Here is a 72,089-nt window from a genome sequence, read left to right as displayed (position 1 = left end):
TATATACCACATTTTCTTTATGCATTCCTCTGTTGGTGAACACTTAGGTTGATTCTATCTTGGCTATTGTGATAGTGCTTCAATAAACAGGGGACTGCAGACATCTCTTTGATATACTGTGTCCTTTGGATATATGCCCAGAAATGGGATTGCTGGATTACATGGTAGTGTTATTTTTAATTTTTTGGAGAACCTTCATACAGTTTTCCCTAATGATTGCACTAATTTACGTTCCCACCAGCAGTGTTCAAAGGTTCTGTGTTTCTCCATACCCTCACCATTGGTTTCTCGTCAAACAGAAACTGCCCATGGATGTTCACCAGCCAGGTGCTTCACTGTCTTGTGTGGGGTCACCAATCATCCTAGTTTTCCCAGGACTGAGGAGTTTTCTGGGACATGGGAATTTTAGTACTAAAACCAGGAGAGTTCCAGTGAACTAGGGTGAATTGGTTACCCTTTTTGTGGGTGAACATGAGCTGGTTTGGGTCCTGTAGATTGAAATGGGACTGTCATGACTCTGTCTTCTGAACTTCAACTGTTGGCTTATGTCCACTTGAAATTCTCAGCTCATCTGGGGCCCTTCTATTTGATGTTATGGACACACAGACTGTCAGCTCACTCTGGTTCCTCTGCTCAACTATCTGATTTTCATGAAAAGGGATTTTCTCATGGTCTTTTATAAAGATTTTAAGTATGGCTTCGAGCCTTTAAAATCAGGAGGTGTCTCCTATTTATTTGCACTTGAGTTTGGGTGCCTTTCTTTGGGCCTGACCTTACTAAATCCCCAGTATATGGGGGGAAGAAGTATGGTATCAATATTTATTGAGTGCTAGGTGCTTCATATATGTGATAATCCTCTTTATCAACTTCATGAAGTTGATATATTTTATTTTTTTTTCAGATAAGTAAACTGAATCTCAGAGAGGTTAAGTAAATTTTAAAGTTCAAACTCAGGTTATACGATTATAATTCCATGTTCTTATGTTCTTTGCACAATGTTTCTACTTTCAGTGCTTAATACAGACAAGTTGAAGAGGCAAACTGAATATTCAGAGATTTTGATGAGGTAGTGGAAAGATAAATTAGTAATCACCCCCTGATTTTAAAGTAACTTTTCTGACTGCTCCTAGCTAGGAGAAAAGCACCGAGAGGTACTGTGGTGAATGGTGGATTTTCCTTGTTGGGTATAAAAAGAGGTGGTCATGCCGATGCTCTTTATTTAAACGTTGGCCTCAGTTCAGGTAAATCACATTAGAAAAGTAAGATTTTGCTGGTTAATATGTCAAGGAAAACAACTGGGATATAAAGAAATGTGATGCTGTGTGTTGCAGCTGAAAAAATAAAAACTAAAAAACAGATGGATTGAATCCTGAAGAAGCCATTTTTTTATTCACCCCTGATGCCTCTGGCCCAGTGGTTGCAGCAAGATGGCCCAGGTCTCCTAAAAACTTGGACAGACTCCTGGGCTCTGTGAGTGAGGACAACGAGCAGTAGCAAGAGTCGTGGATGGAGTCAGGTTGGAAATGTTCATTTATGAAGTAGTGGGAGGTGAAATACACCTCCAAGTGCTCAGTGATGTTCTTTTAAAAGACAAATTTTGCTATAAATGGCATCTCATCTATTGTAGTTTTTACATATAATTTATTTTAGTAAATGCTCATAGTGATTTTTTAAAAAATGAAACCATATTAATTATACGTTTCTCTTAACCTTGACAAAACTGTCTAGTTGGGATACTGTGATGGTTAATACTGAGTGTCAACTTGACTGGATTGAAGGATGCAGAGTATTGATCCTGGGTGTGTCTGTGAGGGTGTTGCCAAAGGGATTAACATTTGGTCAGTGGGCTGGGGAAGGCAGACCCACCCTTAATCTGGTGGGCAAAATCTAATCAGCTGCCAGCCGATATAAAGCAGGCAGAAAAACGTGAAAAGGGGAGACTGGCCCAGCCTCCCAGCCTACGTCTTTCTCCCCTGCTGGATGCTTCCTGCCCTTGAATATTGGACTCCAGTTTCTTCAGTTTTGGGACTCGGACTGGCTCTCCTTGCTCCTCAAGCTTGCAGACAGCCTATTGCGGGACCCTGTGATCATGTAAATGAAAATTTAGTAAACTATCTATCTATTCTCTCTCTCTCTCTCCCCCCATCCATCCATCCATCCATCCTATTTTGTTCCTCTAGGGAACCCTGACTAATACAGATACCATGGTTGTAATATTATTTTCTGATACAGTAGTGAGTGTCATAAAAACAGGTCTCATCCACTCATTCAAAAATAATTTGTGAGTGTCTACTCTGATCCAGCATTGTGCTAAGTGATGGAAAATAGTAACAAAAAGCCCCAGTCCCCATGCTCACAAACTGGTTAAGGGGACACACAGATAACCACTACTTGTAACTTACTATGGTAGAGTAAGTCCTGATAAAGGATGGCCTAGGTTGCTACAGGGGCTCATAAAAGAGGATCTAGGAATGGCTCTCCAGGGGAGGTGAGTTATACACTGAAATCTGAAGTATGAGTTGGGTAGAAGGTGGTTAGGGTTTCTGGTGGGGCTGGATAGAGAACATTCCAGGCAGAGAGAACAGCAAGTGTACAGGTCAAAAGAGCATTTGGAGAAATTAAACATGTTCAGTATAGGACATGGTGTGTGTGTGTGTGTGTGTGTGCGCGCCCCCGCACGTGCGTGTGTGTTTGAGGAGAATGGAATGGGAGTGGAAGGAGGTAATGCTGCAGAGAAATGCTGAAGCAAGATCATGCAAGGTCACAAGCCATATTAAAAACTCCAAAGTTGATTATAACAGGAACAATGAAACATTGGTGGGTGTCTGCAAAGACATAAAAAGATCAGATTTAAGATTTTAAAGATTTTCCTGATTGCAGCATCAGACTAGACAGGAAAGAGGAAAGTATGGTGGTGAGGAGACCAATTAGAAGGTGGCTGCAGAAATCCAGTTGAGATGTGATGGTTGTTTAGCCAGTGGTGCCTGTGGAGTTGGAGAGAAGTGGACTGATTCAAGGACATTCATCACATAGACATCACTTAGCATGAGGGAAAAGGTGGAGAGAAAGATGACTTGGGTATTGGGTCATTTTCAAAGGTGATGAAGGCAGAGGTTAAGATGACAATGAAGTTTAATTGGGTTACATTGTGTTTAAGGGGCTTAAGGTGAGTGGTCCAATGGAACTATTTGGAAGTTGGGCATATGGGTCTGTTGGCTAACAATGAATTTGTGGTTTGAAAGTCAACAGCATATGAATGTTAACTGGAGCACTCAAGGAATGTATGTAAAGAAAAAGGGAAGAGAACCTAGCCCAGAACACTAAAGATATGTAAGGTATGGGTAGAAGACAGGCTCAGGAAGAAGACTAGGAAGAAGTACACAGAGTGGTTAGAGGAAAAATAAAAAGTTATATTGTAATGAAATCCAAGAAAAGAGGGTATTTCAAGAAGGAAGAAGCAATCAGAAGTGTCTAGACTTCCAAGAGATCAAGCCAGATAAGGACTGAGGAGTTCCCATCGGTTTCAGCACAGGGAGGTTCTTGTTAATCTTGTGAAGCAGATTTGGAGAGGGAGCAGTAGCCAGATCACAGTAGGCTGAGATTTCCAGGGAGGAGAGGAAGTGAATATAGCAAGGGTGCATCTCCTTTATTAAGAAGTTGGCTGTAAAGGGAAGGAAAGAGGGCAAAAGCTGGAGGGACATGTGGAGTGCAGGGAGGATTTGGTGGTGGTGGTGGTGAACATGAGGCATGCTTTGGGTTGTTTTTCAAACAAAGGAAGCCAACACAGAGAGGAAGAGGCTAAAGAGATAGAGAGGGAGTAGATTGTGGATACAGGGATGCAGTCAGTAGAGGGGTACAGAGTACAGGCAAGTGTGGGAGGGACAGGTGGGAAGGAGAATGGATCGAGTGTAGCTGCAGGCCCTCGTTGGTAGCAGGGAGCTGAGGAAAGCCAAGTTTTATTTTCTCCAGTGTTGGAGGTGAGGTGAGGTTCATTGTTAATGGTAGCAGTGGAATAGAAAGACTGAAAAAGGATAAGACCTAAAATAAACAACTGTGGAGGAGGAATGTAGGACAAAAAGAGAGACATAATTTGCCTTTCAACAATTTCTCTCTATTTTTTCCGAGTGTTTTTGAGCCCATAAAAATAAACAAAAGAGACTGGATTCTCTTCATGCTTTCAAGAAATAAAAAAATTACCATTACAGCTACTTCTGAAAATCTTTCCCTGGAAGCCAGGGACCAACTGGTAACATTGTACAATGTCCCATGAAAGTAAATATTCTCAAATAATAATAGTCATTGTACCATCTATGGAGGTTTGGGTATAAGAATAAGGCAGTCTTTTGGGGCCACTTTAGTTCTTTAGCAGCAAATGGAAAATTAGACCTTTTATAATGATGCACCTACTGAGCACCAGGTGCTGCAATCATCACAGCAGCTTTCTAAGGTGGGTATTACTACCATCACCTTTACAGGTGAGGAAAGAGAGACAGAAGTTAGAGAATTTATTTAAGACCAGCTATTACTGAGGGGCAGAGTCAGGATCTGAACTGAGTCCAAAATGTTTCCATCATGAATTATTTATTCAATGCATTTGTCATGGGGAAAGAAATCCCTGGTTTCTCTCCTTGTTTTCCCCATCCTATAAACTAGATTTTTCCTGTATGTTTAATGAGCCATTTTGTATTTATATTTCTTTACAGTTGATTAAGTATGGGTAGATTTTAATGTGCCAACATAAGCTGTTTTAAAATCTTAAAAGATTTTCTAGGGAAATATTTTCTCAACCAAAAAAAAAAAAAAAAGATAGACATCAAAAATGATGTTGGGACAATTGGCTATCCATATGTAAGACAATCAAATTAGACATCGAACTAATGCCATATATCAAAATAAATTCCAGAGGGACTCGAGTGTGAAGTGAATAAAGTCAAATCATAAAAGTTACAGAAACAAAATGAAGAAGGATTATTTATAACCTAGGACTCGAGAGGCCTTCCCACACAAGACACAAACTCAGAAGCTGTGAACGAAAAGATTGATAGGCTTGATTCCATGTATGAGGATGCTAATTACAGCATTGTTCATAATGGTGAAAAATGAGAAGCAATCTAAAGTTTCTTTAATAGGGAACTATTTAGATACGTTATTGAACATTTACATCACAAAGGAGTATTGAAGCCTAGTAGTTAAAAGCATGCATTCTGATGTCAGACTATCTGGGATTGGATCTCATCTCCACCAGTAATTTGCTGTGTTTTTGAGAAAATTAGCAATATTATGAAATTTCCTTAATTTCGTCCTCAATAAAATAAACATAATAGTTTTATTAACCTTCTAGGGTTATTGGAGAGTTTATTTAATAATGTAAATCACTTAGAATAGATCCTTAACATAGTTACCTCCACAAAAGTATTAGCTATTGTAACAATGTAGCACTTGAAAAAGAGGTAGCCTAATGTGAAATTGTTCAGTGCAATTTCAGACATACTATTAAGAAAACAGATTTCAGGACAATGTTTAGAGTCTGATTCCATTTTATAAAAATTTAATTTTATTTACATACGCATGCATGAAAATGAATTGAAAAGAAGACTATAGAGCAGGAAACCCACCAAACTGCGAATGGTTGCTATTTTTGGAGGACAGTAAGAGTGTTTGGAAGGGAATATCACATTTTACACTAGAAACAGTAATTTTGTATTGCTTCAGTCTTTTGTAAAGAGAATGAAGTTACACACTGTGTTAAGAATAAAAGGAAGGATGAAGAAAGGAAGGAAGGAAGGAAAGAAGGAAGGAAGGACCAAAGCAAGGGAAAAAGGAAGAAGGGAAGAAGGGAGAAAGGAGGGAGGGAAGGAAAGTGTTTTTAACATCCTCTGTTGTCCATATAGGATAAGATTCATAGCACGAAAACACAAACACCCACTGTGGCAGGGATACTGCCTGCTCCCTTTCTGACATACCATACCTAGTCTTAGAAATATATCATGGGGCACAGCATCTGGAGGGAAGAATGAAAGAAACAGAAATGGGTAGTCCAAAACATATGGTCCAAATAATCTTTATGATGAATGGAAAAATCAAGTCTAGGCAGCTGACACAAAATCCGAGCATTAACTTAAATGGAATATTGAGTTTTGTTTTGAATCAAGAATCAATTCTTTTTTCTCAATGAGACCATCAGTGCTTTTCTTAAATCTTCTTTCCATATTTGTGCATGCTTTAAACAAGAAGAGGAGTTTTCTCGTATATTTCTAGGCTAGTTAAAGGAGAACACTGAGACGTCTTTGTGTGTGTGCGCGCGTGTGTGTGTGTACATGTGTGTGTGTTTTCAGCATTTCTCTTTATATCTCCATGGAAGAGACAAAATTTAGAGGGGAAAACTCATTAAATGGAAGCAACCCAGGATTGTGAGGTAGGAAACCTGACTAAACTATTCTTTCCAATTGCAATAGTTGTGTGTCTTTTAGCAAATTGCTTAATTCTTTAGCTATAAACAGCAGAGATTATCTGATAACTTTTGGTCCCTTCTAGTTTCCAAAATTACAAGATTTGCTGCGTAATTTTTATTAAAAAATGATTACTTTTCAGAATAATTGCAATGAGAAACCACCTGCTTTTTATTAGGTTGTATATTACGCTTAACTAATGGGAGTATAGTATCAGTATGGGAGGTGATTATTTAGTCTTTTTCTTCATTGGCTAACTCTGTTGGAAATAGTCTGTTCAGTTTCAGGCACTGTACTATGACAGGGACGTATGAAAGGTGAAATATTATGCTCAAGGCTGGGCAGGGGGTAGAGGACAATTCACTCATAAGAAGGTGAAATCCAAGCCAATAGCTTGTGTGGGTATTGAATCTAAATATATGTATAACACATATGGTGCAGAAAACATAAGGGGAGAAATTATACAAACTGATGTGGAGATATTGAAACTCCTGGGGCCCTGGCAGAAGCAAATATGAAAATAAGAAAACTTTTCACAGTAGTCCCATAGGAGTTAAGCTCACAATTAAAATATCACAGGCCTGCATAAGAAAGTGAATTATCTCACAAGAGAGTATCAGCAGATAAGACTAATAGTAGAATAAACATCTAATAAATGGAAATGTAATAAGCTATCTGAAAGAAATTATAAAATGAATATGTTTAAAGCACTTAATAAATAAATAAATAAAAAATACTGAAGAACATGACAGTATGTGATGGTTAATTAATACTGAGTGTCAACTTGATTGGATTGAAGGATGCAAAGTATTGATCCTGGGTGTGTCTGTGTGGGTGTTGCCAAAAGAGATTAACATTTGAGTCAGTGGGCTGGGGAAGGCAGAACCAACCTTAATCTGGTGGGCACAATCTAGTCAGCTGCAAGCGAATATAAATCAAGCGGAAAAATGTGAAAAGGAGAGACAGGCTTAGCCTCCCAGTCTACATCTTTCTCCCATGCTGGATGCTTCCGGCCCTTGAACGTTGGACTCTAAGTTCTTCAGTTTTTGGGACTCAGACTGGCTCTCCTTGCTCCTCAGCTAGCAGACAGCCTATTTTGGGAATTTGTGATCGTGTAAGTTAATACTTAATAAGCATACATATCTTATTAGTTCTGTCCCTCTAAGAGAACCCTAATATAGATTTTGGTACCAGGAGTGGTTCCAGAGGAACAGAATATTAAGGATGGAGTTCTTTCATTGGTTTTGGGGTTTTGGGAGTTGGCTGCTTAATATGATTAGACCCCAAAATGCTAAGGACTCTACTTTTTTTTTTTTAATACTTTATGTTCTAGGGTACATGTGTATAACGTGCAGGTTTGTTACATATGTATACATGTGCCATGTTGGTGTGCTGAACCCATTAACTCGTCATTTACACTAGGTATATCTCCTAAGGCTGTCCCTCCCCCCTCCCCCACCCCACAACAGGCCCCGGTGTGTGATGTTCCCCTTCCTGTGTCCAAGTGTTCTCATTGTTCAATTCCCAACTATGAGTGAGAACATGCGGTGTTTGGTATTCTGTTCTTGCGATAGTTTGCTGAGAATGATGGTTTCCAGCTGCATCCATGTCCCTACAAAGGATATGAACTCATCCTTTTTTATGGCTGCATAGTATTCCATGGTGTGTATGTACCACGTTTTCTTAATCCAGTCTGTCATTCGTGGACATTTGGGTTGGTTCCACGTCTTTGCTATTGTGAATAGTGCCACAATAAACATACATGTGCATGTGTCTTTATAGCAGCATGATTTATAATCCTTTGGGTATATACTCAGTAATGGGATGGCTGGGTCAAATGGTATTTCTAGTTCTAGATCCCTGAGGAAGACAGTGTGGCGATTCCTCAAGGACTGTACTTCTAATACTATGGAGAACACTGATAGTCCTTTGAGTGAACTGTTTAGAGAGTTATGCAAAATAAATGTATTTCACACTTCTGATTCACTGCTTGTGAGAGGCAAGGAGTTTAGTGACTCTGTACATAATACCTTTGACCATATGTGGAGAACCAAGGAACATAATGAAACTGGTTGTTTGCTCCAAAATTCAGTAGACAAAGTGATGAAAGGAAATGATGAACGCACGGATTCTGTCTTCCAGCTTCAGAAGCAGATACTGAGCCCCAAATCTGCTGAGATTTCCCTGAGAGAGAGTCTTATCTCTTGTGGATAAAGAGATGAAATTGTGGAGAAACAGACACAAGCTCTTATCACGTGAGAGGCTGACCTGCAATGAAAGACGCATGCACAGCTTCGCCAGGTGTCTACTGTTAAAGTGAGGGCAATGACTGGAAAAGAATGAGACCCTGCAACTTGGAATGGGGATGTGTGGGAGGACCCTGGTGAGACTGGGGACACTGAGTTTGTAAACTCTGATGAACCTTCTTTTGCCAGAAGGAATGGCTTTCCCATTCCCAGTAGTGGCAACGTCCTCTCCCTGACCCATGCTGCCATCAGCCTTTCCATCTCTGTCTCAGGAGATAAACCCTGCGCTACCTGAGGCAACAGTGATGGCCTCCCCTGAGGCAGTTGCCAGGCGAAATAATGTTTATTCTCCTCAGAAGCCACTCCCAACACCCCTGTTTGCTTCTAGACCTATAACTAGACCAAAGTCCTGGTAGGCCCCTAGAGGTGAGGTTGAGAATCTGACCCATGAGGAGGTGCGCTATACTCAAAAATAACTGCTTGAATTCTCTAATTTCTATAAACAGAAATCTGGAGAACAGGCATGGGAATGGATATTAAGGGGATGAGATAATGGTGGAAGGAACATAGAGTTGGATCAGGCTGAATTTATTGATTTGGGCCCACTAAGTAGGGACTCTGCATTTAATATTGCAGCTCAGGGAGTTAAAAAAAGTTATAATAGTTTATTTGCTTGGTTAGCTGAAATATGGATTAAAAGATGGCCTGCTGTGAGTGAGCTGGAAATGCCTGGTGTCCCTTGGTTTAATGTAGAGGAAGGGATCCAAGGACTTAGTGAGATTGGGATGGTGGAATGGATTTGTCACTTTAGACCTACTCATCCCATCTGAGAGGGTCCAGAAAATATACCCTTTACCAGTGCCTTGCAAAAAAGATTTGTGAGGGAAGCACCTGCATCTTTGAAGAGCCCTGTAATTTCTTTTCTCTGTATGTCAGATCTAACAGTGGGAACCACAGTCACTCAACTACAACATTTAAATACAATGGAAATAATTGGATACTGAGGTGGCAAGGGCCAAGTGGTGGCACTCAACCATCAAAGCCAAGGTGGGCATAGCTACCATAATGGACAGTAGAGACAAAGTGACTATCAGGATAATCTGATTCGTGTAGAGCTCTGGCATTGGCTAATTAATTATGGTGTTCCTAGAAGTGAAACTGATAGGAAGCCTATTGCATTCCTACTTAATGTATATAAGGAGAACACGTCTAGGTCGAATGGACAAGATGAATTTGACTTATAAAAATAGAGAATCGGCTGGGTGCAGTGGCTCACACCTGTAATCCCAGCACTTTGGGAGGCCGAGGTGGGTGGATCACGAGGTCAGGAGATCAAGACCATTCTGGGTAACATGGTGAAACCCGGTCTCTACTAAAAATACCAAAAATTTAGCTGGGCGTGGTCATGGACAGCCATAGTCCCAGCTACTCAGGAGGCTGAGGCAGGAGAATGGTGTCAATCCAGGAGGCGGAGCTTACAGTGAGCCGAGATCATGCCACTGCACTCCAGCCTGGGTGACAGAGCGAGACTCCATCTCAAAACAGACAGACAAACAAACAAACAAACAAAAAAACAAACAAAAAAACAAAGACAAAAACAGAGAATCACAGACCCTCAATCAATTTCCAGACTTGAGCCAGTTTACAGACCCAGAACCGCTTGAATGAAGGGGAGGCCGGCTCCCCTTGAGGAAGGACCCCACTACATTACCAACAATTTATGCAGTTAATCTTCCTCCCATCCTTCCCCAAGGAGACCTCCAGCCTTTTACCACGGTAACTGTGCATGGGGGAAAGGGAAGTGATCAGACATTTCGGGGACTACTGGACACTGGCTCTGAGCTGACGCTGATTTCAGGGGACCCAAAATGTCATTGTGGCCCTCCAGTTAAAGTAGGGGCTTTTGGAAGCTAAATAATGAATGGAGTTTTAGCTCAGGTCCGACTTACCATGGCAAGAAAGAAAGACCATTTTTTCCCCAATGAACACTCCTAGAACCCTTGTCAAATATGCGTTGACTATAGATTAAGATATTTATTTAAGATATTTATTTCTGGACTCTAAATTCTACTTTATTGAGCCATATGTCTATCTGTGTGCCACATTCTCTTGATTATTATTGCTTTGTAGTAAGTTTTAAAATTGGAAATTGTCAGTCCTCCTACAGTGTTCTTCTTTCTCAAAATCGTTCTGTATATTCCAGGTTATTCACAATTCCATAAGACATTTAGAATGAGCTTGCCAATTTCTATTATAAAGTCAGCTGGGATTCTGATAGGAATTGCCTTGAATCTGGAGATCGATTTGATAGTGTTATATTGAATGCCTCTTCATTTCTTTATGTTTTCTTTAATGTTTTTCAATAATGTATTATGGTTTTAGGATGTAAGTTTTTCACAAACTTAATTTTTGCATTTTTCATTGCAAAATCACTTCATTTGCATTGTTCATTGCAAGTATATGAAAAAACAATTAATTTTTGTATATTGATCTTGTATCTTACAACTTCACTGAACTCATTTGTTAGTTGTTTTTGCATGAATTATCTAGGATTTTTAATATATAATTTGTCATATGCAAATAACAATAGTTTTACTTATTCTTTTGCAGTCTGGATGCCTTTTATTTCTTTTTCTTGCTTATTTGTTCTGGGTGGAACCCCTAGTACAATGTTGAATAGAAGTGATATAGGGTGGATATCCTTACCTTTTTCCTGATCTTAGGAGGGAAAACATCCAGTCTATTACCATTAAGTATGTATGATGTTAACTGTGGGTTGTTTTGCGGATGACTTTTATACCTAAGATTTTGTGTATGCATGCCTTTTTTGATGTTAATATAAATAGTATTGTGTTTTTAATTTCAAATCCCAATTGTTTTTTACTGATAAAAATTGTTTTTACTGAAAGTGATGGATGCTTTTTTGCTTACCTTGTAGCCTGTAACCTTGTTATTATTGCTTATTAGTTTTAGGAGGGTTTTTTTTTTTTTTTTGTCAATTCTTTGGCATTTTCTACATGATCATGTCATAAGTGATATACAGTTCTGTTTTTTCTTTTCCAATGTTAATATACTTTCTTGTCTTTTCTTGCCTTATTTTATTAGCTAGGACTTCCAGTATGATCTTGAATAGGAGTAAGGGAGGACTGCTTGTTCTATTCCTGCACTTAGGGGAAAAACATCTATTTTCTCATCATTGAATATAATGTTTTCTGTAGATATTTTAATGAAGTTGAGAAAGTTCCCCTTCATTCCAAGTTTGCTGAGAGTTTTAAATCATAAAAGGGTGTTGGATTTTGTCAATTATTTTTTCCTGCATGTATTGATTTGATCGTGTAATTTTTTTCTTCCTTAGATTTTTCTTCTCCTCATCCATTGATGTGATGGGTTACAGTAATAAATTTTTGAATGTTGAACTACCCTTGCATACTTCAAATAAATCTCCTTGGTCATGGCATATAACTACTTTTATACATTGTTGTTTCAATTTGCTCATATTTCACTGAGGGTTTTTGTATCTGTGTTCATGAGAGATAACCAGTTGCATTATTTCTTCAGGTAATGTTTTTGTCTGGTTTTGCTATTAGGGTAACACTGGCCTCGTAAAAAGAGTTAGAAAGTGTTCCCTCTGCTTCCGAAGTGATTGTAGAGAAATAGTACTATTTCTTCCCTGAATATTTAGTAAGACTCAGCAGTGAAACCATATTGGCCTGGTGCTTTCTAGCTTGGAAGATTAATTATTGATTGTATTTTAAAAATAGATATAAGCCCATTAAGATCATATATTTCTTTTTGTGTGTTTGTCTGTTTGTGTGTTTCAAGGAATTGTTGCATTTCCTCTTTGCTATTAAATATGTGGGTATAGGGTTGCTCATAATATTCCTTTATTATCCTTTTAATATCCCTGGGATAAGAAGCAACGAGTTCTCTTTCATTTTTGATAGTAATAATTTATGTGTCCTCTCATTTTATGTTGGTTAGCCTAGCTAGAGGTTTGTCAATTTAACTGATCTTTTGAAGAACCAGACTTGGTTTTATTAATTTTTCTATTGGCATTTTCTGCATGATCATTGATCATGGTTTCTAATTTCATTGATTCCTGCTCTAATTTCTATCATTTACTTTCTTCTGCTTGCTTCAGGCTCATATTGCTCTTCTTTCTCTAGTTTTAAAGTGGAAGCTCAGATTACTGATTTTAGACTTTTCTTCCTTTCCAGTATATGCATTCAATGCTATGAATGTTATCCCAAGCACTGCTTTCACTGCATCACACACATTTCGGTAAGTTCTATTTTCATCCTCATTTAGTGAAACACATTTTAAAATTTATTTTGAGACTTATTTGACTCATGCTTTGTTTAAAAGTGTGCTGTTTAATCCACAAGGCTGTGGTTTCAGGCTGATGATTTCCAAGGGAACTATGGAACTGGGATAGTGGGGTGGTGGTTTAATAGAAGGAAAGTTAAATACCATAAAGTTCACTGTTTTTACTGAGCTCCGTCTCTCTTTTAAAAAAAAAAAAATACTCTTCAGATTGTTGCAAGCCTCTAGTTAATAAGCCGAGTCCTAAAATTTTGATGTAGACAAATTTTGCCTGTGGTCTTGTGGCTTTTAGGGAGGAAATAATTTTCAGAGGTCTTTACTCCATTTTCACTGATATCCTGAACATTGTTTGATGTGCTTGTCATCCATAGCTCTTCTTTGGTGAAGTGTCCATTCAAGTGTTTTGTCTATTTTAAAAATTTGGTTGTTTATTTTATTTTTGTTGCGTGTTTAAATAAATTTTATTTTGGAACAATTTTACATTTATAGAGAAGTTGCAGAAATAGTCCAGAGAGTTGCCATGTAACTCTCACCCAGTTTCTACTATTGGTAATGTATTTCATTGCCTTGGCATATCTGTTAAAACTTAAGAAATCAACATTAGTTCATTATGATTAACTGAACTCCAGACTTACTCTATATTTCTTAGTGTTGCTTTTTGAGGATTGTTTATGTATTCTAGATAGAAGTCTTTTGTCAGATGTGTGATTTGCAAGTCTTTTCTCCCCGTCTGTACTTTGTCTTTTCCTTCTCTTATTTTTATTACTTTTATTTTTAAAATGTCAGTGAAAGTTATTTGGGTGCTGTCACTTTTTTGTTTCAGTCTTTGAATTTATCTTTGATGAATATAAATGTTTTAAATAAAATAGCAGCAACATATTATTCTAAAATATCTTGCTTGGTTTGACTTATTAAATAGTTTATGAAAAAGTTTTATTTTATATTTATGTTGTTTTTGACTTAAAAATACCAAGTGTATTAATCTCCTTTACAATTTAAGACTTAAGTCTTAAAATTCAGGGTATAATTGTAGCACACTATTAGTGCCCAAGGGCGACATACTTTTTATGGTGACCAATCAACTTAGTTTTATACCTGAGATTCTAAAATGTAGTTTAATAATGACTGAAACATCATGACTTGGCTATCAATGCATGTAATTTATACTCCTTTGCAAGTTTAAAGGCATTGATCTCTAGTTATTCAGGCTTGGACATTTTCTCCTGCCCTACCGTCTTTGTGGTCCCAAGTGTCATGCCCCAGTAAATGCTTCCATGCCTGTTCCTGAACCCAAAGAACTGATACCGAGTGTGACAGAGACTGAATGACTAAGGAAATTCTAGCTGCCATGAGGCTGGGCATGGAGCAGGTGTAGTCAACGTCCTCCTCTCTGTCTCGTCTAGATTGTATCCTCATTTGGTGCTGCTCTCATGGACGCCTATCTTCCTCCCTCTGTCTGTTCCTATTGTCTTTCCAGGCTCCTGGCTGTCCTTTCTGTCATAGCAGCCTCAGTGATTTTGATAATGTCAGCAAGAGGCGAAAGCTATTGCCCCTCTGTGATGGTTGGATAGGGAGCTGCATGAAATGCTGAGGGAATGGAAAAGAGAGTGGGAGCAGTCAAGTGTGGCAAGGGTGGCATTTGCCATAGGTACTGATCACTTGTGAGAGTATTTGTCGCTCTTCAGCATAGTGTAGGAATGAGCACTGGAGGGGAGGTCAAAGCCTGGAATTTTCAGCCGACACTGGATATGACCAGCTACGTGCCTTGGAGTTGAGGGAGCAAGAGATCACTCTGTTTCTCCCTGGGCTTAGTTTTCTCATCTGTAAAATGGTGCTGGGGGTAATGTGCTGGGGCTGGATTACTTGATTCTTAAGGTCTTTCATGTTCCAATGTTCTAAGTAGGACAGTGTTCTTCAAACATTTTTTGCTCATGTACCTCTTAACAACTTTTTGAAAAACTATGATTCAAGGCACATTTTAAAGTTGATATCTAAAATTTTACATCTTCTATTCAAATAGTTGCAAAGGATATGATTTCCAATATGTCATAAAAAATGGTAGTTTTAAAGAGGGAATTTAAAATTATAAAAAGTATCCAATGGAATTTAAATGCCATACTCATATGAGACCCCCTTCATCCACTTAAGAAATCTACAAACAAACTCTTTTTATTCAACATTTTAAATTTTCCCTTTATCCATGATTTTATATTCCACTTTTCCCACAGGATTTTATATTAATGCACGTATGTTTTATGCTCGAAAACTTTTTATTGATCACTCTATCATACTTATCATAATAAGATTATGCCTTATAAATTCAAATTTTAAAATTTGTCTTTTCTGTGACCATAAGGCTTTAAGGGTTAAAAAAAAGTCTTCTATAATAGGTTGTAATTATAATTATTATTGGTACATAGTTGATCAAAAATAAAAATGTATATTGAATTTTTAGAATCATGCATTGTATAATGACATTTTAGGCATTGACGGACTGCTTATACAACTGTGGTCTCATAGAATTATAATGGAGTCAAAAAGTTCCTATCACCTAGTGAAACAGCCATCTCGATGTTGTAGCACAATGCATTACTCACATGTTTGTGATGATGCTGGTTTTGACAAATCCACTGCACTGCCAGATGTATAAAACTAAAGCACAGGCCAGGCACGCTGGCTCACACCTGTAATCCTAGCACTTTGGGAGGCCAAGGTGGGCAGATTGCCTGAGCTCAGGAGTTTGAGACCAGCCCGGGCAACATGGTGAAATCCCGTCTCTACTAAATATACAAAAAATTAGTTGGGTGTGGCAGCATGCACCTGTAGTCCCAGTTACTAGGGAGAGTGAAGCAGGAGAATTGCTTGAGCCCGGGAGGCAGAGGTTGCAGTGAGCCGAGATTGTGCCACTGCACTCCAGCCTGGGCAACAGAGCAAGACTCTGTCTCCAAAAAAAAAAAAAAAAGTAAAGCACATACAGTTATGTACAGTACATAATACTTGATAATGATAATAAACAACTGTGTTACTGGCTTATGTATGTGTTATACTATACTTTTTATTGCTATTTTGGAGTGCACTCTTAAGTAGAAAGAGTAATAAGTAGAATTTTTTAAAAAGTTAAATGTAAAACAGCCTTAGGCAGGTCCTTCAGGAGGGATTCCAGAATCCATGCATGTTATTGCCCCTGAAGACCTTCCAGTGGGATAAAATACAGAGGTGGGAGACAGTGATATTGATGATCCTGGCCTGGTGTAGACTAGGTAAACTAATATGTGTTTGTGTGTTAGTTTCTAACAAAAAACGTTTAAAAGTAAAAAAACTTAAAAATATTTTTAAAACTTAAAAAAAGCTTATAGAATAAGAATGTGAAGAAAGAAAATGTTTTGGCCGGGTTGGTGACTCCCGCCTGTAATCTCAGCACTTTGGGAGGCCAAGGTGGGTGGATCACCTGAGGTCAGCAGTTCGAGACCAGCCTGGACAACTTGGCAAAACCCCATCTCTACTAAAAATGCAAAAATCAGCTGGGCGTGGTGGCATACACCTGTAATCCCAGCTACCTGGGAGGCTGAGGCAAGAGAATCGCTTGAAACCAGGAGGTGGAGGTTGCAGTGAGGTGAGATCACGACACTGTACTCTCCAGCCTGGGTGACAGAGGGAGACTCTGTCTAAAAAAAAAAAAAAAAAAGAAGAAAATGTTTTGTACAGCTGTACAATGTGTGTTTTACACTAAGTGTTATTACAAAAGAGTCAAAAAGTTGAAAAAATGAAAACGTTCATAAAGTAAAAATGTTACAGTGTGCTTAGGTTAATTTATTATTGAAGAAAACACATATTTTAAAATAAAGCCTAAATGCACAATGTTTATAAATTCTGCAGCAGTGTACAGAAATGTCCTAGACCTTCACATTCACTAACGACTCATTGATTGACCCAGAGCAACTCCTAGTCCTGCAAACTCCATTCATGGGAAGTGCTCTAGAGAAATGTACTGTTTAAAAACCTTTTATACTGTAATTTTACTGTACCTTTTCAATGTTTAGATATGCAAAAATTTACCAGTATGTTACAATCGCATGCAGTATTCAGTACACTAACATGCAGTAGAGGTTGGTAGCCTAGAAGAAATAGGCTCTACCATATAGCCTAGGTGTGAAGTAGGCTATACATCTAGGTTTGTGTAACTACACTCTGTGATGTTCGTACAACAAAATCAACCAACAATGCCTTTCTCAGAACATATCCTTGGCGTTGACATCTGACTGTATTAAACATAAGTAATTTTCATTGGAAATACATTTGTTAATGAGATGATGAGGCATTTTCTTAATTATTTCATATATTTCTGTATGAATATGACATTTATGCAATGAAGCAGAGTCCAACATCTGTATTATCACTACTCTTTTTTTTATAGATGTAAGCACTGAGAAAATATGTTCACATAAAAAGTACACAGAAATGGAAATTTGCTATATCACCATCGCTCGATTGTTTGACTACCTTTTGAGTTGTCAAAAATTATACACTAATTTATAATCAAGATTATTTTTAATTTTGTTAAGAGCAAAGAGTTGGGAACTGCCTGACGTGGAAAAGGATCTGTTGTTCATTCATTAGAGCCTGATTCCCTATTTCAGTTCCTGGGAGGTATACAAAAAAGGCTTTTACAATACTGTCAATTAACTGTTAATAATCCCAGCTATTCTTTTTCTTAGAGGTACCTTGTTTAACCAGACGTATTTTTTTAATTGTTGGAAAAGATCAATATGTTATTAATTTCCTTCTACTTTTATATAGGGCTTTTCTGTTATCACGTGCTTTGAATGTATTCTCATCAAAATCCTGGAACTATAGATTTGGTTTATTAAATATGTGAAAAATAACTTCCATATAATCTACTTGGCAAAGTCAATCCTCCCTGTAAAACCAATCAGACAAATAATTCTTATTTTCTCTTAAGATAAAAATCTGACATTGTTTTTTCAATTCAACCAAACACGTTAATAAGCATTTCAAGGACTATTGTAAATACTACTGGCAAAAAATTATGGACCACATCTTGTAGGATAGATAATAAAATCAGTCAAGTCAAGATTAAAATGATGCAGCACTAATGTGATTTATCCATTTCACAATGTTAATAAGAACAAGATCATAAATCCATATGCAGTGCCTCTGCTCTGAATTTGTATAGGCCACTGTTATATGTATGTCAAAGGACTTTTGTAAACTAGGTCTGCTGTATATGGATACGTGCATGTATCAAACATTGTTTTTCTGCTTTGGAGAATAATTAAACAAAAGTCAAATATAAAGATGAGAAATAACTCCATCAATTTTATGAAACAGCATGATCAAAGTTTCCTTATATGGTAAGTGAAAGAGAACAATATCCAATTGCTAAAAATGAATCAGTCTGGAAGTTATGCTATAGTTTTCTCTTTGGCTAATAGGAGGTGAAAAATGCTGAACGTTTGAATATCTGGGTTTCCTCTGATTTTTGGTGTAATGCTTCCCTTGGATGAAGGCGATGGGGAAGCCCCAGTGCCCCATGTCTGAGTGGACTCAGAGCAGGGGAGAGGGACTCTCGGTACCTGATGGAGGTGGCGCCAGATGCTGTCAACAATATCTGTGAGCAGCTCTGAGCAAGGGGGTTGTGGAGGACGGACCCTGACCTCTAGGGAGAGGTGGGTCTTCCCCTCCAGAAACTCCTCACCCAATTCACTACATGATTTCCTCCTGCTCCTTGAATATTTTCTGAATATTTTCTTTCCTCAACAATTGCTTTAATTTTCCTATCCCATCTAACTCTGTTCACTTCAATCTGAATTTTCTGAGTCCCATTTGGGACTCAGTGACTGGTCAACACCCCACGAACTTGGCCCAAAGCCTAGAACTAATTCTTCCTCCCACCCCTCCATTCTAGAAAGGGTTTCATCCTACTTGGCAGGCTGTCTCCCAGAGGACTCGGCATCTTGGAGAACTCTTTGCTCCCAGACACCTATCTCCAGAAGGCACGAGTGTCCCCACTCCTCCTGGGATCAGTCCAGCCACATGCTCTACAGCAGCCCCGGGTCACCCCTCCCTATTGCCTGCCTGCTTGCAGATTTACTTGACTCTTTGGATGCAAACTCGTATCTGCATCCAGCCATTCCTCCTGCGGTGATGGTTTAACTGAGGGACAGGGAACCCTAATTTTTTAAAGTGTTGTTACATCCCTATCTATACCAGGCCTCCCCAAACTCCTTGGTGATTTCTAAGGTGTCAGGCTGCTGCAACCCTGCTAGCAATCTTGGAGGGGATTCCTAGAGACCTATGACACATAGTGGGGTGGGAGGATATTGGTGCCTTCGGACAGACCATGCAGCCCCCAGCCACCATCCCCTAGTGCTGGATGACTTTTCCTCCAGGGCTGTGTTGACTTTTAGACACAAAAGCCACTTGATCATTTATTATTCCGATGTCATGCTCCATTCGAAGTGGTCCAGCCAAGCCTGAATGCTATCCCAGTGACATCTTTTACTCCACGGGGCACATGTCCCACCCTGGAGTAACCTACTTCATCTTTTCTGCTCTTTCTGAAAGGCCATAACCTCAGCATGCAGGGTTTCTCTCTGCAGTGTTCATCTGCAAGGGACTGTTGAGTCCCTTAGGGGTCACCACTTCAAATGTACAGGGCTCTAGACAAATTCCACAGTGTCCCATGGTATGGGTTTAGGAGCTTTATTGGGAAGGAGAAATTGGAAATGAGCAAAGAAAAGGAGGGGATTCCCTGTCCCTGCTATTTAGTCCCTGGGGAGGTATAGGGATTGGTGGCTTCCTTCCCGGATAGGCAGGGCGGGACTTTACAAGGCCCCAGATGCTGGCCAGCTTGCAGGCCAGACAACCCCGGTAAACAACTGGCACATCAGAGCCAAATGCCAAGCCCCAAACAACCTGTCCCCCATGGGCAAGGCTGCTTTCTTACGGCTGCTCTATAAAATGATCCAGTTCCAGACACAACTCCTTCCCTGGAGGGTAGACATGGTCTGCCTGACCAGTGAATCCCCAGGCCACCACCCACAGGAGCCTGGGAGCCTGGCTCCTCTTCCCTTACTGGCTCAGGCCTTGTGAATATTCTCCTCTCTACAAAAGCTTATTCCTTAATCTGTACCAAGTAACACGGTGGAGTTCATGGAAAGCATGGTGGCTGGCAGGTGGAGGTATAGCTGCAAAGCATCCACCTTGTCAGGTGATTGCCTTTGTTTAAATATGTGGAAGAGGCGGGTTGTAAAATTCCCTCTGTCTGCCTGCATTGTCTACTTTGCTCTAACAAGATTCTCCCTTAAGAGCAATGACAATAGCCTGGGGACAAGAGAGGCAAAGTCTTTAAACAAAAATTGTTATTACTCCCTACTGCTCTCTACTCTTACCTAATTCAAAACATCCCATGGAGGCTGCATACCTAACACTCCTGCACCCCAACAGGAAAATAAGTAAGCAGGAAAGCCGAGAGCCCCAAGGATCTGATGCTGCAGTGACTCACTGAGGGACTTTCCCCTGCTGGGCTCTCTGGAGCCTTTTATACTCTCGACAATGCCTCGTAGTGAGAATAGGATGGGCGTGCTTTTACCTTTCTTTTGTCAAGTGGACAAAGGGTTGGTGAGGAAGGGTGTCATTCTTTGGCAGATCAGCTTTAGTACAGATTACACAGAGGCTGAATGCTTGGATGATGATTCCTTTAAGCTCATCCATGTCCAGGTATCCCTTAAAAAGTCTCCACCAACCCCTAGAGATGTACCCTCCCTAGTCTGAGGACCACTGACTGGTCTAGGAATCTAGGATTCTGAGGTGTCGGGCTCAGGCTAGAGTGCCCTGGGGCCTGCCTGGAAGCTGATAGCCTCCTTGGAACAGTTGCTGGAGACAGCATCTTTATAGAGAGGCTTTTGTGGGTGATGGAGGTTTTCTTCTTCCCACGGATATGCAAACAGCTGCAGGAGTTAGCCAATACTATCTTTTCTATCTTCCACTGTTACTGCTGCTATTATGGCTTTCTCCCGTTTATCCTCTAGCTACAGGGTCTCCTAGTAGGTCCTCTAACACACCAGGCACACTCTGCCCTCAGGGCCTTCTAGCTGTTCCCTCTGCTGTAATTCTGATTCAGGTATCTGCATGGCCTACTCCCTCATCTGCAATTCTGTTCTCCAGGTCTGCCCTGACTCGTCTACTCAAAGTTGTAACTACATGTTTCTCTCCACCTCCTCTCTATCTCTCATGCCCTCCCTTATTTCCCCTATGGAACCTATGATCTCCTAAAACATTGATTTGTGTATTTACTTTTGATGTTTTTGTTTTCCTCTTCCACCTCTCACTCCCTGGAACAGTAATTCTTTGAGGGCAAGGATCGTTGTCTGCTTTGTTCACTGATGTACACTAAATGCCTAGAAGGGAGCTGGTGCATGGTTGGTGTGCAGTAAATATTTGCTAATGAAGGAATAAATAAACAGACTCATTTCGTGAAAAAAACAAGTTCAACTTTCACAGCTTAGCTGATCCACATGACCTCTCCCTTAAAAAACACACAATGCGACCGGGCGCGGTGGCTCACGCCTGTCATCCCAGCACTTTGGGAGGCCAAGGCAGGCAGATCACGAGGTCAGGAGATTGAGACCATCCTGGCTAACATGGCGAAACCCGTCTCTACTACAAAATACAAAAAAAAAAAAAAAAAAAAAATTAGCTAGGCATGTTGGTTGGCGCCTATAGTCCCAGCTACTGGGGAGGCTGAGGCAGGAGAATGGCATGAACCCGGGAGGCGGAGCTTGCAGTGAGTCGAGATTGCGCCACTGCACTCCAGCCTGGGGGACAGAGCGAGACTCCGTCTCAAAAAAAAAAAAAAAAAAAAAAAAAAAAAAAAAAAAAAATGCACCATAGCATCAAGTTATACCTGAGCTCTGAGATGTGGCCAGTTTTCCCTTTTTCTTTTCTCCTCCTCCTCTGGTCTTCCTCCTCCTTCTTCCTCTTCCGCCGCCTCTGCCTCTTTTTCTTCTTTCTTCTTCCTTCTTCTTCTTCCCCCTCCCCTCCCCTCCCCTCTCCTGCCGGTATACATGATACTGACTGACTCTTTAGTCTCATCTCTGGCCCTTTTCGATGAAGCCCAGAGCCTGCAAACCAAAGGCCAGGGGGCCAAAGTTGGCATGCAGATATGTTTTTTAAGACCTACAAAATATTTACCTTCACAGTGGTTAAAATGAATACAAATGCATCACCAATCTTTGGAAAAAAGTATATATTTTATATATGTATATATAAATTTTTTGAAGCAGGGTCTCATTCTGTCACCCAGACTGGAGTGCAGTGGCATGATTACAGCTCACTGCAGCCTCAGACTCCTGGGCTCAAGTGATCCTCCCACTTAATTCTCCCAACTATTTGGGACTATGGGCAAGTGCCAATATGGAATATTTCAAAGATACTTAAACTTCAAAACTATCAAAGATATCAACATCTTCTTCTGTCTTCTGAAAAATCAGATTTGCTAACATTGGGCCACATCCCCAGTCGGCAGAAGCTAAGCACCAGCTGCCCCATAGGGCACCGTCTCCATCACCTCCTACTGTGTCCCCGTCACTGGCACCAAGATTAGCAGTGTTCTTGCTGAGCTGTGGCTCCTTCCATAGCCTGCTTTATGTACTCTGTGATTTGTACCCATCTGGCTTTTATAGAAATTTGAGTGTCTAGCCCTTGGTTTTAAAGACAGTGAAGAGATCTGCAGTTCCCAGAATTTGTCCTGTGATCTTTCTTGTTTCCAGGCTTTTGCCAATGCTGGCTTTCAACCTGGAATATTCACTTTCCCCTCTTGACCTGGTCATCTCCTACTCATTACCTTAGATGGCACTTCCTGTAGGAAGCATGTTTTGGTTTTCCAATATAGGGTTAAGTGCCCTTCCTTGTAACAATGCAGGAAGTTCCCTTCCTCTCATTCTGCTGTGAAGTCATCTCTATCACTTTGTATTATAATTTCTTATCTTCTTGCCTACTAGATTTAGAGCATTTTAAAGGTAGGGACATGTCTTGTTCATCTTAAGTCCAGGAGTTGGCAAATTATAGCCCACAGGTGAAACCTAACCTGCAGCCTGTTTGTGTACAGCCCTAATGCTAAGAGTGGTTTCTACATTTTTAGAGCATGGTAAGAACAAAACAGTATGTGAGAGACAGCCTATGTGGCCTACAATGCCTAAAATATTCACTCTCATAGTCTTTACAGAAAAAGTTCGTTGATCCCTATTCTAGCCTTCCATGTGGCACAAAGTAAGTACTGAATAAATATGAAATGAATAAACAGCTGTTGCCTTATACCTGGCATTCCAAGTAATGCACATGTACTGGAGATTCTGAATTGAGTGGAGAGATAAAGACATTGTATAAAAGCTTGTCAATGTATGGTTACTTAACCTTATCATTTTACTCACTCCAGGGGGAACACTCCCCCGCCTTCCCCACTGCATGATGCTGCTCACACATTACATATATGTAATACATGTTTATATTACAATAACACATTATAACAGTATATTATATAATAGATATCATTTAAATAATATAACTATTATGCTTACGTAATATATTTAGATAATAATAATTTATTATTAGTTTCTATTTCACAAACACTCAGATCTTCCCAATTTGTTCTAGCCACAGAACCTTTGCGTTTTCCATTCCCTCTGCATGGAGTGCTTTTCCCCTAGATTCCTGCACAGCTGGCTTCTCTTCAACACTCAGGTCACTGCTCAAATATCACATCTTCAGAGCCACTTCCTTCTCTTTATCTCATTACTCTGTTTTATCGTCTTCATAGCACAGTTCACCATCTGAAGTTATCTTATTTCTTTGTATACTTATTTATGGTCTGTCTTTCTCCACAAATGATGTAAGCTTTATGAAGGCAGGCACATGGTCTGTTTTCCTTACTTTCTGTATCCTCACCATTTAGAACTGTGCCTGGTGTATGACAGGTTCTCAAACACGTTCTTTAAATAAATGCAGTGAGGTAGAAACTAAGTGCATGATGTTCACATCAGCTTCTTTCTTGCACAGCTATTCGATTCAAGTACTAAATCTGAGAGCCGAACCTCTGATTCAAGAAAAGTGAAAACTTTACATGCTTAAAGTCTATTGTGCTACAGTTGGGCTGATCGAGGTGTGACACCTCACTGGGAAAAACAAGCTTCTTTGAGAAGCCTGCAGGTGCGGGTACAAGGCCATGTCCCACTTGGCAGGAAATCTTGGGAGCCCATACTACAAAAAAGCAGGAATGAGGTTCTGCCGGAAAGCTCTGAATTAATGAGCATCACTGGCTGGCAGGCTTTCGGTTCACTCTCAGCCCAAATATCAAACCCGCCAGTGGATAAATGGCTTTAAATTAAAGCAAAAGGGCTGGTCATGTTTGCTTGCCAGCTAGTGCATGAAACATTTTCAGGACCCTTAAAGACATCAAGGACTATTTGTTTATTGACGTAGCTCCCTCTAGGGCTGACTCCAATTTAAACTCTGGATCTCTTTGTTAAAATATGAAAATGATTCTGCATAATTTTAAGCTCTATCATTCTCATTGTTCTCCAGAAACACATCTCTGAGAAAAACATTTTTTTAACAGAAAATCTGTAAAGATGGGTAAGAATATACAAAATCTGACTTCAAGAAATAAATAGTTACAGTGAATTGATGCCAACTTAACTGCCTTTTGAATATTTAGTGCAAAAGAGAGTATGTCTTGGTCAGGAAAACCTCCATCACTTGATTTCCCTTTCAACTGATTTTGTGTCATTAATGCTTCTATTTGTCTTAATAAATCAGCAACTGTTCTCTTGAACACTTAGCTAGAGGTTGCCTCCTTAGGGTGGAACCCAGCCACATAAATAAACATTAACCTTTCTGGATATAATCATGGGATTTGATATAATGATGCGGCACCCTCAGACACAGAGATGTCCAGAAGCATTTTGTGAGTGAAAATTAAACAAGAATTCATAGGTAGCTGTAGACAGATCTTTTATGCAGGGCAGACACTTAACTGGTATCTAGCCCTTTCAGAACTGGACGAAGTGTGGAAGGGAATGTCTATGAACAGCTAAGATCAGTGTTACCAAGACCAAGCCTGAGCGACATGGCCTGAAACCAACCATAGGAGAAGCCTCCATCAGAACTGGTCTGTTTCCTCTTGGCTTACAAGAAACTTTCATTCCACCAATTTTTATGGCGGTTATTATATTCCCAGCACTAGACCAGGCTCTGGGATAGAGATGCAGTCTCTGTACTCTGGGGGCTTACTAAAGGGACAAGTGTGGGAAGTACCGTGCTGAGTTGTAGGTGATGGGCACAAGAACTGAGGTCCAGTTCCTGACTTCTTTGGTTTCTTTCTTCCTTCAAGAAGGACATTGATCTCCTGGCCTTTCTGACTTGCATTTCAGACCTCCTGAAAGCCACTCCTTCGTTCCTATACTCAATAGGGGAGGAGGCTAAACCCACGGACACAGAGATAAGTGGGCGGTTACTGCCCTATGGGAACGGCAGCCTAGTGGTGAAAAGAGGCAACTCGGCAAATAATTATGAGTGTTTCTCCCTCATAAATGAGGTTACTAGATGCCCTTGAGGAAGGGAGTCAACCCTAACACCAGTTTCTACTGTGCTGTGTCTGCAACTCTTGAGGTGCCTCAAAAATTCATATTTGTAGGCCTCATCCACAGGCCATGATACAGTAGGTTGAGAAGAAGTTGAGAAATGTGTATTGTTAACAGTGTATCCTAGTGATTCCAGCATATGATCAGGTCTAGAAAGGGGACAGTAGACAAGTGGCACTAGCAGAGGTGTTTCATAGGTGAAGGCTATTGGTCCTCTAAGACTTCAGAGGCATTGGGTTTATACCAGGTATAGTTTGGATGAAGGAAGGCTATTCCAGGGATATAGGATCACATGGTACAACTCATGGGGTGATGAATGTCAGGGGCATTGAGGGAACTGGGAAAGGCAGGTGTGAAAAAAGGAATGACAAAAACTGAAGTTGGGGAGGAGAGAAGGGGGCTGACTAAGAAGATATTTAGTAAAGGGTTAAGAAGTTTGGCATGAATTCTATAGGAAAGAGTGGCATGGTCCCAGCAGAGTTCAGGAACACAGTGCTGGTGGCAAGATGGCAAGGGTCTAGAGTAGCAGGACTAGAGGCAGAGGAACTGTCTTAGTTATCAATTGCTGTATAATAAATTACCCCAAAACGTAGTGGCTTTATACAATAACATTTTATTTGCTCCTCACTTGCTGTGGGTCAGGGATCCAGGCAGGGTAGGACTGGGAAGTTCTGCTCTGCATGGTTTGGCTGTGGCTTAGCTGGTGGTTGGGCTGGACTGGAAGGTCTGAGAAAGCCCCATCCTTCAGCCTGGCACCCCGGTGCTCCTCCACATGGCCTCTCTCTCTCTCTAGTGGGAAGGGAGTTACTTAGGATTCTTCATGGAATGATGGTTTGGGGGCAGTTGAATTTATTATACAGGGCCTGGCTTCCAGGAGGGAGCATTCCAAGTGCAAAGGCAGGCGTCTTACGGCCAGCCTTGGAAGTTACTTCCACATTACAACCATGCTGCCTTCATGGGTTGAAATAGGTCACAGGGCCAGCTCAGACTCAAGAAGAAGGGAAATAGACTCCAACTCTTGATGTGGGGGAGGCAAGGTCATATTGCATAAGACCTGGGGGATGAAGACATTGGCACAGCTACCTTGGTAAACACCATCTACCAGAGGACTAACTGGAATATTCTGATCTCTTAGACAAGAGATAAAGAGGCCTAAAGCATGGCAGTAGCAACAGTGATAGAAAGGGATGCCCCTGGGAGATGTTTTAGAAGTAGAATTACATGGCCAGGCTCAGTGGCTCACGCCTGTAATCCCAGCACTTTGAGAGGCCGAGGCAGGCAGATCACCTGAGATCAGGAGTTCGAGACTAGCCTGACCAATATGGAGAAACCCTGTCTCTACTAAAAATACCAAAAAAAAAAAAAAAAAAAAAAAAAAAAAAAAAAAAAANCCTGTAATCCCAGCTACTCGGGAGGCTGAGGCTGGAGAATTGCTTGAACCCAGCAGATGGAGGTTGTGGTGAGCTGAGATGGTGCCATTGCACTCCAGCCTGGGCAACAAGAGTGAAACTCCATCTCAAAAAAAAAAAAAAAAAGTATAATTACGTTACATAACCTGCTTCCTGACTGGACTGGAGGAAGAGGATGGAAGGGTCAAGATTGATTCCTAAGTTTCTGGTTGGCCTAAGTGACACCATCCACTGAGAAAAGGAGAGGTCCAGGGCAGTTTGATGAGTGTGAGTGTGGCCAAAGCTGAGGTTGGTTTGTGACATGCTGAGTTTGAGACCCCTCTGCATGGAGAAGTTGAATAGGCATTGGAGCTCAGGAGAGAGATGTAGCTTAAAGATGCAACAAGTCCCTGGCATTGAAGCCTTAGGAATGGATAAGTCGACATACCTAATTTGACTACGTTCCCTCTCACATTCAGGTGTTACTAATGTGGCAGAATTAAACGATGAGGCCTTTAGGGGGTGATTAGCCCATGAGTGTTTCTCCCTCATAAATGAGATTACTAGATGCCCTCGAGGAAGGGAGTTAGCGCTCTCTTGCCCTTCTGCTTTCTGCCATGTGAGGATGCAGTAAGAAAGCCCATACCAGATGCCAGCACCTTCATTTTGAACTTCCTAGCTTCCAGAATTCAGAGAGAACAAATTTCTGTTCTTTATGAGTTACTCAGTCTCAGGTATCCTGCTATGGAAGCGCAAATGAACTAACACAGGTGCATCCTCTTATTTTCATTTACAGGTGAGCAATGCAACCTTTAGAGGCTCAGGACATTGCCCAGGGTGAGAGCTGGCAAATAGTGAGTCAGCATTTGAACCAGCCTTACTCCGCAGCCCATTCTCTTAAGGATTACCTTACCTTGCTCTCAGCAGGCAGTCCCTGAGCCCTTGTGATCTTGCTGTAAGGGGAAGCCAAGGCCCTTAAAACATTAGCTTATGACAGCAGCTCCAGATGGAACTCTGGTCGTAATCACAAGCTGAGCCCCAACCCTTGTCACACATTGAGCCCTGACCCTGGTCCATACTGAACCCCAATCCTGGTCACACACTGAGCCCTGACCTTGGTCCATACTGAACCCCAGTCCTGGTCACACACTGAGCCCTAACCCTGGTAATACAGTGAGTCCTGTGCTGTTATTGCAGCATGAAACAGACAAAGACACTACGTTTTCCTTTTTTATCTTCATCCACTTTATTAGTGTCAAGAGCAGCTTAAACCTTTTGATTGGATATATCTTTTCTAAACACAAAATGAATGTGAAAACACATCCCGGTTGGGGGCCAAATGACAGACACAAGCCAAAGACACAAACCAAAGAAGGAAGACGAGCAAATCTCCTCCTCAAAGTGAATCAGAAGGCATCTGATTTTGCCCTCCCCCTGCTGTGGCTTCACGGAAGTGGTTTGTTTGCAATTAATCATCGTTTCTATTCGCCCTTCTCCCATCCCAAAGAGCAAAATCAGAAGTATGAATCAGGTCTCAACTTAGCAATTGGGAAAAACACTGTAGAGGCTATATTTTAAAACATTTTAAAAATATCTCCTCAGAGATGGCTTCCAAGGGGAGAATCACTTAAAACATATGTAATGGGAACATTTTTCTTTTGAGAATTTTTGTGTATTCATTTTACACAAAAATGTAAAAGTTTAAGTTCCTGTATGTAATTTTATTTTTGTAAATTTTTATTTATTTTTCTAAGTCTGATTTTAAAGGATCAACTTCTTTTCTTAGATTGTAGGAAGACTATGTCCAGAAACTATCTATGATTAAAGTATCTTTACCAATGTAACCATACAAAAAGGAGGAAAATTCTGGAAGTCCCCTAGTCTGAAAACTGTTAACAGCTTTTGAAGACTGTGTTTTTTCAAGTGATACTTAGTTCATAGAATAGACATATAAAAAATGAAACAAAACATAAGACTTGCCTTGTAGTTGAATCTCAGTACTTTGATACCATACATGTACAAGGCTTTTATGATAAAATGGAAATATTCTATTCTGCGGAAAAGCAAACATTGGTTACAAGATATATTTATTTAATGTCATAAAGTACCAGTCAAGCTTTCGGTGAAGATAGAAGGATGAATCCAGGTCATAGAAACTTCCTGTTACCTGAACATGTAAATAAAAAATAATAAAATAATAAAAAAGGAAACCAGGAAGGGATACCATTTCATGTCCTAAGTTTAAAAATGGGGTCCTAAGAAGGAAATCAACCTTACTGGAAAGATTCCATGTGGGTCTTAACATAGCCTCTACCCCACCTCGAAGCTACATTGGGGAAAGAGGATGGACTTGTTAACACATCTTGAGAATTTCCCCTTAAATCCCAAATTTCAGAAGAAATACACTAGGGAGATAAGTGAGCTACTTGGAGGAAACATAAAGGAAAATCCTCAAGAGAAAAAGCTTCAGTTTCAGTCATTGCAGCATCCTAGGATGGCGTCTAATGCAGAGAAAAAATATAGGAATATTGATTTTTTCAAGGCTCTTTGTTGAACTTAGAGATCTAATAAAGCATTTTTAGTTAAGGGTAACAAACCCAGGATATTTTATATAACATTTGAATGGGGAGTTCTGTCTTTCTCCCCCTCTTTCCAAATTCTGTGGTTATAGAAATAATAGGTCATATTACTCCAAGTCCCCAGACTATAGTTGGAAAGGGAAGATAAACAGGTATAATATTAAGGTGAACATGGTGCCAAAGAGAACTCATCTGTACTAAACTATAGCAAGGAAAAGGTGTGGATGAAAGTGCCCACATAAGCCTGAGCAAAATGAAAAGAAACATCATAGTAATTATTCAAACACACAGTTTCATCGTCTTTAAAATGGAGCAAATACTTGTATCTGCCTAATAGGGTTATGTTATAAGAATTAGAGGATTAACATACGGAAATTGCAGAGAACAGAGTCTGGCACACAGAGAACAATTCTGTAACTGTTAACAAGAAAAATAATGGTTTTATTAAAATAGTACAGGAAAAGGTAAGATCAATCTAGCACACTAAAGACAGATAAACAGTCTGCAAAAGAGGACAACTTACAGGAAAGATCACCTGACAGTATTTTACTCTAAAGAGCTTAATAAAACTATGAATTTTATTAAACAAGTGCTTGACAACAGATTTAAAAAGAAAAACAGAATAAGAAGAAAAAGAGGAATGCAGAGAAACAAAAACACCCAATGCATTACATAATTTATAACTAAATTAGAATTTTCAAGGATTAGAATGGCCATAGCTGAAAATTGAATTGCTAACACAGAAGAAAGGCTCAATTGAGTGCTGAGAATAATCAAGAGAGAAAAGCAGTTCAAGAAGGACTAATGGATATAAGTGATTAATAAAGATGATCCAACATCATCCAACAAAATAAATTATGTGCAAGAAACTATAGAATAAATGACATAGAAACAAGTGACACCAAAAAAATAGCCAAAGTTGTGATAGAATAAATTTTTCCTTGAAATAAGTAAAAATCTAATATGCATGTTGAAAGAACCCACCATGTTTCAGGAAATATTGACAAAATGATATAGCGTGCTGATGCAGAACATTAGAATTTACTGAACACATGTTGTTAAATAATTAATTTATTTTTTTACTTTGAAGTTCAGGAGTACATGTGCAGGTTTGTTACATAGGTAAACTTGTGTCACAGAGGTTTGTTGTACAGATTATTTCATCATCCAGATATTAACCCTAGTACCCATTAGTTATTTTTCCTGATCCTCTCCCTCCTCCCACCCTCCACCCTTCAATAGGCCCCAGTGTGTGTTGTTCCCCTGTGTGTGTCCATGTGTTCTCATCATTTAGCTCCCACTTGTCAGTGAGAACATTCAGCATTTGGTTTTCTGCTCCTGTGTTAGTTTGCTAAGGATAATAGCCTCCAGCTCCATCCATGTCTCTGTAAAGGGCATGATCTCATTCTTTTTATGGCTGCATAGTATTCCATGGTGTATAAGTACCACATTTTGTTTATCCAGTCTATCATTGATAGGCATTTAGGTTGATTCTGTGTCTTTGCGATTGTGAATAGTGTTGCAATGAACATTGACATCTGTGTGTCTTTATAATAGAACAATTTATATTCCTTTGTGTATATACTCAGCAATGGGATTGCTGGGTAGAATGGTATTTCTGTCTTTAGGTCTTTGAAGAATCACTACACTGTCCTTCACAATGGCTGAACTAATTTACACTCCCACCAGCAGTGTGTGAGCGTTCCTTTTTCCTCCTACCCTCGCCAGCATCTGTTATTTTTTGACTTTTTAGTAATAGCCATTCTGACTGGTGTAAGGTAGAATCTCATTGTGGTTTCGATTTGCATTTCTCTAATGATCAGTGATGTTGAACTTTTTTTCATATGATTTTCAGTGCATATATGTCTTATAAACCTTTTTAAAAAGAAGAAAGATCTCTTCAAGTACCTAGGCAGAAAAATCAAGATACCTACAAATAAACAAAATCTCATTGACCTAATACTTTTTCATAGCAATATTCAATGCCAGAACACAATGTCTAAAGTTCAAGGGAAAAGAGGGTTTGACCTGATAATTTTCTACCAATTTAATCATCTCTTGCATATGAAGACCATATGAGGGAAATACTCCAATGAGAATTATAGCACGTATGAGCTTTACTTGGGAGAAAACAAGAACATGAATACCTACTGTTCAGCTGTAAAATCAAGGCTGTCATTGATTTCTCTAATTCACAAAAGAAGAGTCCACTATATAAGGACTAGAGGATCATTTAGAGTTGAAGCCAATGGAGCAATATCTATAAGGTGTTGAGCAGAAGAAAATGTGACATGTGAGTAGTGTATGTAGTTAAGATATCTTTTGAGTATCTGAGTGAAGGTCTTTTTTAGACATAATGTGAGTAAAGCATATGTGAGTAAAACAACCTAACTGACAATGAAATCCAGCCAACCAAGAAATTAAACACCCCTCCCTCCTGAGGAATGAAAAAGTTTAAAAAAAAAAAAAAACCAACACACTGGTAGTCCTTTTATTGTGGGAGTTATACTTATAGAACCAAATCCAAGATTTATAAACATGGGGAAGTAAAAATTATTAACAAAATCTAAATTTTGTTAGGAGTGAAAAAGGATGAGAATATTAATTACTAATGTAGCAGCATGTTAATACCGAACTCTTCCTGTCTGGGTATCTGGAGAGGTTCCTAAGGCTAAGGATAAAACACTAGGTGCCACCTTTCCCCATGTTTCAAAGTTTGGTGCTGGACTCCATTTGCAGAACTCTTGGAGGGAATGGCTAAAAATATTCTTAAGAATATAAGAGGCTGGACGTGGCGGCTCACGCCTATAGTCCCAGCACTTTGGGAGGCTAAGGCAGGTGGAACACCTGAGGTCAGGAATTCAAGACCAGCCTGACCAATATGGTGAACCCCCATCTCTACTAAAAATACAAAAATTAGCTGGGCAAGGTGGCACGTACCTGTAGTCCCAGCTACTCGGGAAGCTGAGACAGGAGAATCTCTTGAACCCAGGAGGCGGAAGTTGCAATGAGCTGAGATTGCACCACTGCACTCCAGCCTGGGTGACAGTGAGACCCTGACTCCAAAAGCAGTAGCTGCAACACTAGAGAGATGGCGGAGCAAGAACAAAGAAAAATCTCTTTGGTTCCAGAAAATCTCCTGAAAAAGGGGAAGGCTTATCAAACCCTCAAAGCCACCCAGACAAAGCAGCCACTTTTGGCAAAGAAGGAGCAGAGGAAAGGAAAAGGGTTCAGGTTTAAGACACTGGAATCATTCCTACATGATTTCTGGCAGCAGAAACATGACAAGGTGCATCTCAGATGACTAGAAGTGAAACCTCATGCCTTGGAATTGCCAGATAAACATTCCTTGGCTTTGTTGTACGCATTGAAAGGATTGATGGTGTGAGCTTACCGGTGCAGAGAACCATCACAAGACTGCCTGAAGAAAATTTTTACTGGTGTCTTTGTAAAAGTCACTCCCCAGAACCTAAAAATGCTGCGTATAGTGGAACCTTATGTGACCTGGGGATTTCCAAATCTGATGTCTGTCCTGGAACTCATTTTGAAACGCGGACAAGCCAAGGTCAAGAATAAGACCCTCCCTCTGACAGACAAAACAGTGATTGAGGAGCACCTGGGGAAGTTTGGTGTCATTTGCTTGGAAGATCTCATTCATGAAATTGTCTTCCCAGGGAAGCATTTCCAGGAGATCTCATGGTTCTTGCGCCTTTTCCATCTCTCAGTGACCCATCATGGTACAAACAATAGAGTGGGCTTCCTCAAGGAGTGGGCATACCTGGCTATCGGGGTGAACGCATCAATCAGTTCATCTGCCTGCTTAACTAGACCCAGGTGCCAAACTGCAGTAAATTTCTATCAGTGAAGTGGAAGCATGTGTTTCTCTTTTTTTGTTTGGAATTTTTACTGAGTATCTTTAGAGAAAATTATTTCCTACTTTATCTTCAAAAACTGGAAAGGAAGCGTCAAAGAAAAGATAGTAGTTTATGTTCATGGCAAGCACCTCTCATCACAATCCAGTTCCAAGGAAAAATTCCAGCATTTTCTACATTGGCTGCCATCTCGTCTGAAATCAGCACATTCCATGGAGGAAGGAGTCCTGCTTTTGTGTATCTTCTATCCTAGGGTTTAATGTTGGTAAATGAGTAACTCTAGCATTTGTACAAGGCTCCCTAAGACTCCTGCAGTGGTCGAACAAGCCCAGGGACATAATTGAATCTGGAGATTCCTGGGGCCTTCTTTTGAAAAGGACTTGAAATACACATAGGAAGAAAGGACCAAAAAATAAATGTTCACTTGTCTCTGCAAAAAAATAAAAAATAAAAAATAAAAAAAGAGAAGTATAAGAATATTAAGGGATTATATTTTGATCCCTTAGTCTCTCACTTTCCTGGAGTATTTGAAAGAGCGAACATTGAAAGAGAAAGAAAAAAAATATCTCTGGAGAGTGAGGCAGCAGTGCTGTGGCAGTTTTTCCTTCCCTGGGCTGTGGAGAGTTGCTGAGAGGGATGATGCTTTCAGATCACTTCAGGCTTGGTGTGAAGGTCTTCACCTTTAGAACTTGATATGTGTTCTGAGGGTTGAAGGGACACAGTGGACTGGTAGTAGACTCAGGACTATGAAATCTAAAGGCAGGAGGTTGCAGCAGGCTTTCGACCCCAGGAAGCAGAACAAAGAGGAAGCTAATTGCTTTGGGGATAGGTGCCACTTCCACCACTGGCAGGGGCAGGCTTTCAGGAATGTTTCCCATGCAGCAGATGTGGGCATTGGGAAAACCAGCATGGAATGTAGACTTTGCCCAAGGGACTTTGTCCAGGAGGGCCATTGGGAAGGCAGTGGGGGCTCTAACAGGAATGTATACAAGGCCTGTCTCTGGATGCCAGGTTTCAGGAGTTGGAATCATATATAGCCAGGCCAGAGGAAAGGCATTGTCCACATCGTAAAAATTTCCATTGGAGTTTCCCAAACTGCAAGAAACCCCTAAAAGAGCCTCCAGATGTCACAAAAGTATCAGCAAAGTAAGATTTTTCCCTAAATTCCCTTTCCTCCTGTGCTCAGCTGTGAACAGGTCATCTGGGAAGATGAGTGAGCAGGGGAGAAAGTTAGAAGAACAGTGCTGGGAAGGAGAGAAGAAATCCCCCATTAACCTGATACCCCAATCTTATAGGACCTAGCAAAGGGGTAGGTGTCCTTGAGTTTTCATTGCTGCTGCCTGACTGTCGCTTTTTCTTTTTCCCTAAAGCCTTCCAACTCCCTTAGCAAATGTTATCAGTTACACTACCTATTTACCCTTTTTGTAGCACTTATGCCCAATCTTTGTGGCCATTCTCTTTTGATCATTTATTCATTGGATGTTAGCAATTGGTTTACTGCCTATCTCTATAATCATCATGCTTGGTGACTTCAACATCCATGTAGACTGCCTATCCAAAAGCCTGACCTCTCAGTTTCTTGATTTCCTTTATTCTCTGTTCTTTTCCTCCGTCACAGTTCAGCCATCAATTATTAGTAATGGCACCAACTCCAAAATCTTGACTCAAGTTTCCCATTCTATGATCTTTCTTCCACGCTTCTAGTTTAAATTCTACCAATTATTTGACCTATAAGGACCTCCCAGTCATCAATTAAGTCTACTACAGTTTCTTTACTTTCATTTTTATCTATGAATTCCATGGTTTATCATTATAACCACTCATTTGCTTAACTACTTCACTCTCTCACCCCTCTCTCCCTCTGTCATACTTGCCTAATTTGGCTAAAGGCAGTACTCTGTTTACTTTTTCATCTGTAACTATGCAGTTAAATGTGACTAGAAAAAACCATAACCATACTCAATGGTCTTGCTCTAATTTAGGACCATGCAACTCAGCAAGTCTTACCCATTTTTCTGGTCAGTTCCTTTGTCCATTCTCCTGAATAACCACTTCAACCTTCTTCCCAACCTCCCACCTCACCCTCATCCCCTTTTCAGTCTAAGCTAACGATCTAGCTTTTTTTTTTTTTTTAAAATAAGAAAACAGAAGTAATCAGAATATAACCTCCTTATTTTCCATAACTAGGGCTGCATACCTACCTATATCTACAGTACTTACATCCTTTGTCTTCCCTTCTCTCATAAAGGATAAACTCTCCCTGCTTCTGCCCAAGGCCAAGTTTTGTTCTTGTGCCTTGGATTCCAATCCCTTTGTCCTACTCATACTTTGCTTTGTTAATGATCATTTCTCTCCTTCAAGAACAATTTTCCTTTTAGCTGAATCATTCCTGTCACCAATTAAACATACCCCAATATCTCCTATATAAAAAATAACTATCCCTGGAATCCACATATCCCTCCAATTATAGCCTTATTTATCTTCTCTAAAGCCAAAACCATCTTTAAAGTGTTTTCTATACTTACCTTCTTCATGTCCCACATTCTTGAAGCAGATCTAATTACCACCACTCAACTGAAACTTTTGTCAAGGTCACCAATGACTTCCCTGTTAAGTCTAGTGGTCAATTCCAAATGCTCATCTTGGTAGATCCTTCAGCTTATTTAAAGTGTTAACTTACTCTGTCTTTCTTGAAATACTTTATTTTTTGGTTTCTGAGACTCTGTACTCTTCTACCTTTCCTCCTACCCCACTGCCAGTTCTGTCACTGTCTTCTTATTCTCAGTTCAATCCTTTTATTCACTACCTCTAAATGTTGGGATGTCCCAAGGTGCAACTCTTAGATCATTTTCTTCTGCCTGCATTTGCTTCCTAGGCAATCTCATCTAGCTTCATGGCATCAAAAGCCCTAATACACTAATGATTTCCAAATTTACCCAGCCCATTTCCTGATTCTGCCTCCAAATTTGGAAATACAACTGGCTTCTCTATTCTCCTAGCTCAACTGTCTCATAGGTATCTCAAACATAGCATGTTCAAAGCAATTCTTTATTTACTTCTTCCCACAAATCTGATCACACCTCTCCCATTCATTCTTCCCCATTCCCATATAGGGCACTACCATTCATGCCATTGCTTAGGCCCAAAGCCAAGGCATCTTTCTCAACTTTCCTCTTTCTTTCACACCCTGTTATGGATTGAATATTGCCCCCAACCCCCCACAACAAACACCAAAACAAAACAAAAACAAGATACATTGAAATCCTAGAAACCAGTACCTCACAATGTGACCTTATTTGGAAATGGTGTAATTAGTCAAGATGAGGCCATACTGGAATAGCGTGGGCCCCTGGCCCAATATGATGGGTGTCCTTGTAAGAAGATGGCTATGTGAAGACAAAGATGTACAGGAAATGCCCTGTGTGACAATGAAAGCAAAGATTGAATTTACAGCAGCTGCCCACTAAGGAATGACAAAGACTGACAGCAAACCACTAGAAGCTAGGAAGAGGCAAGGAACTATTGCCCTGCAGGTTTCAGAGGGAGCATGATCTTGCCGACACCTTGATTTCAGACGTCTAACCTCCAGAACTGTGAGACAATGCATTTCCATTGTCTTAAGCCACTCAGCTTGTTTTACTTGGGTACAGAAGCCCTAGGAAGCGAATGTATGTCCCATATTCCCCTCACTAGCAGGTCTTCTTGGCTCTACCTTTGGAAAGATAGCAATAACCTGTCCATTTATCTCCCTGCTTCTACTCTTGCCCTAGTCCACCAGAGCTATTTTCTATGGCTCAGTTCAAGCCATCTTTTCAAAATGTAAACCACATCATGTCATTTCCTTGCTCAAGACCTTCGAATGGCTTCTCATTACAAACAGAATAAACCTTAAATGTCTTACCCAGGCTTATCGGGCTCTGCATATCCTGGCCTCCAGCCTCCTCTCATCTCCTATCCCTTGCTCACTCAGGTCTCAGCACATTGACTTTTTTGCTGTTGCTGTGACACGCTGAGCTGGTCCAGCTGATGTGGTTTAGATATTTGTCCTCCTAAAATCTCATGTTGAAACCTGATCCTCAATCTTGGAGGTGGGGCCTGGTGGGAGGTGTTTGGGTCATGGGGGTGGATCCCTCATGAATGGCTTGTTGCAGCCCCCATGGTAATAAGTGAGTTCTCACTCTGTTAGTTCCTCCAGAACTGATTGTTGAAAAGAGCCTGGCACCTCCTCTGTCTCTCTTGCTTCTACTCTCATCATGTGATCTGCACACACCAGTTCCCCTTCACCTTCTGCCATGAGTGGAAACTTCCTGAGGCCCTCACCAGAAGCAGATGCTGGCGTCATACTTCTTGTACAGGGCATCTGCGTTTGCAGTTCTCTCTGGAATGCTCTTTCCTCACATGTATTCATGCCTTAGTTCTCCTTCTCATTCAGGTTCCTTGTCTTATCCCCAGAGAAGCTCTCTATGCCTACCCGATCTTAATTGGCCCTTCTAACACTTTACTCTGCTTTATTTCTCTTCCTAGCACACATACCCATCTGAAATTTTCATATTTATTGATTGCACTATTAAATTGCCAGTGCCTTTGCAGAGTCATGCATGTGGTAGATAGTGAATGAATGAATTCCAGCGTTTGTCCAAAATTCAAATATGAATTTAAAAAAATATGACTTCCACCTCTTTCATTTTTAATTAAAGTTTTCATGGTTTTGACAGAACTTTTAGAAATGAATATCTCTGTGATGAAGAAACATTTATCTGAAGTTTAGCAATTTCTTCAGTTTCTTGGCAATTCTTCTTTCTTCTGTTAAATACAATTAATATTAAAAATCTTTTATTTAAATAACTTGAGAAACATAGTCCCAGTTGCTGTATAAATGCAAAAAGCAATGTCTGCAGTGATAGTCCCCCAAGAGGAATGATGATTTATAGGGAGGGGGTTGGATCTGGAGGAGATATTTGTTGTTTGTTTTCCTTTTTCTACTCTTAGGTATCACTTGAATGTTATAGCTAGTGTATGTCTGTCATATAAAATATACTCCCATTGTTCTTTTTAAAAAACCTCTCAAATAAGGTTTTAATGATAGAACATAGCAAAATTAAAATATAAAAAAGCAAGGTTTGTATTTAACACAAGCTGATGTAAGTCTTCAGAGAAATCTTGAGTTATGCCTTAATTTCACAGGATGTAGGAGAATCAGAAATTACTTTTTGTTCATTCAGACTGATTTTTCACAGCAAAGCAAACTGAGGTAGTTTGGCTATTCGGTGCATAGTATTATAACTTTAAGAAGTAGGAAAAAGTATCCTAGAACTCTGTGAATTCATACCTCATGTATTTCCAAAGACATTTTAAATCTGCCTTTTAGAATTTTGCTCCCAGAGATGGACCAGGTTTGGCTTTCTCTCAAACATAGTCTCCTTGGAGAGAGATCATCTGAAAGACACAGGTGTGTGTGTGAATGGAAAGGAAAGGAAAGTGACTGTCTCTGCTTGGTGGTTGCTTGGGAAGTTTCAGCAGGAGCTGGGTATTGAAAAGTGGGAAGAGGAGAGGGAAAGGAAGAGAATCCCAGAAGTAACTGTGTGGATGAAGGAATGAGTTATACAAGCTAATGCTCTATCCCAGGAATGCCACGTCATCTCCATGTGGCTGGACAATGTGGGGAATGGGAGAAAGCAGAAGGAGAGGAAGCTGGAAAGATAGAGGGGCCAAGCTAGGAGAGGTCCTGAATGCCAAACCAAAGACTTTAGGTTTGATTCCGGAGGCCAGGAGCACACTCCAAAGAAAGAAGTAAGAGCACACAGTTGTAAGATCCAAACACAGATATAAGAGCTGTGTTTCTGATCTGTGTTTTTGAAAGATGACTCTGGTGACCACATGGAGGAGGGATAAGGCCAGGGTGAGACCAGATGCAAGGCAAACTTGTTCAGAGGCTGTTGTGATGATGGAAGAAAAAGAGAATGAGGACCAGAGAGAAAGACATAGGTGGCGTACAGATGCAAGATTGTAAAGTAGAAATGATTGGGTTTGATAATTGATTTGATACGGCAGGAACTGGGAGGAGATTGGAGAGGAAGGAATCAAAAGATGGCTCTCAGATTTATAGCTTGAATAGCAGGACATTGGGACTGACCTAAGAATTTTATAAAATGAACCAAATTACCATATTGAGAATGAGTTTCTGGTTTATAAAGTCTGCACATATTCTTGTTCATGAAGTTTCACTGTTTGGTGACTTATGATTTCTAACTTGCAGATGCAATGCCAGGCCTGGGAGCATGGCCTAGCTGGACAATGTGGTCTTGTACCAGGTGCCACCCCACAGCCCCAATGAGGAGAGATGCTTTAGGAAACATCCACAGAACATCAGGGCAGGTATGGCAATCTTTCTGAACATTTCAAAGAAACTTACGGTGTGTGGGTTTCCTTGGCAAACTTTCCTAGTGACACCATTGAGATCCAGCTAAGCCAGTAGGTACCCATAAGGTTTTTTAAGCCAAATTGTGAAATGTGAGTTGTCAGTCTTTATTCCCCAGGAAGAAACAGTTATCAGTAAAAACAGATGTGGTGGTTGCAACATTTAGATGAAATATTGATGACTTCTAAAAGGCCAGCTGGTAATCACTATTCCTTTTGATTCTGGAACCAATGATTGTGGTGATTCAGCTCTGCTGTAATTTTTTAGGGAACATGGCGTGGGGGAGTGTGTGTTCCATGTTGAAACTTTAAGAACTTCTCAGCTCCTGGAGTCCCTAAGTCTTCAAAGCATCCTTCCAAGATGAGAAATCAACCAAGGTTCTGCACCAAAATTTACCATGCTTAAGTCTCATCTTATCAGTCCTTATCTGTTTTTAGCAAAATGTCAAAATGCTTATCAATGAAGCACATGCTTGAGGTTTATCTAGATGGATATTGGTTTTCCTGACTAACTTGATTTCCAAGGACCCCACGTGCTTTAGATGGCCAGTCCTGGCTGCCTCTGGTCTTTGCTCACTTGATTTCCTTCATTTAATGTGTTGCCTTTGCCCTCTCACTGCTTATTTAGATCATTTCCATGCTCAAACCAAACTCATAAGCTCCATATTTTTGTGAAAACTTTTCCACTTGAGATTTATTGATTTATTCCTTGTGTTTGTTAGAACTTTGTGTATATACTCAAGATAGCATTTGCTAATTTGCCCTGTGATCAAGAATTACCCTTACTGGACTTTAAGTGTTTGAAGGAGGGACTGTGGGTTGACCTACGTTTATGAATTTCTGCCCTCCCCCAGTTCCTCTCCCTCCAAGGCCCGACACAGTGCCTTTAAAAGCAGCAGCTATTTTATTGAGGTTTTTGGTGTGATTTTAGATGCAAACATTCATGTAATCTCCAAAACAACTCAAGAAAATAGATGCTATTTTTATCTCCATTTTCCATGCTCTTTGACCTGGCAATTCTATTTATGAGAATTTAACCTATAAATATATTTGCACATATGAAACTGGCCCATGTACAAGGGTATACAAGGTTGCTCACTTCAGCACTGATTATAACAATGAGTGGGAACTTAACTAGAGGATCGGCTAAACAAACTATAGTGAATCTATGAGATAAAATGTGATTGGTCTGGAAAGGTCTCCAAGACACATTTTTAAGTGAAAAAAAGCAACCAAGTTGTACAGATGGTGTGTATAATATATTCCTATTTATATAAAATAATATATTTGTGCATATATTTGCATATCTGTGCATAGATTATCTTTGGAAGGATATATACTATAACAAGTTGACAACAACTTGTTACCTCTGGGGAGAGTAACTCAGAGTCAGGTTACCTTGGTCATCACTCTGGTGATCTGACAAGGCCCCACACTCCCATCTTGGGGGTCATCCATCCCCAGTGTATCTCAGCCACTTAAACTGGAACCACATTACCACTAATGGTGGCTTTAAGTGCTTAATTTTTAAATCTAGTGGAAGTTGAGCTAGAGAAATAAGTGTAAAAGAATCCTTCTGTAATTTAGCAAGACGCTAGAATTCTTTCTTTTTAATTAAAAACCAAAACACTGAGACCATGCAGCAGCACATTAATCACAAGAGCAGTGGTATTGTTCCGTATTAATGGAAATTTCTGAAGGCAATCATACGAAAATGTTCAATTATGGTCTACAAAGGCCATGAACCTCTAAGATGTCTGTGGAGACTGAAAGGAGACCCTTTGTGCACCCACTGGGACTCTTCCTTCCTGCCGCCATGTTTCCTCATTTCCCTTCAGGGTGGTGTCCGTGAAGTTTTCCTCTAAAGACACTCCAGCTGAGCTGTCAGCTTCCTGGGCTTTAATGCATAGTGATTGCTGCTATTTTTGTTATTTTCCGTCTCTCTGATGCTGCTCCATTGTCCCTCCTGCAGTTGCCCTTTTCTGTTCTTTAGTGTTTTAATTAATGTTGTTTAATTATGCTTGGCCCCCTGAGGATTTTTGAGGGGTGAATTCAATGGGAAAGACTGAATGAATAAATTCTCCAGTCTTTTGCATACTTGTCAAGAGCTTCTCACCCAGGGGCACACCCAATTATTTCCAACACATCAATAATGCCAAAGGGAGGGATGATGGGATGTTTGGGAAGAAAAGAGGCCTGGCAAATGACTACTTTTTATTCCATGGTCCCAGCCTATAGGATGAGGTCATTATATGATTGGTATTGTAGGGGAAGCAACATTTTACCTATACCCTCTTATATTTTTTTGGCTGGGTCTGAGAATTAAATTGACATAAGACAAACGAGCAAGAGAAAAACACAAAAATTTATTTAATGCAAGTTTTATGTAGCAAGGGAGGCTTCATAGGGAAATGAAGACCCAAAGATGCACTTAGAATTGAACACTTATATACTGAATTAGACAAAAATCAGTAAGTTGTGAAAATGTGGGGAGGCAAAGGGGCTACCTAGGGTAGTTAACTGAGTGGACAAGTGACCGGGAAGATAAGGGTTAGTTTTGCAAGTGCTATAATTTGGTTTGTTTGACCCCTGTACATTTCACATTGAAATTTGATTTCTGATGTTGGGAGTAGAGCCTAATGGGAGGTGTTTGGGTCATAGTGGCAGATCCCTTATGAATTTCTTGGTGCTGTCTTCATGCTAATAAGTAAGTTCTTACTCTGTTAGTTCCCATGACAGCTGGTTGTTGAAAAGAGCCTGGCATCTCCTCCTCTCTCTCTTGCTTTCTCTCTCGCCATGTGATCTGCACACACCAGTTCCCCTTACCCTTCCTCCATGAGAGGAAGCAGCCTGAGGCCCTCACCAGAAGCAGATACTGATGCCATGCTTCTTATGCAGCTTGCAGAACTGTGAGCCAAATAAATCTCTTTTCTTTATAAATTACCCAGCCTCAGGTGCTCCTCTATAGCATCACAAAAGGACTAAGACAACAAGGTTTGTTTGTACAGACATCCCTCAGCCTCAACTCTCCTTACAATTTCCTTCTGGTATAGGGAGGACATCTTTCACATCGGTATTTCATCTTTTGCTTTAAAGAAGAAGGAGGGTTAGAGTGTTCTTTTTGTACTTGCTGTTTTCTAAGTACTTTTAAATCAAAATAGTCAATACTCTAGAATGGTATATTTGGGGTGCTATATTCCGAACTCCTCTGAATTAAACTTAATTCAGTTATATCTCATTAGTGATACCTGTGGGATATAGTTAACAAAATGCAGCCCAGAAGTGGATGAAGCCTTCCAGGGAGGGTTGCATTCATCTGTATCAGTCAGTGGCCCTCTGTATCTCTCCTTTGTCCCTTTAAAGGTGACACATTGACACAGAGTGTCACTGACTATGTCCTTCTGTTCACCTTGAGCTCTCCCATCATGGTGAGGAGGACGTTCTTTTAGTATCTGTGCCTCAGGCTTTCTCTCCAGAACCTGCTTCTTGTTCTGACTTCTCATGGTTATAGTTTGGTCTCCTCAGAATCCCTGACCTAAACAGGATTGACACCTTGGGCTCCCTGGGAGTTCTTTTCCATCCTCAGCCTGATTGACTTTTCCATCAGCATTGATTCCACCTCACATTTGCCATTTCTTTCTTTAGACTGTGCCCAAATCCATCCTTCCTTTATCTCTCCACGCTATCCCCTCAGTGCATGTCCAAGGAGTCTTGCTGCTAGGCTATTGCAATCAGTGATTTCCTTACAAAGCCCCTCCCATTAAATATCCCCCAACCTGATATCCTATACGATTTCTACTACCCAGAAGGTAACTGCTGAATATTACCGTGTGAAAGACTACCATGTGAAATCATCGGTTCTGCAAAAATAAACAAAGATGACCCAAATGAGAACAAGTGAAGGCTATTTGTTTTGAGCAAGCAAAGGAGTCAACCAGTATCACTTGCATTTGGCAGGGACTCAAAGTGGAAAACTTTATAGAGGACAAAAGAAAGACTGCAGGTGTGCCCTGATTGGAGGCTGTTGGAAGTGGGGAAGTTATAAGCAGGCTAACCAGAATGGGGCATCTTATGTTATGGGTTAGGGGAGCACATTTGGCCTTCCCTGATTGGCCCTAAGTTGCAAATGGGGGGCAAAAATCGGGAAGCTGCCAACTGTTGATGAGTCCTGATGATTTGGAGCTGCTTGTTACAGAGGTTGAAGTCTGGCTTCCCAGTCTGGTAGCTGCAAGTTGTAGATCAGAGTTGCTTTAGTAAATGATCTGGCCACTGTCTGTTTCTATATACAGTCTCTCAATTCTAAAAGGCATGTTTCCCACCTCCCATATTTTAACAATTTAACCTGAAATTGATGATCTTTTATTCTTCAACATGTCATCATTTAGTTGACAATTTTTTTCCTTCGTAGTTCAAAAAATAATGGTGCACTTAAAATTTAATGGCATCTTAGATTTGATGAAATATAATATTGTAGGGAAATAACTATATTTCCCCTTCTCAAGATTTTGTACTACAGTGAGGGAGAGAAGACATCCAGAAAAAAAGTGATATTTCAATATGCATTTTAGGCAACTTTATATGGTCCATTACTAAGTCATTGGTCTGGATTATATGGCTGGAATTGTGGAGGTGGAAGAGAGCTTTGATTTGAATCTTAAGGATATTAAGCTGCAGAAGCACCAATAGAAATGGCTTATAGAGAGTCTACTATGGGCCAGATGTTACTCTGGGTGTAATATATGAATTCTCTTTTACATAACAAGAAAGACTTGGAAAGCCAGAGAAAAGTTAGGAGGAAGGTGGAGTTCTCTTAGGGGAAAAACCCAGCAAACTCGCTAATAGTACCTTAGGCAATAAAGATTTTTAATTCTTCCATATCATAAGGAGTTCAAAGAGAGGCTGTTGAAGGATAGTGCAGCGAGCGACTCAGTGATCTACTAGGACTTGATCTCCCTTTCTGTTCTTGCTGTCTGGTTACCCTGCTGTCTTTAGGATGGTGGCTTGTCTGCTTATGGGTACCAGATGGCTCCTATAGCTCCAGGCATCATGGCTATGTTCAAGGTGGGAAGACACACAAAGGAATAGTGTCAGCTGCATCTGCCCAGTTAATCAGAAAAACCAAAGCTTCCCCAGGTACTTTTAGCAGATTCCCTTTAAGTATCATTGTCTAGAGCTGGGAGACATGGCAAGTCCAACCTATAAGCATGCTGGGAAGTCATGTGTTAGGCAAAATAGGATAGGAGTGAAATGATGGGATTGGACCAAATCACCATTCACAGGGCTGGGACACTGCCACTGCAAACAAAATTCGGATTCTTGGTTTGAAGTCCAGGAAAGGGAGAAATACCTGTTGTGCAGGTAACTAAGAGTGATTTCTGTTGTATGCAGAACAGGGATGCTGCATGAGGGACAACACGAGGTTTCTGCAGAAAGCAAAGGAGGCTAATTTAACCGGAGAGAAAAATGGATGACTAAGTGGCACCAATGGGAAGCAGGTATAGAAAGCGGACTGTGACTGGGCCATGAGGTTACAGAACTTGGAATTTGAACTTAGTATAGTGATTGTTGGCAAATCTTTCAATACTGCTGATTGGGGAATGTGAAAAGGGCACATTTTCTAACTGGAAGGGACCTCATAGTTCATCAAATCCAACCACTGCTTTTAGACAAAAGGGAGATTTAGTTTTAGACATGTATTGGCACAAAGTAAATTAGAAGAAGGAAGTTCTCCTGGTTTTTAGGCCTGTGCTTTTTCCTCCATGTTTCTGCTGCTCTGCTTCCATAGCAGAATAGGGCATGTGGTCATTTTCAATTAAATTCACTCACTGAGTGTATATAATAGATCAGGTACCTTGATGGAAGGGGGAAGGAGGAGACAAGAAATGAAAGGGTTAATGCAGAAGTCAGAAATAAATACACTTTGTGGGGACAGCCAGTAAAATTAATGGGTGGGCAGGGCATAAGATCCTAAATTTTATGTGACCCTTAGCTTCAGGGTTGCAAAGACTGTAGGGAAGAATGGGGACTGGGGCACACTGGGGAATACACACCCTTTTGAAAGAGTCCATTAGCCATTTGGATCTATCTGATTGGTAACATATAAAAAAATGTGGCTTAGAGTTGTAGCACTTTTTATTTAGAGAGAAATCAAAAGTTCAGCTTTTTGTGTGGAATTTCCAGACTTCAAAATGTTAGCAGGGAAAAAAACAAAGGTCTCTGGGTCAGGTACTGCCAGTCTATGACTCTGGCATAAAGAAGCAAGTCATCCAGGAGTCCTGCTCTCCACTGGCTCACAACCTGGCCACCATCCCCAGGGAAAGTCCCTGACCCTACCTGGGTTAGGCCTCTCCTTTCTGCCCTCCTTGATCACACTCCATTGTAATGATCTGTTCTATGGCTGTCACTGAATCTGAGATCTGTACTTGGTCCCACTCATCAGGATAGGCAGAATTGACTGAGTGCCTGTGCACTGTTTCCCACACCAGCCTGAATGTTCTCCAGGTTCCTAATGGCAAGCCAGGAAGACTGCTGCTCTCTCCATCATGGCAGTAAGAGGAGAGCTGGATTGCAGGTAGCTGAGGGCTGCCTCCTCCTCATCCCACACCCTGAGCTTAGGGCTTAAAGCCTCTGGCTGAACTTTTCATGGAGACTGAAAGCAATCTTTTTGTCACCCACAGACTCTCACACCCAAGACCTCCCAGTCCCCCAATCTATATGTGATTGAGGGTTTGCACCTTCTTAGGACTGCTTCTTTGTCTCTTGGGTGTGGTGGCTCCTCCTTATTATCCCAGCCCCCACTTCCTTGTGGTTTGACCCTCAGGTTTCTCTCTTATGGGAGATGATGGGGGCACCCTTTATTTTTGGGCCTGCCACTGACCATTAAGGAATCTAGGTTTGCCAAAGGGAGATCTGCTTATATAAGGTTAATGATGTCTGTAATAAATGGTTCTTGGGTCCTTGAGTAGAAGCAGGTAGCCCATATTACATGAAAGATGGAGCTTATTCTATATGTGGCTTGTCTTCCTATGGGAAGGAGGAAGGCATGACCACAAGGAGGAGGGATTGTGAATGTGTATGACATGTCCAGGTATGGAAGAGTTTACTGCATTCGGACATGTGAGCCTGGAAGAGGGCACAGCCTGACCTTCATTCAACACAATCACCAAGGTGGGGAGACTGGTAACACCGTGGCCAATGAAAGTTATACAGAGAATGGAGTAGGAGGCATCTACAGAACCAAGAGAGGGATCCAGCTTCCATGTGGTGCACCAGATGAGCATGTTGACCAAGGGACAAGGCAGAAGCTCAGCTACCTGAACGGGGGCCCCTAGGCAGATCTGGAGCAAGGGGGCATGGTGCTCAGTAATTGGAGAGCACACCTAGGGCTCCTTTAATCTTAGAGCAGGCTGGGTCCTGCAACCTAGGACATGGCTGAGCCTACAGGTCTTCTATGGATGTGAATGGGGAATGATATGGGCCAAGTAGTCTAGGATTTTGTTTCTAGTTTTATTTTATCATGAAATTCCTGTTACTCAACTGCTTATCAGATTCATACTCTTGAAATTTCTTCTCATTTGTTTTTTAGGAAACACAAGAATTTTTGTGGCTGATAGTGCCCTTTAATTCATGAGGAAGATAGGGAGGAGTTTGTCTTACCTCTTCCCTATCATCCAAAGACCCAGGGCTCTTTGACCAAATTCCCTTTTTCAATAATGTCCTTTCTCGGGACTCTCTTCTCTTATCATGGCACTTCCCTTAACCTCTTTACCTTCTGTTCTTTCAGCATCCTTCGTTCTTCTATGCCAGTTCAATTGTGAGGTAGTTCATAAGGCAACGGTGGCAGAGTGGCAGTAGAAGGTGACGGAGCAGGGGCCAACAAGCTATAGTGTGTGGGCCAAATCTGTCCCTCTGTCTGTTTTTGTAAATAAAGTTTTATTGAAACACAGCTATGCCTTTTTCTTTACATCTTGTCTGTGGCTGCTTTTGTCCTACAATGGCACAGTTGAATAGTTCTAACCAAGAACCTATGCACGGTAAAACCTAAAATATTTACTATCTGTAAAATATGATCTTTTACAGACAAAGTTTGCTTATTTATGTAGTAGAGGAATGTGGAGTTGGAGCCAGCACATTTGGCTTCAAATCCTGTCTCTGGCACTCTGGACTTTAGTTTCTTCATCTATGGAGCAGGGATAATAACACCCCTATACATGGCTTATGGAGATTGCGGTGGATAATAAACATGAAAGCCCTTTATAAACTGCAGACCGCTGCATAAATGTTAGAAATTACCATTTCTTCCTTTCCTTTGAGCCTTTTGGATTGCTCCAGTTCCTTAATTTGATTCTCTTTGGTTATTTCTGTGACTGTGACTAGAGCTATTAAAACCTGCAATTTGTAGGCAGAGCTAATGCTAATTTTCTAGTCGACCTACCTTTCTGTAGTCTGTCAAATGACAAGGATATTTTAAAATAAGCATGTATTATGTAAAAGAATTAGTTCATGAATGAAGCCCACAATCATATATTTTACTCCAAGGATTAGAAAAATTTCAGTTCATATATTCTCTGTTCAAAATTGCACCTGACTAGTAACTATATTTAGATTCTCCATGCCACTTTCTTTGACCAAATATTCCATTTCATTATAGCAGTAATTTTGTGCATGCATTTAGGAAGAGAGGCTCTGAGGATTCACAGGAGGGTATGTTGACCTGGGTCATTACTCAGACACTAGGCATGCTGGCTGGTCAGTAACTGAACTGGTGAGGATAAGAAACAGAAAATCTCAGATGGCAGTGGGCAGCCTACATGTTTCCCCAGGAGTTAGGTGGAACAAATAGTCCAGATTGTGGAGTACAAAGAAATGTCATGTATATAGGCTTAATTTAGGGTACATCTTCTCCCCACAAGACTGAGTAATTTGCAGAGGAACTGTTGGAGGTTGCAAACTGGTGGCCCTTGGGGCCAAATACATGTGTAGACTTGCTTTGTTTGGCTTACTTTATGGTGTGTATATATTTTTATATATTCTTTGAAGGTCTTTTATATATTCTTTGAAGATGCTTGTTCCAGCTCAGCTTCTGTCCTAATAACTCTCTAATATGTGTGTATAGCTGCTTGATCTCCTGAATAGTGTGGGTTTGTAACACTTGATTAAGCAAGAGTGGTCTTTGTTGTCAAGTTGAACACAACATCATGGCCCCCTTCAGTTCCAGTGAGCTGCTGCAAGCACGGGGCAGGTAACTCAGCCCCTTCTCTTCCATTCCTTGAGGGAAAGAGTTTGTTAAAAGGAAGATAAGGAATCAGGACTCTGGATAAATGAGTCGGGGTTCTGGCAGGGCTGTGATATCTGCAGTGGAACCAGAGTGTGTTCAGGAAGTCAAGGATCACGAATAGGTGGGAGGAACCACAAAATGAGAGGTGAGTGTGGGTGTCTTTTTGGTGGGCCCACAGCTAGGCCTCAAGACACACTGAGCACTGGACCATGGCAGGACCCTTCCTCCAAGGCCCACCTGCTCCTAGAGCCAACCTGCTGCCTCTTGCTAGGCCTGGCCTGGATTAGTGTAGGAACTCAGCAATGTTGAAGCTGTACTTTTAGTTGAGAGGCTTAGAGGTTTGCAAAATGTTGGGACAGAAGGATTGCAGTGTGCTATAGATTAATTTTTTTCTTTCCAGTTCTTCATTTTCTTTCCCTTGCCTCTCACCTGGGAAGAAACCACAATTCAGTGTGTGTGTGTGTGTGTGTGTGTCTGTGTGTCTGTGTGTATGTATGTGTTTGTGTGTGTAAAGTGGAGGATAATCAGGTGTGGCAGGGTAAAAATGTGCTCAATTATTACTATGGACTTGCTAGGCTTCTGGCCTGAGAATCCTTTTCACCAGTAGAGATAGCGGACATCCTTGTTTATCCTGATTTTATTGAGAAAGTAATGAATGCAGGAGTTTTAACCTTTTTTTATGTATGTGCCCTGGACCCTTCTGAGAATCTGGTGAAGTTCATGGACCCCTTTTATAAATTGAGATTTTAAATAAAACATATAGGATTATAAAAGAAATAAATCAAGTACTGAAATAGTTATTGAAGTATTATTATTGCATTAAATAACAAGATATTGTGGCAGGTCTAATAAATACTAGAAACTTCAAAGCAATGAGAGGCCTAAATAATATTCGGAAGTACCTGAAACAACTATAATGTGTTATGAAAATGTCTATGGCTTTTATTAGTGGCAAAGCCATAGGTAATTCTACTACCGCTGTGGTTTATTCATAATTGAAGGAAAAGCTAAGAGCTTAGTGAAAACAAAATAGTATTTTTTTAACCTATTTAATATATAGATTAATAAACCTGACTAAGAATATTTGCTAGTGATTTCCCATTAAATAAGATGCCAGGTTGGAGCTATATTGTGTGTATTCTCTCATGCTTGGGAAATATTCCTCAATTTTATATGACTGTTTTGATTTTTCTTTTCAGTATCTATGGAGATATGATTTTTCTTATTAGCCCTGTGATGAATTATATTGATGGGTTTCCTAATATCAAACTGAGATCTGTCTTCCCTGGTAATATCTGATCCTTTTCCTCCTTTTACTCCAAGCATTTCCGTCCTGACCAATTTGTGTTCTATTCCTAGCAGTTTCTCCTTAGTACAGGGCTCTATGCTTTCCCTGAGATTTCTGACTGGTCCCATCCCTTCAAACCTTCTATCATAATCTTGGGTAACTTACCTACAAATTAGAACTTGAAAAACCCCCTTCCGTTTTGACTGTTGTTGTCATATTCGACAGTTGGGTCCTCTGGTCTGAGGGATCCCTTCCTTTGAGGGGGTGAGTGCTTGCAGGTGATTTCCAGATTTCTTCGCTCTTAGCGTCCAGGAGTCTAATTGTATGCCCTCTGGTTGCATCCATACAGCTGTGAGAATCTTGCTGCTGTTGTTTGCAGTCCATGTTCTGAGGTTCCTGGGAATATTTTATTGGCTAGTTTTATTTAAGGCATTGTGTATGGTTTTTCTTTTTTGTTTTTGTGAAAGGATGGGGAGGACTCTATGTTTAAGCCACATGTTGCCAGCAGATGAAGTCTTTAATTGCATTTAAAATCCATTTGTATTTATTGGTCTACTAGCATTCTATTTCTTCTTGTGTCCGTTTTGGTATTTTTGTAATTTTTCAGAAATTTTTAATTTCATCTTGGTTTTCAAATTTATTTAACTCATCTTATATTAAATACTTGTGTGTGTAATTATTTCTCCCTTCTTCTTCTTGCTCTGTTTACTTCATCCTTTCTCTTTCCCTCTGTCTATAGTCTCACCAGAAGTCTTTCAATTCAGTAGCTTGATTGAATAATTAATTATCTCTATTATTTTCTAGTTCCCTAATTGCACTTATCTTTGATATTTACTTCCTGCTTCTTTTATTTGTTCTTTTTCTTGCTTCTTGGGTTAAATAGTTTGTGTCCATTATTTCAACATTTCTTTATTATTGTTATTATCATACTTTGGTTCTAGGGTACATGTGCACAATGTGCAGGTTTGTTACATACGTATACATTGCCATGTTGGTGTGATACACCCATTAGCTCGTCATTTACATTAGGTATATCTCCTAATGCTATCCCTCCCCGCTCCTCCCTCCCCACGACAGGCCCCGGTGTGTGATGTTTCCCGCCCTGTGTCCAAGTGTTCTCATTGTTCAATTCCCACCTATGAGTGAGAACACGCAGTGTTTGGTTTTCTGTCCTTGCGATAGTTTGCTCAGAATGATAGTTTCCAGCTTCATCCATGTCCCTACAAAGGACATGAGCTCATTCTTTTTTAGGGCTGCATAGTATTCCATGGTGTATATGTGCCACATTTTCTTAATCCAGTCTATCATTGATAGACATTTGGGTTGGTTCCAAGTCTTTGCTATTGTGAATAGTGCCTCAATAAACATACGTGTTCATGTGTCTTTATAGCAGCATGATTTATAATCCTTTGGGTATATACCCAGTAATGGGATGGCTGGGTCAGATGGTATTTCTAGTTCAGATCCTTGAGGAATCGCCACACTGTCTTCCACAATGATTGAACGAGTTTACAGTCCCACCAACAGTGTAAAAGTGTTCCTATTTCTCCACATCCTCTCCAGCACCTGTTGTTTCCTGACTTTTTAATGATTGCTATCCTAACTGGTGTTAGATGGTATCTCATTGTGGTTTTGATTTGCATTTCTTTGACGGCCAGTGATGATGAGCATTTTTTCACGTGTCTGTTGGCTGCATAAATGTCTTCTTTTGAGAAGTGTCTGTTCATATCCTTTGCCCACTTTTTTGATGGGGTTGTTTGATTTTTTCTTGTAAATTTGTTTAAGTTCTTTATTGATTCTGGATATTAGCCCTTTGTCAGACAGGTAGATTGTAAAAATTTTCTCCCATTCTGTAGGTTGCCTGTTCACTCTGATGGTAGTTTCTTTTGCTGTGCAGAAGCTCTTTAGTTTAATTAGATTCCATTTGTCAATTTTGGCTTTTGTTTCCATTGCTTTTGGTGTTATAGTCATGAAGTTGTTGCCCATGCCTAGGTTCTGAATGGTATTGCCTAGGTTTTCTTCTAGGGTTTTTATGGTTTTAGGTCTAATATTTAAGTCCTTAATCCATCTTGAATTAATTTTTGTATAAGGTGTAAGGAAGGGATCCAGTTTCAGCTTTCTACATATGGCTAGCCAGTTTTCCCAGCACCATTTATTAAATAGGGAATCCTTTCCCTATTTCTTGTTTTTGTCAGGTTTGTCAAAGATCAGATGGTTGCAGATGTGTGGTATTATTTCTGAAGGTTCTGTTCTGTTCCATTAGACTATATCTCTGTTTTGGTACCAGTAACGTGCTGTTTTGGTTACTGTAGCCTTGTAGCACAGTTTGAAGTCCAGTAGCGTGTTGCCTCCAGCTTTGTTCTTTTGGCTTAGGATTGTCTTGGCAATGCGGTCTCTTTTTTGGTTCCATATGAACTTTAAAGTAGTTTTTTCCAATTCTGTGAAGAAAGTCATTGGTAGCTTGATGGGGATGGCATTGAATCTGTAAATTATCTTGGGCAGTATGGCCATTTTCATGATATTGATTCTTCCTATCCATGAGCATGGAATGCTCTTCCATTTGTTTGTGTCCTCTTTTATTTCATTGAGCAGTGGTTTGTAGTTCTCCTTGAAGAGGTCCTTCACATCCCTTGTAAGTTGGATTCCTAGGTATTTTATTCTCTTTGAAGCAATTGTGAATGGGAGTTCACTCATGATTTGGCTCTCTGTCTGTTATTGGTGTGTAGGAATGCTTGTGATTTTTGCATTTTGATTTTGTATCCTGAGACTTGCTGAAGTTGCTTATCAGCTTAAGAAGATTTAGGGCTGAGACGATGGGGTTTTCTAAATATACAATCATGTCATCTGCAAATAGGGACAATTTGACTTCCTCTTTTCCTAATTGAATACCTTTATTTCTTTCTCCTGCCTGATTGCCCTGGCCAGAACTTCTAACACCATTTTGAATAGGAGTGGTGAGAGAGGGCATCCTTGTCTTGCACCAATTTTCAAAGGGAATGCTTCCAGTTTTTGCCCATTCAGTATGGAACAGCTCTTATTATTTTGAGATACCTCCCATCAATACCGAATTTATTGAGAGTTTTTAGCATGAAGGGCTGTTGAATTTTGTCAAAGGCCTTTTCTGCATCTGTTGAGATAATCATGTGGTTTTTGTCTTTGGTTCTGTTTATATGCTGGATTACGTTTATTGATTGCATATGTTGAACCAGCCTTGCATCCCAGGGATGAAGCCCACTTGTTCATGGTGGGTAAGCTTTTTGATGTGCTGCTGGATTCGGTTTGCCAGTATTTTATTGAGGATGTCTGCATCGATGTTCATCAGGGATATTGGTCTAAAATTCTCTTTTTTTGTTGTGTCTCTGCCAGGCTTTGGTATCAAGATGATGCTGGCCTCATAAAATGAATTAGGGAGGATTCCCTCTTTTTCTATTGATTGGAATAGTTTTAGAAGGAATGGTACCAGCTCCTCTTTGTACCTCTGGTAGAATTTGGCTGTGAATCAGTCTGGTCCTGGACTTTTTTTGGTTAGTAGGCTATTAATTATTGCCTCAATTTCAGAGCCTGTTACTGGTCTATTCAGGGATTCAACTTCTTCCTGGTTTAGTCTTGGGAGGGTGTATGTGTCCAGGAATTTATCCATTTCTTCCAGATTTTCTAGTTTATTTGTATGGAGGTGTTTATAGTATTCTCTGATGGTAGTTTGTATTTCTGTGGGATCAGTGGTGATATCCCCTTTATCATTTTTTGTTGCATCTATTTGATTCTTCTCTCTTTTCTTCTTTATTAGTCTTGCTAGTGGTCTATCAATTTTGTTGATCTTTTCAAAAAACCAGCTCCTGGATTCACTGATTTTTTGAAGGGTTTTTGTGTCTCTATCTCTTTCAGTTCTGCTCTGATCTTAGTTATTTCTTGCCTTCTGCTAGCTTTTGAATGTGTTTGCTCTTGCTTCTCTAGTTCTTTTAATTGTGACGTTAGGGTGTCAATTTTAGATCTTTCCTACTTTCTCTTGTGGGCATTTAGTGCTATAAATTTCCCTCTACACACTGCTTTAAATGTGTCCCAGAGATTCTGGTATGTTGTGTCTTTGTTCTCATTGGTTTCAAAGAACATCTTTATTTCTGCCTTCATTTCGTTATGCACCCAGTAGTCATTCAGGAGCGGGTTGTTCAGTTTCCATGTAGTTGAGTGGTTTTGAGTGAGTTTCTTAATCTTGAGTTCTAATGTGATTGCACTGTGGTCTGAGAGACAGTTTGTTATAATTTCTGTTTTTTTACATTTGCTGAGGAGTGCTTTACTTCCAACTCTGTGGTCAATTTTGGAATAAGTGCAATGTGGTGCTGAGAAGAATGTATATTCTGTTGATTTGGGGTGCAGAGTTCTGTAGATGTCTATTAGGTCTGCTTGGTGAAGAGCTGAGTTCAATTCCTGGATATCCTTGTTAACTTTCTGTCTCATTGATCTGTCTAATGTTGACAGTGGGGTTTTAAAGTCTCCCATTATTATTGTGTGGGAGTCTCAGTTTCTTTGTAGGTCTCTAAGAACTTGCCAGGGTGGTTATGATGATACCCTTTCTTCCACTTGATCGCCAGCAACAGAACAAAGCTGGACAAAGAATGACTTTAACGAGTTGACAGAGGTAGGCTTCAGACGATCGGTAGTAACAAACTTCTCCGAGCTAAAGGAGGATGTTCAAACCCATCGCAAAGAAGCTAAAAACCTTGAAAAAAGATTAGACGGATGGCTAACTAGAGTAAACAGTGTAGAGAAGACCTTAAATGACCTGATGTAGCTGAAAACCATGGCACGAGAACTACGTGATGCATGCACAAGCTTCAGTAGCTGATTTGATCAAGTGGAAGAAAGGGTATCAGTGATTGAAGATCAAATGAATGAAATGAAGCAAGAAGAGAAGTTGAGAGAAAAAAGAGTAAAAAGAAACAAACAAAGCGTCCAAGAAATATGGGACTATGTGAAAAGGCCAAATCTATGTCTGATTGGTGTACCTGAAAGTGACACCAAAATTCAAATTTTACTGTCTATAAATAAGATTGCATTAGAACATGGCAACACTCATTTATTTATGTGTTATCTATGACTGCATTTTTGCTACAGTGGGGGAACTGAGTCGGTGTGACAGGCACTGAGTGACCCACAAGGCTTAAAGTATTTACTCTCTGGTCTTTTAGTGGTCTTGTTCTAAACCAGTTCTTACTCTTGCCACTGACTTGACAGGGGTTGTTTGGGTAACTTCTGCAAATGGGTATGTACATGTGTGTAGGGTGAGAGGCATTCTTCCTTACTTTGTAGCTGAAAATAGGTCGTCCTGCTATGAGCTGTGAAGTCTGAATATGTTTCCCCTTGTTCCACTAAACTCAAAACAGGTACACCAAAATAAGTTTCAGAAAATAGTCACTAGGCCCCATGGGAGAAGGGTAGCCTTCCACTTTTGCTGTTTCGATTAAACCACTTAAGAAGAAATTGCACAGACCAAAAATAAGCTCCAACCAAAGATGGTATTGCCCAGTTGGTAGGCCATTCAGCCTTCAGTCCCTCGTGAAAGAGCTTTTAAAGCCACGTGTGACTAGATCAGCAGGTTTCTTCTAGTTGGTCTCCTCAGAAAATGAGCCTTTGCCATGGAATCTATGTAAGAGACTTACTTTAAGCTACTCTTCACTTCTTAGGATTCTCCTAGTTTCTGACATTAAGCTTTTTGGGTCATTCATATTGCAAATTTGCTTTTTGCATTTGATGTTGAGCACTGTCTTTGACCATCAACCTTGCTCCCTCCTTTACAGTTCAAGCTCTTGCTAGCTTTTCTTTTTCAGGTCATGTTGTTTGAGCACCCTGCCTATTTCCCCTCTACTCTCATCCTGCCTCAACATCACTACCATCACTGGATCAGCAGCCCCCGTGATGCTTACCATCTGTCCTGAAAGCCAGGAATAAATAGAATGTAAGATATGGGATGCTACATGTGAAAGCCCCATTGGTCACTGGGAATGGGAGTTGCATGATGGAAGAGAGCTGAAGTGGAGACTAGGATCAATGTTATTAGAAGGCAGAAAACAATCAGAAGCAGAAATGCAGATATAAATGCATTTTGGAGCACACACTAAGAGGATGTCAGCAGGACCTCTAGGCATCATGGTGATGAGTGCTGTTGGGAAATGCCTGAGACACTGAGTCTGCAGTGATGGAAGATTGAGGGAAGGAAGGGGAGGAATTGGGGGAGGAAGGATGGCAGAAAAGAATTAAGTCTTGGGAGATAGTGCCTCATATGGGACACAGTCACATGGGGAGTAGGAGGAGTTTGGAGCCTGATATGCCTCAGCAGCAGAGGCCTTTCCCACCTCTGCTTTGCTATTTGTCAGCTGGGGCAGGTCCACTGTGAGGACCAAAGAAAACCATTCTGGAAAGGCGCCCAGCACCACTCCTGGCATAGTGCAGGTCCTCCCTGGGGTAGCTCCTTTCCTACTTCTGATTCCTATCTTAGAGTTGTTTCCATGTCACCATCATGACTCAGAGCCTGTGGAATCTTACGCTGGGTTCATCAGCTCAGAAAGGTCTGACTTCAGTCATTTATGCTTCATTGCAAGGGGCACCAGAAATAATATTGTTTGGTATCAGTGACCTCTTCCATGCAGTGAGCAAAGAGAGAGATATTTTTACTTAATTTGATTATTCTATGGGTAATTTAGATGCCCCTGCATTCTATTATGGCTAGACAAAGCATTATCCCAGAAGCACGTGCAAACTAAATTGTTATTAAGTGAAAGTTAAGTGAAATATAATGGCATATAATAGGGATCACAGAGTTATTGCTAAACAAATAGCCTCAGCTTCCACTGCTACCCCTCCATGCTGCCCAGATTCTGACACACAAAGTCCCCTCCTTATCTGTGGTATGGGGATGCCACTGGTGCCTAAAGAGGAGCATCACTAACACTTTCTGGTAAGGCTTTGGGCATGGAGAACATCCCCAGACATGCGCACTCATTTGGCAGGGCCTCTTGTCTGTGGAAATTGTCTCCTGCACCTTCTCAAAAGGTGATTTTCTACTTCATGGGGTCAGCTCAAGATCATTCTTTGCCAGGGGCCAGCATGCCCCTCCTTAGGGCTCCCAGGGCCCTCTGAGCTTTATTCCATCACATCGTCTAACACAGTGTATTGTGATTACCCAATTCTGTGATCCTCTCTTTTTCAAGTTTCCTAGCTTCTTGAGGACAAGGGCCATGTCTTATTCGTCATTTTATCCTCTAGAGTGTTACTTCGTAAACTATAATGAGCAATGGAAACACCAGAGGATCTTGTTGAAATTCGGAGTCTGATTCAGCAAGTCTGGGGTGGGTAAGATGCTGCTTCTCTAATAAGCTCCCAAGTGATGCCAAAGTTGCTGGTCCAGGGACCACTCTGGGTAGCGAGCAAAGCCTTAATGCCTAACAGTGCCCAGGCTAAAGTACGTGTCACAAGCACAAATGTTCTGAGCTCAACCAGAGTATCACACATCAAAGTACTTTGAGAACTGTAAAACATTTAGGAGCATGTTAGCAGCAGATGTATCTACTTTTTTTTTTTTTTTTTTTAAATAGGCCTGCTACTATTTTTCAGCTACCAGACTAGCCAGTTGAAAAGCAAAAGTCGCAGATCAGGTATCTGCAGGGATTTTAAAAAAATAATAAACATATGGGAAACAAAAACTGTTTGGCTGATTTTTCTTTCTTTTTTTTCTACTAGCTGGTTGAATTTGCTTTATATTTTTATATTGGGGACTGGTATTTGGATGTATTGGTATCTGATTGGAGACAGATACATATTTCATCTCTGTTCAATTTTTAAAATGCAGTCTCCTCTAAAATCGATTCAAAGTTAATTCACTTCAAGAAATAAGGGAGACACAGGTGAGCCTTTTACAGTAATTAGAACATGTTTACTTATTGTTTAAATTCCCTACTTCTGCTCATCCATGTAGGTGAATTTGAAATCTGTAGCTGGGTCCCGGATTGCAGCTGAGGTTACTTAGTTACTGATATATACCATCTACACAGGATGAGGATCTGAACAGAAAAGATCACCAATTGCTCCTTCCCCAACCCCTCCATCCTCTAGTGTCCAACGACTGGACATGACATACTCAAGCTCTGTGTGACTGATTTGAACCCCCGCCCAAGCCTTCTAGCCCCACTGATGTTTTTCTAACGGGAAGCTGCATTTTCTCTCTTATGGAATGGATTAGCACTGAGGTTGGTGGACTTCAGCAAATTTTCCTGGACAGTAAAATCCTATGGATGAAATTTGATCCTGCCCTACTTGGGAAAGTAATGGTTTGAACACCAGTGGGCTTCAACAGGCAGCAACTCAGTTTGGATCAGTGGTTAATAGGCTAAGCACTGAAGTCAGTGCTTGGATCCAAATCCTGGCTTTGCTACTTGCTTTGCGAGGGTGGCAGTGGGGGTGTTATTTAAAAGCTCTCTTCCTCAGTTTCCTCAGTTAGGTTTTGAAGGAAAGGCGAGGGTTAAAGAAAGACACACACACAGAAAGAGGGCAACTCAACAGATAATGCAGGTTTTATGTCCAGCATAAAACCTACAGAAGTGGGGGACCGGCCTAATGCCAGAGCCCACCACTGCTTACGGGCTGGGGGTACTTATAGGTATGGGTAGGAGGAGTCTTGGCAGTATGGCTTGCTGCCCGGCAGGATATTGATACAATGTTCCCATGATGAGGTGGTTCTGGCGGGATGTCATTGTGATGTTCCTTGGACCTTTGTCCAGCAAGATATGATAGAAATGTTTCTTATTTGGGCCTTTGTCCGCCTTGTGGTCAGTTGGTTGGGCAGGATGTTTCTCATGGCCTGAAACCCCATGAAATGTTTCAGTTTGACCAAGGTCTGCGAAATAGCAGGGAGCTTACAAAATGGTGCAGTTTGTACTAACAAGGATGGCTATGAAGAATAATGAAACAATCAACACAAGCCACTCAGCACAGTGCCTGGCATGGCAAACATTCAGTAAGTATTAACTATTTTGATTACTATTTGGATTTTGCCTGCTTAGGTGCACATCTAGACGTGCTACAGCCGCTGCCTGCCAGGAGCTGAATTAACCAGGATGATTTTAGCAAGTAATAGGAAACTTGGCTCACAGTGGCTTATGTACTAAGGGCATTGGTTATTTCATATAATGAGAAGGTTAACTTAGGAGAAGCTCCAGGGTAGGCTGACTGAGTGTCCCGTTGTTGTCATCAGGGACACAGGTTCTCTCTTCTCTCCACTGACCTCAGGGGGTGGCTTGATCTTCAGGCTGCTTTCCCTCATGAGTATAAGGTGGTGGCAGTAGCATTAAGGACAATGTAAATTCTTCCTTGTTCATATCCGGCTGGAGAGTTTGAGAGAAAACCTCTCCCTGGACTATGGAACATTCATATTTCCCTTCAGTCTATTGAGACCAGCCAGGGCTAGGTTCTTTTCTGAACCAGTGACAATTGCTGAGGGGCTGACAGATCACTTAGCCTAGACCAGGAACCCTAAAGTTGACCAAGTAAATAAACTACTTGCAGAGTTCATAAAACACAGTTTCCTAGGGCCTACTGAGTCTGATTGCTAAGGATAGGGCCCAGACGTACGCATTTCAATGTGTATGCCAGATGGTTTTGATGTAAAAAGAAATATTGAGCTTGGACTAATCAGGATCCACCTCTGGAGCTGGGTATGAGGTTGACCCACAAGCACAGAAGAGTGTGGGAGAGGGAAATGCCAGAAAAAAATCAGGTTCAGCTGAGAAGGTGGGAATGGCAAAAACAGTACCCCCTGTAGAAGTATGGAAAAGATCAACCACCAAGGACCCAGATACTGCAATCCAGTGGCCGATAGAACAACTTAGCAATGCCAAAAACCATTCACTCATTCAGTATCTTCTGTCAAATACTTCCTAAGGCCAGGTACTATGCTAACTGCAGTAATAACCTCCCTCAAACTGCAAACAGTATGGCGGGGTAGGCAGACAAATAGAAACAAGAAAGGGGGAATGACCCTGGTGTTTTTAAGATGCAAGGATGACCGTGTGTAAGATTGTGGGAGGAAGGAAGAAGGCACCAGTATGCATTTTCTTCTCTGACTACTAAAGGGCCCTCCAAAGTACCAAGATTTGATGAACTTGCCCACTCTTCAACTGCTTTGTCTTCTGCTTTCCAAAGATGGATCATCTTACAGCTACCAAGAGAGCAGAGTCCTTGTTTTGGCGAGGTGGAAGCGGAGAGGCTGACAATTCTGTCGTTGCGCTTGGGGAGAGGGCTCTGAAGCTCATGCTGTCTAGGCTGGGCTTCCCTTGGGGCTGGTGAGTCTCAACCCTGACTCCCTTGCTGTGGGGTGATGGAAGATGATGGGAGTGAAAATGCTTTGCAAACTGTGAATCACTGGGTACCCCTGATGGATAGTGATCATTAATATAGAGCATTGGTCTTGCTCAGTCTCAGTCTGACTCATGTGCTGGGGATGACAAATAAGAGAGAAAAGAGGCCAACTGTGTATTAAAGACATTTGTCATTCACCTCTGGTCTGAAAGTGTCCTCTCAAAGACAGACACCCAGCACCACCGATTAAGTAACAATAGTAGCAACGATTATGACACCTTAAAGCTCCTGAATGCTTTATATCTTCAAAGGGCTTATACAGAAATGATCTCATTTGATGTCTGGAGTCTGGTGATGTCTGCTGGTCTGAAGCTCAGAATTCTTCAGTGTGGGTTGTCTGCCACCTCCTTGTGTTGGGTTTGCACCCTGCTGCTAGGAAATGTCATGCCTCCTCCTCTGTCTCCCCCTTCCTCACACACAGCTGCCCATCTCCTCTTTATTGCTGCTGTTTTGCTTTGAAATAACTTCTTCAAGCCATCAGCTCAGACAATCTGTTTCTAACATTGTCTCCTCAACTGATTTCCCTTGACAATTTCAATACCATGTCGAAATCATCTCACGCTGTAACTATAAGAAACAGGGATGTATTTTTATAAAAAAAAAGAGACTTTGGGTATAAAACACTTGCTTTTGCCAAAAATCAGAGTTTAGCAAATGATGTTTGACAAGAGGGAAAGAGAAAAATGGAGGTCTCGCATCCTTTAAACACTCTCCTTTCCTGGAAGCCTCTTGGATCTGTTTTCTTTATAGTTTCAAGTCTCCTGGGAGACAACCTGACAATGGCTCATTATGAGTCTCCCACTGTGTTGACTTTTAGAACATACTGCTTCCCATCCCCAACCCATCTGGCTTCGTTTCACTGCAGGAACCAGGGCACAGACTTGGGTGACTTCTGGGATAAGACTTCCCTTCACACCTGCTGGTACCTGAAAAATGCCAAATGGATCTGCCTTGTCAGGTGATGGGACTGGAGTGGTACATGGAGATCTGGATGCTGCAGCCTCAGGAAGCTGGGGGATTTGGAGGAGCAGAGGCTAGGCAGTGAGGAGTTGAAATCCCAGCCATCTATGAGTGAGCTGTGTGACGTCAGGTAGCTTACCCCTCTGAGCTTCTGTGTACCATTCTGATAATTATTTACTCTTTCTGGATCATAGGCCTCAAATTCCTGGATGTGTACAAGGGTCAGAAGAGTAATCCAAGCAACAAAGCTGCACAGACTACCTGCTCCTAGGCCAGGACACTCACACAGGACACAAAGGAAGTGAAGCTTAGCTGTTTTCTGTCTTCTGGTCAAGATGCTGCTTAGTGAACAGGGAAGGCACTGGGGCTCTGTACTTGCCCGTTTATTACCCCCAGGGTACCTGCAGTTTCCAGTTCTAAGACAGTCTGATTAGATTGGCATTTCTACACCACAAGACACATGCTCTTTCCTTTGTTCTCTCTATTACAATCTCCAGGGTCCGCCAATAGTGTCTTTCCTAGGGAGTCTCACATTGCTGCTGACCCAGGTTCATGAGATCCACACCCTTATTTCCTATAACCATCCTGTGTGGAGGGTTATTGTGTTCTCAACAACAATTTGGGGCCTTCCCTGTCTTTCCTTGATGGTGGCTACACCATGCCCTGCTATGAAAACAATGCCAGATATTTACATCCTGTTAGTCCTCGAAGAATTGTATGTGTTTGTGTGTGTGTGTGCACTTGTGTGCTTTCTGAGCTGTGTTTTGGTGTAACCCTATTGCTGCAGTCTAATCCACACAGTTCTAAAATATAAATTGACCTTGAACATGCTAATAGCTTTTTTTTTTTCTGAGACAGAGTCTTGCTCTGTTGCCCAGGCTGGAGTGCAGTGGCACAATCTCGGTTCACTGCAACCTCTGCCTCCTGGGTTCAAGCGATTCTCCTGTCTCATCCTCCCGAGTAGGTGGGACAATAGGTGCATGCCGCCATGCCTGGCTAACTTTTGTATTTTTAATAGAGACAGGGTTTCACCATGTTGACCAGGCTGGTCTCAAACTCCTGACCTCAAGTGATCCACCCACCCTGGCCTCCCAAAATGCTAGGATTATAGGTGTGAACCACTGTGCCTGGCCAAACGGGCTAATAGCTTTTATTGTTTATTTTACTCTTCGTAAATAGTAATGGTAGTTAAGTCCTAAGTTTGGAGTGCGTGAGTTTAAATGAGATAATGCATGTAAATCATTTAGCACAGAGCCTGGAACCTAGTCCATGCTGCTGTCAGGGGAGAGATATCAACAGTGTCCAAATCATCAGAGATGTTCGGGACATGGGCTCGATGTCCCCAGCGGAGCGGGGGGCGTTGTTGGATTTTTAGAACAATGCAAAGGCATTTTCTGGGTACATATCTTCAACTGCTGACTGGGAGATTTCACCATTTTATTTCTAACTGAGCATGTCCAAATTGAACTCATACTGTTTTCTCTAAAACCTGATGTCTTCAGCTTAGAGTTCGGCAGAGCTTTATATTCTTAAGCATTAGGATTTGCAAACAGGTGGCCTGTGGGCTGCATCTGGCTCACAGAAATGGCCCAAATAGTGTTCTTTAAAAAGTGGAATATTATCATGTGTTAAAGTCAATAGAGTTTACATTTAAAAATCCGTATTTCTGGATTCTCTTGGAAAAGTAGCAGATCTGGCAACATCAGGCCCCGGTGGCAGCTGTTGGCTGGTCTGATTGGTACTTCAGATGGGAATGTGCCCTCCAGTTTTCCACAGTGTCTTCCACCCCGTACCAGATCTTTGATATTGAAGCCCTGGTACTAGATGCCATTTAACTACCACATAAGTCTATCACAGAAGCTGGAAGCTGAGGTGATAAGATGACAAGGAACAGAGATGTGAAAAGAGCTGGCAAAACTAGGGAAAGAATGCAAAATAAAAGCCTTGCTATAAAGATGAAATGAGGTGGAATAATGAGCAAATTATAGAAAACTAAATTGATAATGTGAAGGGAAAACTTGAGGAACATTCATCGAAGGTAGCAGAAAAGACACTTAAAGTAACCAGAAAGAAAATAATGACAAGGGAACACAGACAACAGATCTCAATATAGAAAGATTTGACAGTTTTGAAAGATAGCAGGTTAGAGCAACAGGATATTCAAAGACATCATATTGAAAGCGCCCTCTAAGTTCCAGACAACATGAATAAAAAGAGACCAATACATAGAAATATCCTGGTTAAATCCCAAATTTCAGTCATGGCAAAAGAATCAGATCTGCTGCCAGGTAGAAAAAAAATTAATATGCTGCCGTGGGATTTTTTTTTTAAATAGGTTTTCAAAAACCAAAAAAAAATGAGACTTGCTGAGAAGAACCTTTCTCTCCAGTGTGAAATACCATATGTCTTTGTTAGTTCAGACTGCTATAACAGAAATACTATAGACCAGGTGGCTTAAACAATAGAAATTGACTTATTACAGTTCTGGAGGCTGAGAAGTCCAAGATCAAAGTGCTGGTCGATTCAGTTCCTGGTGAAGGCCCTCTTCCTGGTTTGCAGGCAGACACCTTGCTGCATGCTCACATGGCAGAGAGAGATACCATCTTTCTCATGCCTGTTCTTATAAGGGCACTAATTCCATTCATGAGGGCTCCACCCTCATGACCTCATTTAACTCCCAAAACCCCTCCTCAAGATGCCACTACATTGGGGACTGGGCTTCAACATGTGAATTTGGAGAGGGAGGACACACACATTCAGCCTATAGCACCATGAGGCAGGGCAACAAAAATAATTTGTAGGAAGAGAATTCCATTATGTGCTGAGTTGACATTTATATATGGAGGTACAACAAGATATTTGAGAAAGGTAAGATCTGAGATAGCTTACTAATCCATGTTTAAGTAACTTTGGGAAATTGGGGTTAACAAAGTTAAACATATTTCTTTGCTCAAACATTACTCTGAAACTTTAATATGATCATATACATTGTAAGTTTTAAAGGTGGCCACAGACAGCATTTCCTAAACTTGACAACATAATCCTTTTTTTTGAAGCCTACATCTGTTAATGTTGGCCAAAAGAGTACTCGATGGATTATAGTTATAGACATGATGATTTAGACAGGTGCTAGGAAGACCTTTAATACAATTCAAGATTCATTCCGAATAAAAGCTTTTAAAATAATTTTAAAAAATGAAAAGATGCTTTACTAACATGAAAAAGCCTATTCCAAACATAGAACCAACTTTATAAATAATAGTAAAAGACCATGAAAAATCAGGAATAAGAATGCCTGCTATTATTAATTTAGTAATTTTCTAGACATTCTAGACAAAACAATAATTCCAATCTAAGCAACTAGAATCTCAATCTAAGCAACTAGAGAACTATCATACCTTAGTGAGGTTGCTATAAAATAAATGTGAAAAATGTTTTCCCCCTAAGCTAGCACCAACTAATTAAACAAATAGAATATAAAACTATTCCATTTTCCTTAGGAAAAAAACAAAACAGCACACATGCTACAAATACATTTAACACAAAATGTATAGGATCATGTAAAGAAACTGCAAAATATCACTAGGGAACATAAAATAATATTTAAACAGAGAGAGAGAGAGACACACACACATACCATATTCCCAGGGGATAAGACTTTATTAAAAGATACTAATTCTCACTAAATTGATTTAGAAATTGAATGTGTTTCCAGTATAAATCCCAAAGAGTTTGGGAAGGGGAAGAATTTGATTCTAAAATTCATTTGAAAGGGTAGACCAATGAGAACAGATAAGAAGAGTTTTTAAAATAAGAAAAAATGAAAATCTAGGCCTCTTGCATTGGCAAATGTTAAAATCTGCAGTCAAAAACTGTAGATCATCTGAGAATTTGTTGTCAAGATTGCAAATTAACCTGCCAAAGTTTGTGGATGCTGGCAGAAATCACAGATTCCTGGGCTGAGACACAAAGTTTGTTACTCGTGACACCACCGTGGCATGAACATCATGCCTGTGTTGGTGCCCTGGTCTTCTGAGTCCCATCAGGGCAATGCAGAGGGGTCCAGGAAGATGCTGGATACTTAGGTGGCTTTCATCACAGCTGAGAAACCCTGAGGTTAGAGAACCAGAATCTTTTATAGTGGACAGTAAGCAAACCTGCCTGAACATTGCCCCGAGGGAGATTTAATCTTCATTAGAGTGCAGCAAACCTGCTCCTTGCCATGGAGGGAGACACCGTCTCTTCAAAGGCCCTTTGCTATCTTCACATCCTTGTGAAGGTGGCCAATGCCTCTGCTCACAGATGTGCAGAAACATGAAAGACTCAGAGAATTGTCTCCAACAAAATCTTTGTTTCTATACTGTCTTGGTTTCTGGTGAATTTTCCAGTGAATATGCCACTCCTTCCACCACTCTGATTAATATGAACAACTGAGCCTGGGACCAAACCCAGCCAATTTGTCCCAGAGAGCATTTAATTAAGGATACTATCAACAGGACTCCAAGCATCAGGATGAGGCCAACCTGCAGGATAGAACTTAATCATGTCCCCCAGTGTCCCAGGCCCAACCAACTGAACAAATCCCAGAGACCATCAGCATAGACCTTATGAAAGTAATTTACTCTCTCCTTAAGTTTTGTATTGACCTTTCCATTTGGCCTAAGACATTAATCCAGCTATGGGCAAATGTATTAGTGATTGCAGAGATTCTGCCTTGGCACACAAAGAGGAAGTCCAGGGAAATTCTGTCATACATAACAACCCTGGCAAGTGAATTGAGGCCAACCTGATTGACCATGTCAGTCCAAGAAGAGAATCTAAGGAACTCAGCCAGAATTAACTTAGAATTCCCCAGAAGCCCTCTTGGCTATGTTGCCACTTTGGGGCTGGTCTGAGATTGCTGTTAGGAGAAGAAAGACGTATCATATCCAGGAATGGTCAGGGTAGAATCCTGAATTTTCCAAAATAGGTCTCTATACTTCCCACCCTTTTTGTCCTAACCGTTATCCAGGAAATGGCTGAGAGAGGATGACCTCTTTCAGGAGGTAATTGTATTTGGTGACCAGACTTATGAAGGTACGTACACCAGGAGAAGACGAGGGTAGTGGAGTCAGAAATATTTTCGAGTTGACTTTTGAGGAAGTTAGTCTACTGCTTGGCAATCTCAGATGCCTGTGGATGGAAAGTTGGATGCCTTGATTCTCAGTCCCATTTTTTAGTAGCTTTTGCAATAAAAAGGGCACCACTGTCCGATTGTAAATGGTCTCAAAAGCTGAACACATAATACAGATTAATTTCAAAAGCCAGAAAGGTGTGACTGGAGTCAGCTGATTGGACAGGAAAAGCAACACCAAAGCCTGGAAAAGTGTCAGCAGCAGTGAGGCACCACTGATAGCTCCAGGAGGAAGTCAAAGGTCCACTGTCATCAGTCTGCCAGGAACATGCAGGGCCACGCTTCATGCAATGTGGTTTCCCTCACTGAAAGATGAAGAGGTCAAGTCTAGGAGTCACAGTCTGGCATGCAGCCGTAAGTCTGCATCAGAAGCACCGAGTCCTTGGCTCTGTGGACTGTCTGTGGTCTGTGTGGGGGCTGTGCTGCCATTTCCGGTGTGATGATGGATCCAGGCAGCACTTGTGGAAATCTGAGCAGCGCAGGCTCCATCAACAGCTCCATTCCAGCTGGTCTCATCAGAGAATGAGCCTTTGCCATGGGATCTACATAAGTGACCCAGATAGTTCAATCAGCAGCTGTGATTTGTCCCCACTGTTTGCGTGAGGTGTCCTCAATCTGCCAGTTGGTGGTTTTCCAAGTGGCAGACCAAACAGCTAGGCCATTGGCAACTGTCCAAGAGTTAGTAAAAATATGGCAAGGTTCATCAAGATGAGTGTTTTCCATGAGAACAGGCTTGAATTTTGCCCATGAGCAGTGACTACACCATCTTCAGTTCTACATAGCTGATGCAGAGGCTAAACAGCCCCATGGTCACCACTGGGTTTCAGCTTAACTGAACCACATGTGAACAAAGACCAGGCATTTAGAAAAATTTCTGTGAATTGAGGGCCCTGTTGTACCCACAGCTTTGCTTCTGTCAGTGGAGAGGAAGACAACGTTTTCCCAAAGAGACAGGTGCCTCTTATTAAATTGTAAACTTAGATGTTGCTGAAGACAAGCTAGCTGCATTTTGGAATATTCTATTTCCCTTGTTAGTCATTGAGTCTGAGTTGACCCACTCAAAGTGGACTATCAGGTCAGAGATTCATGAAGCCTGCATGGGTCAAGCATTCACTTTGACCAAGAGCCCATTAGCAAGCTAACAGCTGCTTTGAAAAGGGGTTTATGATGTGGTTATTGTGCTACAGTTTTGCAAAGTTATTACAAAAGGTAAAACTAGGTAAAGGGACATTCGATCTCTCTGTACTGTTTCTTGTAACTGTGGTGAATTTAAAATTATCTCAAAATTAAAAGTTTTCAAAAAGTTGATCTCATGGAGGTAGAAAGTAGAATGAATCATAGCTACCAGAGGCTGGGAAGGGTTGGGTGGTGGGGTAGGGTGGAGGCAGGCAGTGAGAAAAAGAGGTTAATTAATGGGTACAAACATACAGTTAGAGGGAATAAGTTAGCAGAGTAGGGTGACTACAGTTACCAACAACTTATTGCATATTTCAAAATAGCTCTAAGGTTTCGAATGTTCCCAATACAAAGACATGACAAATGTTTGAGTGATGGATATCCTAATTGCTCTGATTTGATCGTTACACATTGTATGCATGTATCAAAATATCACATGCATCCCATAAATACATACAATTATTATCTATTAATACAAATTATTTTAAAAAATTAACAACTTTTAAAAAAAAGTTTAATTTCTCCCTAAACCCCAAGAGGCATTTCCAGGTGGAGGTTGCCTTCCTTTGGCAGAGACTCTAATTAATGAAACTATTAGTCACACAGACTTATAGCTCAAAGGCATCGTATTAGGATTGTGGGGCCCTACAAGTACTGGCACTTTTCTATATCTGGCTCTTCCCAATCCAGATATCATCTGGCATTTATGAGCATGGTAGTACAGGCATGGGAAACATCAATCCAAATTTATGTTCTGTGGTGGAAACTACAACAGCAGTAGAGGGAATCATACCAAAGGATCCTCTGCACAAGGTCACAAGCCCAGCCCAAACCTTGTCAGATGAATTTGGTAGCCCCTGTGCCTCACAAGACAGGGTAAGATGACGATCAAGGTGCTTGTGTCCAACACAGCCATGCAAATTTGAGTCCCCCAAAGTTCTCTAGTGTACTCAGATAGGTGCATGTGGCCTTCTGTCCTCCTTGCGGACAGGGAGACCTTGGCCCCACTCTCAATCATCTTTTTCCTTGAAGTAGCTGAGGCCAGGGTAGAGGGTAAGGGAGGGGGAAGGGGGTGCATAGGGAGAGAGCTGCCTTGTGCCAGTAGACACGGCACATTTACTTCAATTTTTGAGTGTTGCGGTGGCTGTAACCATATCAGCCAACAAACTTTCAATGCTTTTGGCCCACCCAAAGCCCTCTCTCCTTATTGCTGACACCATCTATTTCATCTTTGGAGGCTCCCTGATTCCCTGCTATGCCATTTTGCCTTTTTGCTCAGGTCTGGGGCTTGCCGCCCCATTGACATAAAAGCATTCCTTCTTACTTTCGCCCAAAGGAGAGTAAGAAACAACCATGGCGTCATGCAGATAGCTTGTTTCAGTGTTACCTCTTGTCACACAGCCTGTATCATTCATTTACAGGTAGGACAATCAGAGATCCTTATTCCTCCTTCCTCTCCCATCCACCATTTGGGTGCGAGCAATGACAACTATATCTCAGGATGTCTTTTTACCTCCCCTAACCTGGCTCATGAACCCCTTATCTCTTCTCTCCTAGAAAGCCATGTCTCTATCTGCATCTCATCCTTACTGCCAAAAGCTGTCCACGATCTGAGATTTTAACTTACTTGCAAGCCAGCAAGTAAGTCTACCACAGTTTCAGAAAAGTAGCAGAAGACATGAGACTCCTGGGTCAGAGACAAATAATTTTTTAATTCACTACACAGCAAACAGTATGAACTTTATGTTGTCAAGTCCCTCATGGGCAAATGCTGCCAAGACCCTCACAGCCAATGTGGAGGAGTCCACAGGTTGACTATGTATATAGTGAGCTGGATTCCCTAAGTACAAACACAGATGAGGACACCTGAACTTAGGGAACCCAGCTCTTGTATTATACACAGTATATAAACCTGCCTGAACTTTTCCCCAGAGAAAGAGAGACATTGTATTACACTGGCAGTAACCAAATTTGTTCTTTCCTCTGGAGAAAGACTTCCTTTCTATCTTCCGAAGATGTTCACTATATAGACATCCTTGAATAAATAGTCTGGAACAAAGGGAGTCTATTGTAAGATATTTATAGAAAATAAAGTTTAAAAGTCCAGAATAAATCATTTTGTATTTGGATATTTAGAAAATAAACTGTTAGGAATCATTTTATTAAAGAGATTAAAGCAATAGTAAGATGAACAAGTAAATTATTCACCTTAATACCTCAGGACAATTTAAGCTTGTATCGTCCTCCCCTCCCCTCCCCTCCCCTCTTCTCCCCTCCCCTCTTCTCTTCTTTCCTCTCCTCTTCTCCCCTCCCTTCCCTTCCCTTCCCTTCCCTTCCTCTCTCCCGCCCTTTCTCTCTCTCTTTGTATCTTCCTCTTTCTTTTAGCATAATGCAACCTTAAAAAAATTCTTGGTGAGGTTACTGATAATGCTTTTACCCCAGCTGATACAATTTTCAGTTAATTATGAATTTTCATACTAACTTTCTATTTTAATTTATGGAATTATCCAAATAATATTTCAAAAGCATTTATGCCAACTAAATAACAAAATAGATTTAATATCTACCACAGAAAAATAAAATATTAAATCTATTGACATAGAAATATTCTTTATATTCAAGAAAATATTGTTGCTAAGTCAGTGACAGTTGGCTTGAAGCATCTATTGAAGGTGCTGTAGAAAGGTATTCATATTAAAATGCATTTTCCCCCCTAACTCTTTTTTTTTTTTTGGTCTGTTTTTTATCTTTTTTAAAAATTATTATTATACTTTAAGTTCTAGGGTACATGTGCATAACGTGCAGGTTTGTTACATATGTATACTTGTGCAATGTTGGTGTGCTGCACCCATGAACTCGTCAGCACCCATCAACTCGTCATTTACATCAGGTATAACTCCCAATGCTATCCCTCCCCCCTCCCCCCTCCCCATGATAGGCCCCAGTGTGTGATGTTCCCCTTCCCGAGTCCAAGTGATCTCATTGTTCAGTTCCCACCTATGAGTGAGAACATGCGGTGTTTGGTTTTCTGTTCTTGTGATAGTTTGCTAAGAATGACGGTTTCCAGCTGCATCCATGTCCCTACAAAGGACACAAACTCATCCTTTTTTATGGCTGCATAGTATTCCATGGTGTATATGTGCCACATTTTCTTAATCCAGTCTGTCACTGATGGACATTTGGGTTGATTCCAAGTCTTTGCTATTGTGAATAGTGCCGCAATAAACATACATGTGCATGTGTCTTTATAGCGGCATGATTTATAATCCTTTGGGTATATACCCAGTAATGGCATGGCTGGGTCATATGGTACATCTAGTTCTAGATCCTTGAGGAATCGCCATACTGTTTTCCATAATGGTTGAACTAGTTTACAATCCCACCAACAGTGTAAAAGTGTTCCTATTTCTCCACATCCTCTCCAGCACCTGTTGTTTCCCGGCTTTTTAATGATTGCCATTCTAACTGGTGTGAGATGGTAACTCATTGTGGTTTTGATTTGCTTTTCTCTGATGGCCAGTGATGATAAGCATTTTTTCATGTGTCTGTTGGCTGTATGAATGTCTTCTTTTGAGAACTGTCTGTTCATACCCTTTGCCCACTTTTTGATGGGGTTGTTTGTTTTTTTCTTCTAATTTGTTTGAGTTCTTTGTAGGTTCTGGATATTAGCCCTTTGTCAGATGAGTAGATTGCAAAAATTTTCTCCCATTCTGTAGGTTGCCTGTTCACTCTGATGGTAGTTTCTTTTGCTGTGCAGAAGCTCTTTAGTTTAATGAGATTCCATTTGTCAATTTTGGCTTTTGCTGCCATTGCTTTTGGTGTTTTAGACATGAAGTCTTTGCCCATGCCTATGTCCTGAATGGTACTACCTAGGT

The 72,089-nt window shown here is 40.7% G+C and overlaps 1 pseudogene; it reads left to right on the top strand.

Annotated features, from left to right (window-relative positions):
* The first annotated feature begins 32,720 nt into the window (after nucleotides 1-32,720).
* LOC112627959 lies at nucleotides 32,721-33,472 on the top strand (annotated as a pseudogene).
* Nucleotides 33,473-72,089: the final 38,617 nt, after the last annotated feature.

The sequence above is a fragment of the Theropithecus gelada genome, chromosome 7a, assembly GCF_003255815.1.
Source record: "Theropithecus gelada isolate Dixy chromosome 7a, Tgel_1.0, whole genome shotgun sequence".
In the NCBI taxonomy this organism is placed as follows: Eukaryota; Metazoa; Chordata; class Mammalia; order Primates; family Cercopithecidae; genus Theropithecus; species Theropithecus gelada.
The sequence above is the reverse complement of the archived record's forward strand: the minus strand, read 5'-3'. Positions and strand labels throughout refer to the sequence as shown.